The sequence below is a fragment of the Coffea arabica genome, chromosome 9c (assembly GCF_036785885.1).
Source record: "Coffea arabica cultivar ET-39 chromosome 9c, Coffea Arabica ET-39 HiFi, whole genome shotgun sequence".
In the NCBI taxonomy this organism is placed as follows: Eukaryota; Viridiplantae; Streptophyta; class Magnoliopsida; order Gentianales; family Rubiaceae; genus Coffea; species Coffea arabica.
This window is the reverse complement of record NC_092326.1, coordinates 4,021,699-4,088,843: the sequence shown is the minus strand read 5'-3', so window position 1 is coordinate 4,088,843 and position 67,145 is coordinate 4,021,699. Positions and strand designations below refer to the sequence as shown.

The following is a 67,145-nucleotide window of genomic DNA, read 5'->3' as shown; positions in this document are numbered from 1 at the left end:
TATAGGATGGCTCCAGCTGAATTGAAGGAGTTGAAGTTACAATTACAGGATTTGTTGGAACGGAATTTTATACGAGAGAGTGATTCCCCGTGGAGAGCCCCAGTTTTGTTTGTAAAGAAAAAAGATGGGAGTTTGAGGTTATGTATAGATTATCGAGGTTTAAATGATGTTACGATTAAGAATAAATACCCACTACCCCACATTGATGAACTGTTTGACCAACTGCAAGGGGCGGTAGTGTTTTCAAAGTTGGATCTAAGGCAAGGTTACTATCAATTGAGGATTTTGGAGAAGGACATACCTAAGACTGCTTTTAACTCGAGGTATGGGCACTTCGAGTTTGCGGTGATGCCTTTTGGGTTAACCAATGCACCTGCCGCTTTTATGAATTTAATGCATAGGGCTTTTAAGCCTTACTTGGATCAATTTGTGGTGATCTTCATTGATGATATTTTGGTGTATTCTAAGAATATGAAGGATCATGAGAAACATTTGAGTGTTGTTTTATAAATCTTGAGAGAACATCAGTTATATGCTAAGTTTAGCAAGTGTGAATTCTGGCTAAAAGAGGTGACTTTCTTAGGGCATAAAATTTCTGAGAATGGGATTAAAGTGGATCCAGCCAAAGTTGAAACTGTTTCGAAATGGAAACGACCGAAAAATTCAACGGAAGTTCGGAGTTTTATAGGATTGGCAGGGTATTACCGGAGATTCATCCAGGATTTTTCGAAAATTGTTGGGCCTATGACTGAGTTGACCAAGAAAAATAGAAAATTTATATGGAGTCCTAAGTGTGAAGGAAGTTTTCAGGAGTTGAAAGGACGATTGACTAGAGCGCCTGTTCTAACTCTACCAAATGGACAGGATAGTTTTGTTGTCTACACAGATGCTTCTAAGGAAGGTTTGGGATGTGTGTTGATGCAAAATGATAAAGTGATAGCGTATGCCTCTAGGAAATTGAAGCCGCATGAGGGGAATTATCCGACCCATGATTTGGAGTTAGCGGCTGTGGTCTTTGCTTTGAAGAAATGGAGACACTATTTGTACGGATTAACATTTGAGATTTTTACAGATCACAAAAGTCTTAAGTACTTATTTTCTCAGAAGGAGCTGAATTTGAGGCAACATAGATGGATGAAATTTTTGGAAGATTATGATTGTACGATTAAGTACCACCCTGGAAAGGCCAATGTAGTGGCCGATGCTTTGAGCCGTCAGGTACAAATGGCTGGATTGATGGTTAAGGAATTTCAATTGTTGGAGGAAGTTAGCTATTGGAATTCTCGATTAAAACCAAGGAAAATAATTTTGGGGAATATTGTAATAACCTCCACTTTATTGGAACGCATCAAGGAATCTCAAGGAAAGGACACTGAAGTACAGAAATGGTTGGAAAAGGTTAAAAAGGGGGACAAATCGGATTTTAATTTGGGACCGAACGGTATATTGAAATTTCGGAATCGAGTGGTTGTGCCAAAGGATGAAGGGCTTAGAAAAGAAATTTTAGAAGAGACACACCGGTCAAAGTTTACAGTACATCCAAGAGGGAATAAAATGTATCAAGACTTGAAAAGTCTATATTGGTGGGAAAATATGAAGAAGGAAATTGCCCAATTTGTTCAGACATGCTTGGTTTGTCAACAGGTTAAAGCCGAACATCAGAAACCATCAGAGCTTTTGCAACCTCTAGAAATACCTGAGTAGAAATGGAAGAATATCACTATGGATTTTGTATCAGGGTTACCAAGGACACAAAAAGGCCATGATGCCATTTGGGTGATAGTGGATAGATTGACTAAATCGGCTCATTTTCTACCGATTAACATGAAATACCCGTTAGAAAAGCTGGCCAGGTTGTACTTGGATGAGATCATTAGACTACATGGTATACCTGTGAGTATTGTGTCAGATAGGGATCCAAGATTTGTTTCGAGGTTTTGGCAAAAGATGCAAGAAGTGTTGGGGACTAAGTTAAACTTTAGTACCACCTACCATCCTCAGACTGATGGACAATCTGAAAGAACAATTCAGACCCTTGAGGACATGTTGAGGACTTGTGTACTGGATTTTGGAGAGAATTGGAATAAGTTTTTGACTTTAGTGGAATTTGCCTATAACAATAGTTTCCACTCTTCTATTCAAATGGCTCCATACGAAGCACTTTATGGTCGAAAATGTAGATCCCCAATTTGTTGGGATGAAGTAGGTGAACGAAAAATTTTAGACCCGACTACTGTATCTTGGATTGAGGAGGCTAATGAAAAGGTAAAATTGGTACGGCAAAGGATTCAAACCGCTCAGAGTAGACAAAAAAGTTATGCCGACAATCGGAGAAAGGATTTGGAGTTCACTGTTGGAGATGTGGTATTTCTCAAGATTACGCCTTTAAAATCATGCTTGATGTCCGGAAAAGGGAAGAAACTACAACCAAGGTTTGTAGGGTCATATAAGATTATTCAACGAGTTGGAAATGTAGCCTATAAGCTGGAATTACCACCGAGCTTATCTCGTATTCATAACGTGTTTCATGTGTCCATGCTTAAGAAATATCATCCAGACCCCTCTCATGTCTTACAACCGGAGAATATTGAGATCGATGAAACCCTGACCTATGAGGAGAGACCGGTAAAACTTCTGGATCGAAAGGTGAAGGAATTGAGGAACAAGCAGATACCACTAGTGAAAGTTCTATGGAAGAACCATGGAGTAGAGGAGGCAACATGGGAAGTTGAAGAGACAATCAGAGAGAAGTATCCAGACTTGTTCATCAACCAAGGTAAATTTCGAGAACGAAATTTTCTTAAGGGGGAGAGGATGTGAGGACTCGTAAAAACTATTATTTTATGCCTAATTTATGGCTTAATAAATTATTTAATTAGATTTTTATCCCAAGGAATATTTTCTAGTCTTATTAGACCTAAATACATGGTAATATAACTTCGTTATATTTTTAAAATGATTCGTTTCAAAAATTAATTTCCTGGAGCGCGTTTAGTAAAAATAGTGAATAGTGCTTGGAGATTTTATCCGCGTAGGAGCACAATAAGTTTGGAATATTGGAGACTTGTACTATGGTCCTAAAATAGGTAATCTTATGAATAAATACTCAAGTGATAGTTAGTAGTGCAATCGTTATAAGAATTTATTGGAAGTTCCGCGTTATAGCGTTAAAATTGACGGTACGCGTTCTCACACGCGCGACTTTATTTGAGGGACTTTAGACCCTTATTTCGGGACAATTAAGAGTGAATAATACTTACATGAATATAAATGCATTGGAGGTTCAGTGCACTAGTGAACCAAACGCGCGAGAAAATCGAGCCTAAAACGTGCCAAACGAGCCCTAATAAGAGTTGACTTTGGAGTGAATGTGCACCACTCATTTAATCTTCTCTTGGAAGCTAACTTTGATCAAACTTCACTCCATCTTCTCTCACCTAGGAGCCGGCCAACACCCCTCTCTCTCTCACTCTCTTGCTTCACAAATTCCTTCATCAAATCAACCCAAAACCTCAACCAATCTTCACCAAACTTGAAGATCATCTAGCAAACTACTTGGAGGTTGGATCTAGCTAGCTAAAAGGCTGCAATTCACGGTTTCTTGGAGCTCTTGAGGGCCGAAAATTTCTGGGTTAAGGCACTAAGGAGGTATAACTTCATCCTACACCTTAAACTTGGATTATGATGGTAGAAATGCATCTTTAAGTTATTGCATGTGTATGGATGGCTTGATATAGTTGGAAATTGTGAAAGTGGGCTCTTGGAATTCCCACACTTGGGTTGTTGTTGCTGATTAGAGGATTAATGTTGGATTTAATGGTAGTTTAGTGATTATAGTGATGGATTTATGGAGTATTATTGTTGGAAACTCAAAGTTGAGGTCATGACAAGAAATTTCCGAAACTGCCCCTGTTTTGTTGGGCCACTATAAGGCCAATTTTTGGTGATTTATTGGCATGAACCTGATGTTTATATGTTATATTATATGTGTAAAAATTTTCGTTGGAAAACATTAACGTTTGGATGGACAAATGAATTTATTCGTGGACTAGGCAAGCTGGAAAGTTATTTTCGGGTAACCCTGTCCAGCGGTAGCATTTTGACCATAACTCTGTCCTCGGGTGTCGAAATTAAGTGCCGTCGGTGACGTTTGAAACTAGACATTCCTGGCTTTAATTTGAGATAAAATGCACGTTCTGATTCTTTGTGAGTGAGCCGAACCAAACATTTTAAGATGGCTGTCCTGTCTCTCGGATTTGCTGGAATGGTTTGTAGAGGCAGCAACTTGAGACTCAATTTCGAGCTGGTTGCTTGCCGAATTTCAGAACATTTCCTTCTGTGAACTTTTAGTCCTATGAATGTATTTTCTAACGCCATAAACCATGCCTCATTCCGAGTTAAATTGACTGAGTTGTGACTAAAACAAGTGGACTGCCCTGTTTTGGAAAAACGTAATATTTGGACTGATTTGGGACAAAAACTTGGGAGTGATCTTATTAATTGAAATTTTGATGCTAAACCATTACAAAAGGTATCATGGATGTATCTTAAACCTTTATTTCACCAATGAACCATGGTCGGATAGCTTTCTTGGTTAAACGATTTGAAATTGGGAAATGAAAGTCAAAAGGCAGATTGCCTTAGAATTTTCCTGAACTTTGGTTGACTAATTAACTATCTCTCCGAAGGTATTTTTCCCTGAAATTTGATAGGGCGGTACCTTTCATATAGGAGTAAAGTACTGCCAAATTTGGTACTAATCCAAGTTCGTTTCGATACCTAATTAAATTTCTAGTGTTGGAGGTTCAAATCTGGAAATTCTTCTCCAGTCTTGAATTTCCCCAATTTCGAGCTACCGTATCTCGGTACTCGAAACTCCGATTCTTGATCCGCTTGTTTTGTTATAAACCTCACTTGCAACACTACTTGAATGACAAATTTCAGAGGCTGGTTTGCAACGTGTGAACCGTGCCGAATTTTCAAAGTTGGCCGAAATCCAACTTAATTCTGCCTTGTACGCCGAGTCTGTATCTTCAAGCTCACTTCTGAGTACTTTCCACATAGATTCATGGAAAGGTGTCTTCTAAGAACTTTTAACACTTTCCAAAAGGTTTCCAACGGTATAAAGTTTACCAATTTTGGGCTTATATCGAGAGAGATTCGAATTTTCAAAGATTTAGGATAAAACTGAAATTTCTCAATTTTCAAGGCAAAGGAGTTTTTCCAAAACTCTTAATTCTCTTAGTATTATTCAAACGTTTTGCCCTCGATTTTCATGATAAAAACTCAAATAATATTGTACATAATAAAAGGCAAGTTGAAACTCGATTTACGAGTAATTGAGGTTCCTTTTGTGAAATAATCTTTAGATTGTACTAGTGTACAATCTTCCTTGATAATTGGATTATTGAGTGATTATCCACTATTAATTGCCAGGCGCATAAGGAGACCTTCAAGAGGATCTCACTGTGGACACTTGAACTCCCAGAAAATAATTTTTATTGAATTGCTCGGTGAGTGTCAAGTGTGTGAATCTTTGATACTTGCTTATTTGTGGTAATTGTTGGAAGTTTAAAAATAAGGGCGGGTGCGTACTTTATCGCACTCGTTCTATGTATTGAATGAATGAAATGTATTGAATGAATGAATGAAATGCAATGTTATGTTATGATTACATATGTCGTTGGAGTGAACCTCCTCGACTTTCAAATGAATGGGGGACGCCCAAACTCATAGGCCGACCTTGCACTCGAGCCGGCAATGGGCTTGGTCGGGAACTCGGGCGAGCCATGAGATTTATAAGCTCGACCTAATGAGAGGTCTTGCTTGGTATACTCGTGGAGTATCGCCTTATAAATGACTTGTGGGCCCTTGAGGTGTACGGTGGACGGAGGGAAGTAAGTGGTGATCTACGGAAATGAAAATACCGACCCGGTTGACAGAAGGGTCAACGCGGGAAGGTATACGAATGACATCGGCAGAGCGAGTGGAACTTAGCTCCTGAGAGCTACTATATCCTTGAATTGTTTCTGATTACTTTTTCTGTTCGAATGATTGATTATTGAAATATCATGGTTTTATGCTATAAAATTTGGAATTGCTATTTGAACAAAGTGCTTGCATGTGTGTTCTTGGCCTCACGAGCGTTTAGCTCACCCTATAGTTTTGTTTTCCTTAACAGGACCGAATCTTGGAGAAGTATGGAAAAACCCTTCGTTGTACTTTTGTTAAGACTCCTGCTATATTTTGACTAGGCCCTGGTTTGAGTTGTACTTTTGGAATTGAAATGTAAAAGTTTGGATCCTGACGTGTATTTTAAATTTAAGTTGTTTTATGATTACCGATGTAATGGTTACATGTTAAGTGACTTGTTAAACTTGAACGCTTCCGCATTATTATATTCATGTTACTCTCTTCGAAGTGTTTAGTCCGGTTTTAAATTGAATGGAATTGCTTGAGTCCTGGCGAGAGTTGGGCAGGCGTCCGCGGATACCCTTTGGTTCGCCTTAGGGAGATGTGGGACGTCACACAGTGTATATAAAATTTACTAGAATCAAAAAAATAAAAAATAAAAAAAGGTTGATAAATAACAAGTACTGATATAGAATTAGAAAAAGGTTTGCTTCCTGCTATACAGACATTCAGCAGCAACTCTGTTCCTAAGTCTGTAAACCAAAAATTGCAACCTTTCAGACCCTCTTGCGATGGCCTTGCAGGAGCGAATTCCTATAGAGATTGAATTCCCAATCTCAACTTACACAAAAATCGAATAATTCCCTACATGTAGGCAAACTTTGCCTTCCATATTCTCTCATGGATCTTAAACAAAAGCCACAGGACCCTATCTGAACCCTATAGTCTCAAAATGCCAACTTATAATATAGAACTGTCAAGTCCAATTCTTGTTGGTTTATCTCCTACATTTGTGCACATATACACTGGTAGGATAGTGTTTACCACCCACAGCCAACCTTTAACATGGCATGTGACCACCCCATGTTACTGCCAGCTCTGCTCTAGTTTATCACATCGACCATGCTCCACTGCATTTCCAGGAGAATCCATAGGTTCTGAACCATCTAATGGACGAGCTTGGATGTTCAAACAATTGGAAGGAAGACGTTCCCAATTGACCTAGATAGATTAGGCATGTCAGCAACCATTTTTATCTCAATCCTGAATTTTAGAGCTGAAAATTAAAACTCCCCTAATCACCAATAAACAACCACACACCACCAACCTGTCCAATTGTCTTCCTCCAATAGTAAATGGGGAAAACCGTAGTGGAAAGATTTGCAAATTTTATCTTAGATGAAAAAAAGCTGCTAATCAATGCAAAGAGACCAAGGAAAATAGCTTGTTATTATTAGTTGCTCTTGTACAATAATTGGCCATGTTACCTTGTCAACAGATTCCGAGCCTTCTGAATGGAAAAGAATTGGCCTACAGCGCTTATCTTCATTCATCAAACTTGAATTCTGGAAATGCGAAACCAGGGCCATCTTCCCCTGAATCCTAGCATATGCTAAAGATGCTACTTTCTCACTGTTGAACTTTTCCCATCTTTTTCCATTGAATGCCTAAACAAGAATGGTAGCCTCAGTACATCTCCATGGTGCTAAAACACATCCAATTTATTATGCACGACGGAAACTGAGCAGGCAGAAGGAGATACGCAGGTCTCCCAGTCCATGATTCTAAAGCTTTAAATTTATCATTGACGAAAAAAATGACTATTCCTAATTCCAATATCTCAAGAAAGAATGATGACAAACCTCATAAAATGGGAGTATGTATTCTGGGGACATCATGTTGATAAATGCATAGCCGACATTGCACTTATTCTTCATGTGCAGACAGGAGTGTATCAGTACAGTCATAGTCAAGAAAAACAGCAAAAGCATAATAAATACATGAATGAGATTACCTTGAAATCAATGGGCAAATACAAGAAGTCGTAGGTACCCCTATGATTTTCATCAATAGCAGCCAGCAACATCTTTGAGGTATACCTAGAGGAAGAAAATTGTTAAATATCCAGATTTAACATCGTACTTTTGTTCATGTGAACTTGAAAATAACACTACTGAGAGGCCGCTCTTACTTGTTTGGAATATTCTTTATCATAAGTGTTGTTCGAGTGTCTTCACCACTTGTAATCTTGTCTAAATCTAGCTGAAAGTGTCTCTTATTGTCCATCTGGTTCCCATTACTCTCAACACGTCTGGCACGTACACGTTCACTACAACCCTCCAAGCTGGTGGCCGCTAATCCAGACAAATAACCATTACCCAAACTCATAGGACCAAATCCAGGAGAAGACATCATGCCAAAACTAGGAGAGCCATTTTCTGACATGTTTCCTGAAACCGAAATAGTGCCACTACCACTCACATTCATCATCAAATTTCTGTCATGATAACCATACACCACACCTCCAAAACTGGGTTTGACAAATGTCTCTGGAGGTTCATGATAAAAACCAAAGTGCCTTTCTAAAGGGACGCCAGATGGAGCAGATCCAGTATGATGATGATGATGCTGGTGGTGGCCATAAGATGAACCAAAGAGTGACACACGGTTGGAGAATGAAAAGCCATGGCTACGGCCATTAGATGTGAAAGGATGTCCAGCCGATTTCCCTCTCCAAGCCAAGGGATCAGTTGGCTCTGGGTATAGCTTTGGACTTCCCCAGAGAAATTGAGGTCCAGTTAATGTTTCAACACCTGAGCCATTTGAACTTGAATCACCAAAAGAAGACACAGTACCAGAATACTGACTTGAGTTTGGCTTATGAAGGGAAAGAGTCTGTTGAGAGGCAGCCCCCACATTTGAATTCCTGTTCGCCCATACATGTTCTGAATAACTGCTCCTCACAGCATTCTTGCCAATTGGTGCAACCCTCATAGAGTTTGAGGATTGAGGATGCAGAATAGAAGCTAACCCAGGCAAATTGCTGCCCATTGTTGGACTGACAGATCTTAAACCAGGGGATTTACCAAGACTCTGCAGAGGACTATGTTCCAAAGGGCTGCCCAACTGTGGCCAATCACCTGCCAGAAATACGGGAATCATAACATGTCCGAAAGGTTTACAAGACATTTTAGAGGACCCTCAATAGATTCACAAATGAGCAAGGCAGACATATTTTACTGGAAAAACTGTCCTGACTAGGCCTCACCTGGGGGCGAAGTACCAATGGAAGAAGCAGCTTGATGACAACAGCTTTGAGATTCATCTTGTTCAGGATCATGACTCAGTTGGAACATAAAACTATAGTCCATATGCATAAAAATGTAAAACTTGAATCAATCAACAATATGGTGGATAAGAATAACATAAACACAGCAGCTTATATAGCCTAAGCCTATCAGTAGTGATAATGAAAATATCTAAATTTGATCAAGAATGACTAAACATAATGTGATACAAAATGCACATCATAAGTTAAAGGAACCTAAGTGGCACAATTTAAAAAAAAAAAAAAGCAGCAAAATTATTTGCTACTCAAACAAACACTTTTTATAAGCCAATTGTTATCACATTTTAGTTCCTTGTTGGACAGGAAAAGGAAGAGATCATTGTTCATCTTTTCCATATTGGCATAAATACCACTGATCCAAACACAAGCAGTGTGGACAAGTCTAGAAGTCAATACATGGAACCACTTAGACAAAATAAAACATTCAGATAAGATGAAGAAGCAAAAGTACCAAGGAGAACCCAAAGTAAAAGACAAAAAGAAGTTGCAAAATTCATACAAGCATCAATATCAGTAATATATGATGAATACAACTCTATTCAACGAAAGGAAAAGAATGATAAACTCAAGACTCCAAGTCACGATGGTTCTTATGGTTTTACAACTATTTTAGATGACGAAGACTTTTACATAGATCAAATTATTTTATCATTTTTCTTTCCCTTCTGGAAGTTTCATTGCATATGGCTAAAGCTGATGAGCAAAAAAGAAGACAAGCTTCTAGAGGGTTTAAAAAGGAAACCAAGCAAAACGTCAAAAATGAGAAACAAAAATTAATCAGGACTACATACTTTCGACGTGATCCTCCAGGACGGCTAGGCTCAAGCTTTATGCGCTTCCCAGCTATGTCACACCTATTTAAGGACCTCAGCGCAGCTTCTGCTGCTCTGACATCATAATATTCTACAAACTTATGGTGTCGCTTGTTTGGTGTTTCCCTAATCTGCTTTCACATAAAGATGGATTTGATGTCAAAATAAGACCATATCCTAAAATGTCAGGGCCAGAAATCGTAAATCACCAATGAAAAAAAAAAAAGCACCTAAGAGAAGTCTCTCACCTCTTTGACCTCACCATAAGCCCCAAATATCTGTCGGAGGTCATCATTTGACACAGATGGATCCAAATTAAACACTACCAAAGTACCTTGATTAAGATCCCTTTCTGATGGGTTATCCTAATGAGAAGGGGACACAAAAAGTAAAGAAACAGATATAAAGAAAAGGGCAAACTTTTACTAGCAACTAGTAAAAATGTCAGATTTAACCTTTGGGATTGAGTAATGGATGTCCAGCTTTCTCCTGCGCAGCGGCCTATTTTGTAACGCCCGCATAGCAGTTCGTGCAGCACGAATATCATAGTAAGATATCATCACAAAGCCTCTATGCTTGCATGCAGTGTAAAGTGTTCTGATATCCCCATATTGCTATTATACAGTAAAAAGAACACTCAGTCACAAAATTGACAATTATTTTACATTAATAATCAGACAACAAAGGTTATAGGTCAAATACTGTTTCACATTCCTAAACCATTTAGCTTGTAGAAAAGGAAAACCTCCAAAAATTGACTTCGATCTCTCCAAAGGAGGTTGCAAATGAAAAGGTTGACTCCATAATGCCAAGGACACTAAGTATGGAGTTTAAGCTGTGTAACTAAAAAGCTGATTTGTTTCCTTCGAGAAAGGACAAAAGTGATCTAGTTTGCTAACCTCACCGGGTATGTGGTGAAGAGTAACCTGTATCATGTTTTGGGTCTGGCATGGGAAAACATATCCTCCAAACTCATGGAGGGAAAACACTAAATTTAGCAGACGTTCACAGTCCTGGGTTTTAAAATCATGGTACTCAATGCCAAACAAGAAACAGAATGAACCCAACAACCCCTTGATATAAAGTACCTCCAAAGTGAATTTAATGTTTATCTTTCAGAAGAAAGTATGTAATAGGCTATAATACATGGAAATGCTTTAATACAATCTAACCCTGATTGACTTAGAAAGTACCAGTTAAGTTCTCCATTTCATAGTCTCCTTCAAATATCAACTACTAAAGGTTACCTCAAAGAGACTTCTGAGCTCTGAGTCCTCAACATTACTGTTGATGTTACGAACAAACAATGTTCTAGAAGGATGCTCTCCAAGTGGATGTTCTCCAGAAACAATTCCCACACCATTTGAAAGTCCAAAATGAGCCACTCCATTGCTGGGAGAACCATCACAAAGACTAGCATTAGAAATTCCCATACTTAAACTCTCCAAAGAATCTGATTCCAATTCTAAGCCACCTCCACTGACAAAAAAATCGAAGTCCTCCGCATCATCCACATGATGAGACAACCCACCCAGATCAAAGCCATCCACTATTCCAGCTAAAAGTTCATCTTCATCATCAGGAAGCAAGCTTCCAATTGCATGATTCTGGTCTATTTCAAGTACATCATTACCACCCACATGTGGGTGGAATTTCTTCAAGCTGGCGGAGACATCATCAATTGATTGGCAAGTTTGGTTGGCATCTTTTGCATTCACTACATTTTAGCAAGCAGAGTAGACTATAAACTGTTTTCTTGGGAAAAAAAATTTATTATTTCTAAATACAGAATTGAAAGTATGGAAAGTGCATACACTTCTGACAGGGAAGAACGGGTAATGAACTTGAAAAAAGTGCAGCATCGGTTGAGGCATGGTAACCACTAGATCCAGAAAAGATCTTCCGTACACTAGTTCCCATATCATCAGACGCACTCATCAAGGGATTGGTTGAAGGACCTAAATGACACCACAACGTTGGAATAAGAAACCAAAGAAATCACAGGATGTTTCATTCCAAGCAACAAAGAAAACGTTATGATTTATGAGGTTCAATACTGTATTTTGCCAACAAATTTAGTTCACTAGATTTTAAATGAGAATAGATCCTCCATATTTCACTGACATAAACATTCACACAGGGTTGCGGTCCCTGTTGTCGTTACACTTAACAGTGAAATTCAAAACAAGCACAAAAGATGCTCAAGCAAAAGAATGTGGCAATCAATACAGCTGACAACAAGGGGTTGCATAGAGCTAGCTGATTAACCTGAATTTTTATGTCATTACGCTTAACAGTGAAATTCAAAACAAGCACAACAGATGCTCAAGCAAAAGAACGTGGCAATCAAAACAGCCAACAACAAGGGGTTGCATGAGCTAGCTCATTAACCGACTTTTTACGTCACTACACTTAACAGTGAAATTCAAAACAAGCATGAAGGATGCTCATACAGCTGACAACCTGCCAAAGTCCCCACATTTCCCAAATGGTTCTCAATGTATGATAATTGATTAAGTATATACTCCACCACATAAAGACGCCCAAGTTCTTAGTCTAACAGGACAAGAAGAATGTAGGTAAGTAGCCTCAACCCTGTGTATTTAAACTTTGACTTATTAAGCAAATAAAGCAGGCATAATAACACAAGATAGTTACATAATCCAAAATTTGAACACAAACGCACAAGTACAGAGAACTAACACTTCTAAGCAGAGACAATAAGCAAGCAAATAAAGGTCAACACTCGATGATCAAAAGAATGTACACAATAGCAATAACTCTAAAAGATTTATTATAGGCCGATTTGACTGTTCAGCAGTTGTTATCATAAACTATACCTAAAAACTTAAATTGTCAATTAATAGATATACAATTCAACAAAATAGATAAAGTAGACAACATCGAATTATCAGAATCATATACCCATCATTAAAAAAAAAAAAAAAAAAAAAAAAAAAGCTGAAGGACCCAAAAAAAAAGAAGGATAAGCACACTTTTGCACCAAAATTACAGTATTACCACCATTTTTTCTCCAAACCCCCAAAACCTTTTACTAACAAATGCTATCTAAAAGCACATAGAAATTCACGAAACGGACAGGATTAAAAAAAAAATTCAAGGCTTAAACCTCGGCATTCTTGAACCAACCAAACAATTCCTAAAACCAACCCCAAAAAGACCAAAAAAAAAAGGCATAAACTGACGAAAAACAAACACAGACACAAACTTCAGCGGGAAAATGGCTGACACTAAACAACTCAGAGACTACAAGCACAAAGAATGCCTGAAGCAGAATTTCAAGAAAGCAAGGCAAACTCACTCCAGATTTTGGGCAAGAAATATACGAAAATAAGGTTTCAGTTACAACCCCTGCTCAGCAGAGAAAGAAAGGAAAACGGACATCTATATGTATATATGCAATGCACCCATAGAAGCAGATAAAGACAACTCTTTGAAACTCGAAAGAGAAAGAAAATAAAAAAGAAAAAATAAATTAGGAAGTGAAGTATTACCAGCAAAGAGACATGCCGTTGTTTTTTTTTTTGAAGGTTTGTCTTGCTTACTTTTTGTTTGTAATATCTGGTTAATTTGTTTATTTGATTTTATTTCTCTCTCTTGCGCTCTCACATAGGAGAATTAGAGTATATATTTTTTCTAATTATGGATTACATGAATTTGATTTAATAAATTGAAGAGAGAGAAAATCAGGTCATTAGATGAAAAGGTAAAGTAAGGGAAAAAATGATTGAGAAGAAGAGTTTATTGTCAAAATAACTCTTCTTTCGAAACATCTACCCAAAGTAACCTGATTTTAAAATTTATTACCTTTATAATTCTTTTTTTGTCACGTAGGTTGCATATGATTCCATCTCTCTTTTCCAACTAACTATTCATCTTTTGTTTTTTAAAAAAAATACTAACACTTGAACAACTGTTTAGGAGTTCCCATTGAGCATTAACTATAAACTGATTAATTAAATATAGTTAAAAACTAATTTAGGGAAAGGTGGAGTGGATAAGAAGGAGGTTTTAATTTAGTTGACTGCATCTACTAGATCCCCAAAACTTATAAAAGTTAGATTTTACCCCTCAAAAAAATTTATGAATAAGTAATTTGTTCCTTGACCTAAAGTCAACTAGCTTTCAAACTTATTCATTGTTGTACTTAAACATTATTATCCAGTTTACTACTAAGGTTTTATTTGATAATTCAATTCAGTATTTAAATTTAATGAATTCAAATCTTAGCATGTTTTCAGACGCGTTTGATAATAAAAAAATAGAATATCTAAACTAATTTTTTTGTACACAAAGCAGCATAAAAATGAAAAACAAAATTCCCTAATTATTGCTGGCAACTAGCTTAAAAAATAAAACCAAGAATTTGAAAAATATGCAACATTTTTTATGCTTCTAATAGCCTCTGCTTAATTATATAGTGATACATGCACTGCTATTATTATCATCCACAAACCACAAGTCTTAGATCTGCTCGATAAAATCTAGCGATGTTCTTTAGAAGAAAGAAACAAAAAGCGAAACGTGAAAAGTGGTGAAAAGCGAGAGATTATCGAGTGTTATTTATATGAGATTTTCTACTTATTTAACATGTTAAATGAGAGCAATAACTACTACTATCGGTTTGATCAATTGCATATTGATGAACAAAAAATTAATTTAATTTAAAAAATACGATTTTTTTTTTTTAGAAAGCAGTCTCAAAGAAAGACAAGAGATTCCATGGATTATTGAAAAATACTTTTCACAAGTCCTTATTCAATTAGTAGTAGGAAGGGACAAAGTGCAACTTGAATAAAAGTTAAAGTGTTACTCTATGCATTTAACCCTGAAATAAATGGTGGCTGTTTTACTTTTATAGGGTATGGTGGGGTTCAACGTTCAAGCTTCAAAAATGTGCATATATGGGAGTAAGTGCAAAATACAAGGCATGCTACAAAGCACCTTAACCGTTGGATTATGTTGATTGATCAGTTTAAAAGTTATTACACGCTAATTCATTAGGTGTATTTTCTTAAAAATCTTGAGATTAGCTTGTGGATTTATTTAGTCTACTAAAGAATAAAAACACTTATGTTCTAAAGATAAACAAAAAAAGAAAGTGTACGTAGAAATCTTTTTTTATTTCATTGAAAAGTACCCTGAAAAAATTCTACTTAAAACGCCATAAATAATTCTTCTCAATATTACACCAATGATTTAACTCTTATTAAATAGTAATTTCATAACTCATAGATAGAATAAAATTAAAAATTTCAAATAGAATAATATATGTGTGTGTATATATGTATGTATGTATATGACCTTCCTGTTTTTCCGTCCTGCGTCCCACATCGATCTGTTGGGATCTGTGAGTATAGGATTTAAGTTTTATAGGAGGTTCTAAAAGTTAGCGCCTTTTGGGATTCTTCCGTGGGATTATGTTAGAGTTAAGTTTGTCGATTTCAGTGGAAATACCTAATGGTTTCACTCGGGATTTTGATGTTGGATAGCTACTATTAATGATAAGATCGAATTGAATGTTGCATTTAAATATGGTGATATGATGTAATGTGGTATTATTATAATAATGATTTTTTGGAATGGTTGAGAGTGAAAGTTGGTGACTGGATAATGTTATTAAATGACTAAATCATATTTACAAGGAAAGTGCTTGCCACAAAAATAAAATAAACTGTGGAGCTGCTCTAGATTCCTTTAATGCCCTTTGTGCTTTTGGTACTAGGGAATATCCTATTTGCTTTCCACGTTTTCTTTCTTTCTTCCATTTTTCGTCACTTGTTTAATTTCAGAGTCATCATCGCAATTTCCTTCTCTTTTCCTTTTTGGGTTTTGCAATTGTAATTAATATCTTTTTTCCTTTTTGGGGTAAAAACATGGGGAAAAAAAGATAACTTTTTTATAAAGTTGGTAAACAATTATTATCTTGTAAAAAGTTGGTTTTATCAATTTTGAAGGTACTATAGATTTGTCTTTTGACATCTTAATCGTAAAATGTCATTTGAATATTCTTTTTTTTTTTGGAGAATATTCCTTTGGATATTCAATAAATATCTATCAATTTAACCTCCAAAATGAGCTTTACCTAAACATTTTAAGTTAAAATAAATGTGGAAAATATATTTTTGTTGAAGGATTAACTAGGAAACTACGATAAGCATTTTTTCCATCTTTTGTCAAGGGAGAAAAAGGGAGCTTCATGGTAACTTTCCAATAATAAGAAAGAAAAAAAAAACAACACAATAAAGTTGGCTACTTTTAACTATAGCACACTATGATTTACAAAGACAAAAGCTAATTTTCATAGCTCATTTTCGTACAAAGTTAGAAGAAACCAAATCCTATCTTTCTTTAGAAAAAGAAAAGATTGACAAGAAAGGGAAAATATAAGAAATCAAGAAGAAAATAGGGTAGTAAAGTTAAGTAAAAAAGAATGAAATACCATTATGAACCTATTAAATTACATATAAAAATGACTCCATCAAGTTAAGATGGTTCCATGTTCATATAAAAAGAAGAAAAATATCCCACATCAACAAATTGGAAATTTCTATGCATATATTAGTTCAATTTCAAGAAATCTCTTGAATATCGTATTACTTAGTTATTTAGATGAGCAAGTATCAAAATATTAGCACTGTATATGATAATATTTTAGAAATTTTGAGTTCAAATCCCTTCATTCATCCTCTTCGCTTCTTAAATCTTACTCCTCCTCTGTTACCAAAACAAAAAAAAAAAACAAAAATATAATAAAAGTACACAACACAACTACACAAAACCACATGTCTCTTCATGAGGATGATATGTCATTAAGAATGGAGTAACATATGAGCGCAGAAATTTTCCACATGGGAAAGCAATCAACATATTACAAGAGAGCAAGCCAAGAGTTGATTTTTGTATAATGAGATTTGATTTAATCTGTTTGAAAAACTATAGCATGCTAAATATTTCGATCTCGACAAAGCTCTAACTCTCTATAAGAAATCTACCACATTTAAATGTTGTCAAATGTGATTATTTTAAAATTACGTATTGCGCGTATTTTAAAAAAAATTTGAAAAAAAATCACTCATAAAATTTACGATTATCTTCATCAAATTGGGATTTGACAAATTCCTTGCTTACTTTCATTGAGTTTTAAGTTTGTTGGTCATGAGATATGATATTAACTATAGATAAACTACATCCGTCAATGAATAGACCCTTGTTCTCCAAGCCTCCTATGACAGTACCGAAGACGTGTTGAACTTTCTTGAACCCAAAATTGGGTTAATTCCACTTTGTCCCCCCAAACTTTGGATGATTACTCACTTTAGTCCCTAAAATTCAAAATGGGACACTTAAGTCACTAAAACTTATAAATTGGGACACTTAAGTCCCTAAACTTATAAAATGGGACACTTAAATCCCTAAACCCTTATAAAATGGGACACTTCGACCACCACGACATTCAAGATTTTGTTAACAATTTTTCTTAATTGGAAGGTATTTATAAGTTTAGGGACTTAACAATTTTCCTTAATTGGGAGCATTCAAGACTTCGAGCCTGATTCTGCAAGAAAGAAATCTGCAACGAGGAAAACATTTAGACTTGAAAACTTGATGAAGAAGTGCTCGATCAAATGTCCTCAAGTGACAAAAACCAATTCCTCCTTTATGATGAGGCAAAATTTACCCCAACTAATTTGGTGTATTGGTTTCTTTGCCTGGACTTTTAAGTGGACTTGATGAGTTTTTTATTCGCAGTTCAAATCGGTTCAATTGGTTTAACTTAGTTCAAATTTTTTTATTCTTTTATTTATTATGTAAATTTAAAGAGTTTAATTTTTTTTAAAAAAAAAAAGTTTAGCATGAATTGGTTTAAAAGTCAATTTTTATTGATTTTAACCAATTCAACCGACGATTGATCAGATTTGATTGATTCAATTGATTTTCTAAGTTGACTAGTGAATTGGATCGATATCATAGCCGATTTGTGATTTGACTAATCTGGTTCAATTCTTGAAACGCTGCATCCCACCAAAAGGCACTCAATTCGTCACTGGCCGAATATTAGTTAGTGATGAAAAGTTCGAACATGTATTCAACACGAGAGACGGAATGACTTGGGATGGCTTGTATACTAATTTTAGCAAGATATCTTTTGCTGACTTTAGAACTTGATCCTTAATTGAAGAGAATACTTCTGTTTTGAATGTCCAACAACTTACAAGGAGCCCAAGATATTTGTAGGTGAGATGCAACTTCCTTAATCCCCAAAAATTGAGAAACCATCCCAAACATCCGCATCTGACCCACTTAAGATTGTGGCGGACTTGTCCACATTAATCCCTTGTTATGAAGCAGCACCATACATGCTTATTATCGTGTTAATGAGGCGCTTCTTCAACCGTTGCTTTCGCAAACGCTGTAAGTTTCATCCGCAAACAAAAGGTGAGAGACATGGGAACCTGCACACCAAATTGAACCTAGAAATTTTACTATAATACTCATGTTTTTCTTGGGTTGCGAACCAAAGAGTCCAGTTAAATTTTGACCTAATTATTCCGAATTTCGACTTAATTCCATTAAGTTCGCTCGAACTCGACGAGTTCTAAATGTAAAGTTTGAACTCGAGTTTAAAAAAATTTTAAAAAATTATTTTATTTTATAAAAAGGGCAAATTATCCAATTGGCCCTTTAACTCTTTGTCTAAGTAAAATTAAGCCCCTCATCTATTTTTTGCTGACTTTAAGCCCTCGAACTTGTAAAATGGGGAACCCGTGGCCCTTTCAGCCAGTTTCTCCGGTTTTGCAACCGGATGACCAATTCACACGAACGCAAGTGTGCTTCTTTCAAGGGTATTTTTGTCCTCACATTCTAAGCAAAAAGGGCGCACATAGTCCACCTTTCTATTTGATTTCCCTCACTCCCCTTACTCTTCCCTGCGCAACTCCCACGCAATCCCATGGCCGTCTCTATCGCCACCGCAGTAGCCGCGGCCGCCGCGGCCTCCCAGAAGCTCTCTCTGCTTACAACCCCTCCTCATGACAAGCCCTTCTGCTCTTCCTTCTCAAAAACCCTCCTAAAACCCTGCCACCCCGTCACCACACCCGCAAAGTCCACTGGGCCGGTGTCTCGGCCGCTTCCAAGAAGTCTTTCTTACCCTTGGAACATGATCCAGCGATCGCATCCCAGTGCAAGCCGGAGTTACAGAAGCACCTCCGGACCCCACTGTTCGAATTTGGGTCGAGTCCACAGGTGGATTCCGAGTCACAATCCGTTTGTTTCCGGCAAATGGGTTCACTAGGCGAAACCCACTGCAACTCCAGGCCAGGCTGCGGCCACCTACTCACGGGCAACGAGTAATCCAAGTTGACAAAAGCCCGGTACGCCCGGCAACCCGCATCCCTCACCCGAATGGAATAAGAAGTCGCCGACCCGCCCGCCCTGAACGTGCAGCATATCTCCGAATTCTCACAAGCGCCGCCATCGCTGACACTCCTGGTCCCGTTGATAAACGTATGACAGAGACTGCTTGAGGTACAATTCAAAGGAGAGATCAACAGAGTCTGGGTACAATTGAGGTACAAGATGGTGTTGCTGTTGGTGATGTTGAAAGGCAAGGAAGGGGGAGGGTTGAATGGTGAGACGCTGGAGTTGAGGGGAAACGGAGGTGACCGGGTAGGTGTTGTTTAAGGTGTCGAATAAAAGTGAGCCGGCGCTGCAGCGGAGCTTGTAGAGTTGGTCGCCGCAGGTGGGCCTGATGCTTAGTGGGTAGGGAACCGGCGTGGCGCCGCAGTCCGGGCAACGCTGAGCGGAGAGTGTAGGCTTGGAGAATGTTACCAGAAGCAAGGTGCAGGTGGCCAGGAGGAGGAAGTGGTGGCGAGGGGCTGAAGAGATCGCCATTGAAAGAGAGGTATTGGTTGTGGATAAAGATGGGGTTGGATCCTTTTGTCTGATGTCTCATCTGAAGCCTAAGTCTTGCATCTTTGAGAATATTTATTTTTCTTTACCCAATTCAGTAGTTTTTGGGAAGTCCGTTTACGAGTCTAGGCGGGCATTTGGGGAAATTTTGGCCACTGTATTCCCCGTTGATTTCTAAGCCAGTGGAGGGAAGGTGGATTATGTGTGCCCTTTTTGCTTAGAATATGAGGACAAAAATGCCCTTGAAAGAACCACACTGGCATTCGTGTGAATTGGTTCTCCAGTTGCAAAACCGGAGAAACTGGCTGAAAGGGCCACGGGTTCCCCATTTTACAAGTTCGAGGGCTTAAAGTCAGCAAAAAATAGATGAGGGGCTTAATTTTACTTAGACAAAGAGTTAAAGGGTCAATTGGATAATTTGCCCTTATAAAAAATGAATAAAATAGTAATTTTTCTTAAAAATAATAAAATATTAGATATATATATATATATATATATAATCGAATCAACTCGCAAGTTAACTATCTAAGTATTTTTAAACTTGAGTTTCAACTTGAACTCGACTTGATCAGTTCAAACTCATCCTTATGTCTAACGGAGATATAGGATTCATGAGATAGACAAAAAACGCCAATGACTTTCAAACTATTACAAAATTCAACTTTTATCCCTCCAATTATTAACTGATAAGTTGTAACCCTTCAACAAATTAAAATATATAATCCTAACCCTTTCATCAACTTGAATTATCATGTCATAGTTATAGATTTATAGTCATTGAGAAAATCTTAATTATCACAAAGAGTATCTGTCAAATTTTTTACTCGAGTTCGGTGTTGATCCAGTTTAAATTGAGATTTGACTTAAACTGCTCGCAATCGGCTTGCAAGCAATTTCACTTGTATGCAACTTTGTGTTATTCAAATAGGTAGTAGAAACCTTGCACTAAAAGAAAAAAAAAAGGATATGGCGAAAGTCTTTTTGTTTAACTCCATTTAAGGATTAAAGAAGCCAAATTAGTCCTATTTCAAAAACTTGCACAATATATATTTGTATGTATCAATGCTTCAAAAAAAAATATATATATATATATATGTATATCAGAAGATTTTTATCACCGACTGCAACCGTTAGATTAAGATGATGCATCATTAGTTGTACCTCGAGCATTGAACGTTGTACAATTAGTTTATCACCTCTGCGCCGGTATCCTTTCAGTTCTACTCTCCATTCTCCAATTCTGCTCTCAGCGTTTCAGCACAAACACCATGCAGAGCTCTTCTTGTCTCCTCTGTTCTTCAAACTTTCCCTTCTCCCCACTTCCTTTCCCTTCTCCTCAGCAATTTGCACTTCTCTCTAGAAACCAACGAACTAAAACAGTTTCCCCTTCTCCTTTTCCAGCTAAATTTCCACTCAGTTCTTTATGTGTTCACCAATATATCTTCCCCTCCCTTCACTGTACAGGTAATGCTGTAACCATAAAGTTTCAATCCTTCCTTTATTTTTGGAGATTTTCCTTTGTGGGTTGTTTATATTCTTTAAGTATTATGCTCTCTGTTCCCTTTTCTTGTTTGTTTGTTTGTTTATGGAAGATGATGATATTAGCGAACCTTGTTTTAGTCATGTTTTATTGTTTTTCGCATGTGGTTTTCGTGTTTTGGCAATTTTTGCCAGTGCACTATTGTTGTTTTTGCACAGTAATTCTTTGACTGGTTTTCCCCAACGCCGAATAGTTGAATTCAAACAATGTTTGAAGGAGAGTCTATTTGTCCCAATTAAGTGAATTACCCTGTGAAATGGGACTGATAAGGCATCAGTTTGGTTAGAATTGGAGAGTATTTTCCTCTTTGTTTTCTGAATATTTTGGTCAATTTGGAGAAATCTTTCTGTTGTTGTTATTGTATAGCTAGCAGCAGAAATTAGAGTGCTCAAAATTAGTAGAGCTATTTTGAAATGTACTAAGTATAGCGTGATCAGCCTGTAGGCCAAGCTCTATTGTTGCTGATTGTGATTCAAGGAAGCATTAGTTCAGAGTAATCATAAAGAAAGAAGAAACTAAAAATACCAGTTTTAGTTTGTGGTCATTTTTGCTTTTTTCGCACTCTGCAGCTAGGAGAAATTCAATCAAAATTTACTTATTATTAATTACCCTTTTCACTTTTATGTTGGGTATCCTTACCGAGCTTGTTATTTCACTTCATAATTTAGTGGCCTGAACAATTGCACGAGCAATTTCCTCTTGACTACATGTTTGGCAGGGAACTAGTGATTCATCCATAAAATATGGTGTCATTTAAGTGATGTTGATTTGAAGTTCTGTCGATTCATTGATAGATGTAGTATGGTTACAATTCATACTTATGAACATATGGTTATTGGATATGAGATTAAACCAAGTTCATCTTTCCGTTCATCATGATATCTCAGATAAATCTTTCTTTCTCTTTTTCGCTGCTATGATCTTTTCTCTATATCTCATGCTCTGGCTTCATGAAAGCTTTGATATTCTAACATGATTCTCAAACTGTTGCCACATGTTATTTTAAGTTCTTGGTGCAATAGTAAATGCTTAAATGCTTGTTCTTTGTTTGTTTATACTTTTCTGGTAGATTTACATAGCTACTGAAGGCTTAGAACTAATGCAATCTTGTGAAATGATTCAACCACAGTTACACAGGAGGTTGTTGAAACAACTCCAACTGAATCAGAATTTGTTGACATCGGGTACATATGTAGTGTGCATGGGCTTCAAGGGGAGGTGCGAGTAAACCCAAGCACTGACTTTCCTGATCTACGATTTTCCAAGGTACTAAAAAAATAGAAATGTGAATCTGCAATTAATTTTTGAATCTTCCATTTTGGAGTGCTTCATGCTTTCTAATTTGGTGGTCTATGTTCCTTATTAGCCTGGGAGGCGATGGCTAAGGCAGCAAGTTTCTGGGAGGGAAATGATGCAAGAAATTCAACTGGTTGAGGGGAGAGGACACCCAGGACAGGCTTGGATACTTAAATTCAATAAAATTGACTCTGTTGATCAGGTATTCTTAGAATTGTTCCATTGCTTGAAATGTTGCAATGCAGATATTTCTAACATGTTTGCTACTATATACTACTAGCACTCTCTTGAGTGCTAGTTAGACCTATTATGGCTCAAGAGTGAAGGCAATATTTCTGGTCAACACATTTTGTAATCTCTAGATATTAACTTTCTCTGGTGTTGGATTAAGCAAATATTAATTTATTGGATGGTCTTGAAGTAATCATGCTATTTAACTTACTATGTACTTCCTTCTTTTTCAGGCTCTGAAACTTGTTGGGTCAACTATACTGATATCTGAAGAAGATAGACCAGAGTTGGAGGAAGGGGAGTTTTATTCTCATGACCTTGTTGGCATGAAAGTTATTCTTAAGGTTGTGCTCCATAGTTTGTAAGCCTGCAACAAGAGATCCAATAATTAAAGATATGTTTTGTTAGTTCCTGGTTCTTCTAAGCTGATTATGAGAAAGTGATTCTGAATATAGATATTTGACAAATTGAAGACATCTTTATGTGTCAATGTTTTGAGAAGCTAAAAGCTGTTTCCAAAAGTACTTAAAGGGCTGCTTATAGCTATTGGCTTTGTAAGCTTAAACTAACTTAGACAGAAAAGTCAAAGGCAAACTGAAACACCTATAAACAACTAAGCCTAGAAAACATCTATTAGCAGCTGATTTTAAGCGAACTCAAACAAAGTATTCTGTGTTTAGCATGCCTCTTTGACACACATATTCCTGAAATCTCAAATGAGTGCTGGTCATTAATATAAAAAATTCTATTGACTTATCATTAAACAGGTACTAACCTCATTTTAAAAATGTTGCTGCTGCACTTGCACTACCATCTCAAAGTAGGAACATGTTTTACTATGTGTTCTGTATCAGAAGTCATAAGCAGTTGCGTATAAAGTTTCTCAATGAGAGTCATAGTTTTATTCTGTTTACTCTAATTCATTGTCATTCTATCTGTCTGTAGCATTTCATTGCATGTTGTCTGTTTCAGGATACTGAGGAACCAATTGGAACTGTTATCAGTGTTTACAATAGCGGAGCGAATGACCTTCTACATGTCCAACTCAGTTCATCTGTAGACATATCTAATCAAACTGGAAAACCTAACCAGGAAAGAGGTGGTTCTGGCCCTCTTGTGTGGATTCCATTTGTTGAAGCAATCGTTCCAGATGTTGATGTAAGTAAGAGAGAGATGCTGATTACACCTCCAAAGGGGCTCCTCGAGTTAAATATGCGCTCTGATGAGAGGTCCAAGAAAGAAAGGCGCCAGCTTGTGAGGCATATTCTTTTTCTATCTGACTCTTTGTTTTATTGATTTTACATCTAAAATGCAAGAGTATTGTTTATGATCGTTGGATCGGTTATTTTATAAATTTGTTCATTCTATTTGAATTTCCATTCTTTCTTTGGAGTTCTGCATTTGTGTGCATGTACTGTCCACTTTTCCAATGTGGAAGAATATTCATTTTGTCTTTGTCTTCCTGGGTCTATTTCTATTCTTAAATGATCATTTTAAAGTCTATCCTCAATGTATGAGCCATTGATTGCATACCGTTTGAGCCTAATATTACTAATGTCTCTACTTTGTCTTAGTAACAATTCCCTTGTCTATGGTTGATTTTGAGCCTCTGACATGTGTCCAGTTCTAAATGTATTTTCTTGCTGCTCTTCTTAGACTTGTGATGTTGTTACTTGTACCCTGCTACTTTGTATTGTACAGCATCCATCTGCTTGTGAAACATAATTCATGTTCTTGCCTTTCTTTCGTGCTACAGTTTGACCATCTCTTTATACCTGTTAGATGTAGGCCTTTTTTGCATACTGATCTGCACAATCTTTTGTTAAGTTCATTTGTTGTCAATATAATTTCTAAGTTTGTGCTCTTAGGGTTGTGTTTCTTTCCACTACAGTTATAGTTGCAAAAGGTAATTCATTATAACCTATACCATAGAAACTACTGAGCACTTCCACTGGTGTCTTTAGTTGAGTCTGAGAAAGTTGATTTGTACTTTACATTGATAAATTCCAGTTCCATATATGAGGACTCTTGCTGCAGGTCTAGATTTTAAGACTTGGCTGTGTTCTTTGTGAATTCCAGGAGTGGAAAGAAAGGAAAAAATTTCAAAAGCGCGTCATAGCAGCCAAGAAGAAACTTTGTGAACTGGAGCAGCAACATGTTTTTGACGGGTTTAGACATGGGGGAAAATTGCAAGGAAGAATACTTGCTGATCAGATAGTCACTGTAAATTCTAAATTGCTTCAACAGGCATTACGGAATATTGAGATGAACACTCTGAGGTAATTCTTCAGCTATGTTAGCTGTACGTAATTTGGTTTTGATTCTTGTGAGGATTAACAGACATGACTTTGGACCAATCCAATTAAACACATTGCTGTGGTTTCTAATGATTGAGGCCAGGGAACATCTTGCACATTGCAGTGCTGTTGAACATACTTGTATATTTCAAAACAGCTTATGTTATGTGACTTTGATATCAGGCTTTGTCACCATAACTCCTAATCGCTTGAAAGTGCGGAAATGTTAAAATCTGTTTTGTCCTTTTTTTTATATGCAAGTCATATGGAATTCTTTGATTTGTGGTGCTTTTTCCTACTAGATCAAATGCTTAACAATTGCACCCATAGATACACGATGTCTGAACTACTAATCTTTCACTCTTCATAGCCAGCTTTCCCACTTTATCAAGCTAGAGGTATGTGCATGCTGGAACATCTTTATCTTTCCTGTCACCCTGTGACAAAGGAGGTGATTTTAAATGTGTATTTTTAAAAAAATTTCAGTAATGAAGGAGGTGATTTTAAATATGGCTTTTTAAATTAAGCTTTGGAGTTGACTTACTTTTCCTTACTGCAGCACTTTAACCATTTAATTATTTTGGTGTTTTAATTCTGGTGCATTCTCTCTGCCAAAGCTGGATGGATTCATCAGAACTTCAGTAATGTGGGAGAGTTGAGGGGGTGAGAAATGAGAAGATGTTTAGGTGAAACCCTCTACAGTCCTTTTTTTAAAAAAAATTTTTTTGAATGTGATTGAATAAAACTTAATTTGCTGATTGGTCTCATTTTCAACTTTTCCAATTGGCTTTAAAAAGTAATTCTTATATATTTCGTATGTGCTATACATTATTTTCTTCCCCTTGCCTCCGTCCACTCGTCAAGGTGCCAGGAGCAATAGTTCTCTTTGGATCTGATTTATGCTTGTGTTGACCTCTGTTACATGAAATTATTTTTCTCAGCGATATGCAAATAAAAAGTCCATTAGAGAATTTGGGAAAATGCTTCTCTGCAAAAATTAAGGAGCAATCAGACGCATATTCAAAATTGCAACAGAAGGGCCTACACCTTATGTCTCAAGGCAAGGTTGCTGTTATTTTGCTCTTGGAAGACAGTCAAGAGGCTAGGAGTTCTAATCAGTGTGCTGTTGATTCTGAGGGAAGTGAAGGAATGAACTGTTTGCTCGTGGAGGCACTAATGAGCGACAGCCAACAATTAGTGAAGGTGATCTGTTGTGATACAGTCAAATTCAACAAACTTTTTGTTAGTTTGGGTGGTTATATAGAAGACTTTCAGTATGCTGAACTGTTTAGCAGATGTGACTATCTGTACACTGTCGACATACAGAATGCTAAATTGTCCATCTGCATATGATGATCAGTATGCTGCACTGATATTCTTTTGAAGTATGTTAAAAGAGATCATCTCTTAGGCATATAATTTTTTCTGGTTCTATTAGTTATATATTTGGGTTCTGTCCTTCCTGTTAAACCGTTTTGGTAAAATAGGTTTTGGTCACTATATGATTGTGTTCAAGTCTGGATGAAATTATAAAAGGTACTAGCCATGTCTGCTTATTTCTTTGAAATAATGCTTGTTTCTGATATATGACCGAAACTCTGAAAATACTAGTGTCACACTTATAATTGGATGCTAAAATTCCTTTGATCCCATATAATTTTGGAGAAGATAGACGTTGGAACTACTGTTATACAGCATGATGGAAGCACTGTGATACAGCATAATCTGACTTGTATAGTTTTTAATTGCAGAAATTGCGCCCTTCTGTTCCTCTGGTAGTGGTTTGTCCAGCCCATTCAATTGGTTCTCTTCAGGAACTCTTTTCACATTACAGCCACTTTGATTTTGACCCTGATAAGGTGCATTATTGCTTTCAATCATATTCTGGCATTATTTTGTAAATTAACTACTCAGGCTGATGAAGCTGGGAGATATCCTGTGGTCAATGACATTCTACCATCTTCTAGACTTTCGCAAAGTAAATGCTAAAGATTTGCAAGTAACATGTAGCATTTGGTCAAACTACTACATTTTTTCAGTCATAGTTGCCTGCATTGGTTTGAACTTTCTTTTTTGTTGATGACTTTTCATTTTATGAACTAGTATGTCATATTTCTCTTAGAAGCTGTGTGAAGAAAGATAATGTATAAGAGAAAGTAAAAACATTTTCTAGTGATCTGCAGATATATTTGGGATAGCTTTTTGTATTCTTGCAGAGAGTTAATGCAGGGATTTAAGAACTTGAGTTGTTCTTTAGGTGACCATATTTTCTTAAATTGGACTGATCTTCATATTAAAAAGCCAGGAGGGCCCTTCTTTTTATCCTTCTGACTGCAACAATTTGATTTTGAGGCCTTTTGATTTGTTGACCTGATGCAGATTGCTGATTCTATTTATGCTCTTTCAGTCAGATGGGGAAAGTAAACAGTGAAGAGTTGATTTTTCAGGAATCTGGGTTGAACTCTAATATGGCGTTCAAAATATAATTTAGAGAACTGGAATCTTAGACGTGGTTGCTAAAAAATATGATTCAGGAACATGCTGTTACTGTTGATCTGTACAATCTTATTTAGCAATACCATTGCTATGTTTTAATTAAATAGTTTCGAGGATGTAAAAATGTCTAGATCCTGTTCACCAAATCTGCTTCAAATTTTTGGCTTATTATGCGCTTGCTCTTATCATTTAAAACTATTTGTAGGTTTGGTTCTTTGAAGAAGAGAAGCTTCCAGTTGTTGGTGTTCCTCTCGAAGAACCCAAAAAGCATAAGATTTTGATGGAATCACCATGGGAGATACTTCAAACACCAGTCGGATCAGCAGGAGTGATTAGCTTCCTTTCATCCAATAACTTGTTGAATAACCTTAGTACACTTGATGTGGATTATATTCAGGTCAGATATACTTCGTAGCAAAAGGTTCTGCATTTTTTGCTCTTATGTTTTGACAATTGAGATACTGCAGTCATATAATTACCCACAAATGCACAAACCCAGAGGATAAAAAAACTAACAGTTGTAAATCGAACTCAGAAACTTGTATGGTCTCGCTAATTGTTCAAAACAGAATTTATGATGGTCTGAAACGTATGCCTGTAATATGAGCATCTGCTTTAGTAATCATATAATTACCCGCAAATGCATGAACCCACATGACGAGAAAGGCTAACAGTTTGTAAATAGAACTCTGAAACTTGTGTAGTCTCACTAGTTGTTCAAAATAGAATTTATGATGGTCTGGAACATATGCTTGTAATATGAGCATCTGCTTTAGGTGTTAGTAGTCTGCATCTTTGTGCATCACTTCCCATTTTCTAGCTTCTGCCTGTGAAGCTAATCAGAAAAAGATTTCCAAATACAAATTGGCGTTTCAAAAAGGTGGCAAGGTAGCTGAAAGCAGCATTCCTCGTCCTAGTCACTCGTAATATCTGACTTTTTTTCAGTGCTTCCGTTCTTTGTCATACAAAGTATCCCAGAAATGGATTTGAACCTGAACCATTTGATGATTTTAGCTGTAACTAAGCCATCCCTTGTATCCAAAGTCAATGCGGGTTCAAATGTTCGAATTTCTGTGTTGAATTTGCATGTCATTGACATTGATTTACTACCGTGGGATGCTGTTTCAGGTTTGTAATTACAGAGTTAGAGATAGTCGGAGACAAACGCTACTCGGGCTTGTTGATTCGCGCAAAGCAAATGCTGGAGTCGAAATCACCGAGGCTATGGACCAAACAGAGAGAAATCTGAACATGGTATTTTCGATGAAATTTATGAAAAAATTAACGAAGCAGACGGATAATTTGCATTTTGAAGCTGTTCCAAAGGCAAGTGCACACACACAGAAGGTTGACAACGAGTGGGTTGATGTTATTCCGACTTCTCCAAACTCCTGGGAGTTTCGTTGTTCAATATACAGTTGCTTGAACTCTTGTCCTCCCGGTCAGGTTTCTGTGTTAGAGGTTACAGAGTGATAGATGAATTGTTCTTCATCAGCAAAAAGCCTCCTAAGCTGCAAATGCCAACTGATAATTCTCGATGTGAAAACACAGAGCCAGGGGGCTGATCTTTGAATAGGAAAAAGAGTGGATCCGCAGGGTCCCAAATGAATTGGTTTTTATTCTCTTTTGGTTTCTTTTAAACATGGATTTGTGTGAAATTAGAGAAATTTGTTACAGTTGACTCAATTTGGTTAAAATTTTGTTACAGCTAATCAAATCTAAGTATCTAAGTATAAAAAAAAGGGAGAATTGTAGTTTTGGTCCCCAATGTGGGACCTGTGTGCCAAATTAATCCACAATATTTTGGTCAAAATGAGTATAGCTCCCAAAATTTTTGATTTTAGGCAAATTGAGGACAACTAATGGAGATGAAACAATGACTAACAGTCAATATCAAATTGCTATTAGTCAACAATATTGACTCTGCACTTTTGGTCCCTAATGTTTGATTGTGAATCATTTATACATCACTAAATAGTGATATTAAGAGTTGTAGCATGAATTGAGATACACATTAGGGTAAAATAGCATTAAATGGATAATAAAAATTCTAATTATGCTTCTTTTTCTTATTATTTTTAATTTTATTTCATTTATTAATGCTAATAATGTGTCATATGTTTCTTTTCTTTTCTTTTCTTTTGCATAGTTAGTCATAAATTTGGTATAACGTATGCATATTATTGTTTCCCACCATTAATTAAAACACTTTATATTAGCATAACATGATCATAGTCTAAAAACCTTATCTTTGTTAAATAAGTTATAATTGGATGATAATATACCAATAACAAATAAAACATAAAGTAGTGGAAGAAAATGAGAATTCTAGTTTTATAATCTAAGTTTATTATAGTTACTATAAAAATTGGTTGCATGGCTTGTGTGCATAGGTTTCAAATTCTTGTAGTAAGCCATTATAAACTTATGAAAACTATTGAAGGTAAGCATCAATATAAAGTAGTTTTAGGAATTCTTAAGAAAGCTATTTTTTATTTTTTGTTGTCTTTCCTGCTAATTAGAAAACTAATGTTCCAATATTGTAGTTTTAAAGTATTTATTTTAATATCTATGTCTATTGATAATCATTGAGTGGTGCATATAATGTGTATGAAATGCCAACTTAATTTCAAACTCAATTGATAACATATTAAAAGGCCAAAAAAAAGATCAACTTAATTTGCAAAACGTATGTATTCCTTATACTTTAAAGTGATATTTAATTAAGTTTTTAATTATCATTATAAATAAAAATAATAAAATTCATTATCAATTAATTATTAATAGTGAGAAATAATATATATATATATATATATAAAATACTAAATTTGAGACTAACTATATAAAAGAAAAAATATGATATATTATTAGCATGAATAAATGAAATAAAAATGGAAAAAAGAAGAAAAAGAGGTTTGACAGACTAGAATTTTTATTATCCATTGAATACTATTTACATTCTAATTTGCATCTCAACACATCCTAAAACCCTTAATACCACTATTTATAAATTAGGGAAGCTTTATGATTGAAAATCAAAATATTGCGGTAATCCGTTTGGATTAACTGTTTTGGGGGTGTTTTTGAAAAATTTTACTGTAGCAGAGTTTTTAGATTATATTTTGGGATATTTTTAGAAAATATTTTAGGATATTTAAGAGTAGAAGAGTTTCTAGAATATATTTTGAGATATTTTTTAAAATTTTAAAAATATTTAAACTAATTTTTAGATTACCTTTTATAGTACTTTTTAAAAATTTTTATTATATTTGAAAAACTAACTTTCGAAAAATGCTGTCATCAATCCAAACAGACATATTGATGATGTTGACGGTTAGTCATTATTCTATTTTTGTTATTTGTCCTAAGTTTGCCTAAAATCACAAATTTTGGGAACTAAATTTATTTTAACTGAAACATTGAGAATCAAATTTGCACATAGACTAAACATTAGAGACTGAAACTACAAAATTTTCCAATAAAAATTTGTTCCTTTCTATTTTAATACTTGTCTTGATTAACTGTACCAAAATATCGCTTTTGCAACAACTTGCTCGACTTCCGGTTACTTTTGGAGTTTTAAAGCTTGGAAGCGTGATTTCTTCGGGAAAAAAAAGTGTAGAAAAAAGTGTACTAAAATCTCCGCCGCTCTTTAACTAGACCTCATTTCCTAACCGTTGATCATCCATACTAAACTTTTTTTAACTAACAATCCCCCAAAACCCTAGCTTCGACCAAGCCTACCTGGCTATTATATAACCCTCAAACAACCCTTTCCATCCCAAACCTGGGCGGCTCTGCAGAACCCTAATCCACAGTAAGCCCACAATCTTCGGCGGCGGCTGCCGCTTTTTTCTTATTCTTCCCCGCGCCGCGCTGTTCTTTACAGACGCTTATAGATAGATTGGTGATTGTGATTTGTGTGTGGAATGTGCAGGTTAAGGAGGGAAAAGGTAAGAAGAATCAGCAGCGATGGCGGTACCTTTGATTTCGAAGAAGATAGTGAAGAAGAGGGTCAAGAAGTTCAAGCGACCCCAGAGCGACCGAAAAATCTCCGTCAAGGTATATCACCGTGATTCACTTGAAAAAATTGTGCTTTTTAATTTTTTTTTTTTTACAATTTAGGGAACACACTATTTAAGGCATTTGCAGATTGATGTTTATTTTAGTGTTTTGTTTGCGAAATGGGAAAATGATTGTGGAAGCTTTAAAGAAAATGATAAGAAATGTAGAGGAACTAAGTTGGAATCTTCGATATTAGGTTCAGATTTTGTTTTGTGTTTTTAGTTTGTTTTTTGTTGTAATTAGTAAGAGGGTATATTATTTTTCTGTTGTGATTGGTAGTAGTTTTAATTATTTGGAGGTATTGAGGAATATGATGATGTATATTGTCGCCCCAGTCTTACTTGCATCTTGAGATGCAAATTGGTGATTGACATATTCTATATCTGATTCCTTTTCTGTATAATTATTTACATTTTTTTTAAATTGTCAAATTTGGTCTTTGGGTTATTTTTAATAGGGTTCTCATATTGCAATGAAATTTGCTTGATGGAGATATGCAACGAGGTGTGATGATGCTTATCCACCTATTCTGCATTCTGAATGATGAATTATCATACATGCACTACCATCTGATCTCTGTTGTATATCTCATTTTGTGATGTCATTTCATGAGTAACCTTTTTTTGGTGCGTTTTGGGGAGGTTTAGTTATTCTAATGATGACTTTTGGATGGTAACCAGCTAGCTAATGTGATACTGGCCAGCAAAAGAATTAGGGCATGCTTTTTCTGTCAAAAAGTCCAAATATCCATTCTATTATCCGTATTTTTTTTATTATGTGATTCTACGCAATCTATGATGAAGGTCATTAGTATTACTGATTTAACAGTGATTATCACAAACATTTTCACCATCTTTCGGCTGAGATTGCGTTTAAGGTTATTTTTTTATTTTCATTTTTTGAATTCTATGTGTACTTGTATCAACTGTTGCATTCCCAAATTGGGATGGTTGCCCGTGGTATCTAATGTCCAGACTTTTATTGGTTGCTGGATGTTTCGTTTTGAGGGCAGAAATTAATCTAGAAAACAGGTCTTGCGACACAGTTAGCTTCAAACATGATAAGCTTTCTGTTACTATATCCCTGCTTACATCTTCACATATCATGATGCGTTTTAGTGATGCTAGTTATTATATTCAAGATGTTTATTTTGTTGAATTAGTAACTGGGAGAAATTATTATGGCTTCTTTTTTAATGTGGTATGAACCTGCATATCGAAAATCCTGTTTTAACCTTTAAGTAGACGCCATTGTGTTGACTGTAACCTTTGGGATTTGGGTGGAAGATAGAAGCAGAATTGTTGTCTCTTAAACTAATGCACGTCATCTCTTGCCCCTCAATTTCCAAAAATAAAACACATACTGCAGTTTTACATGTTTTTGGAATGTTTCACTCTAGAGCACTGCTTGCTGATCATGAACTATTGTTATATGACAGACCAATTGGCGCAGGCCTAAGGGTATTGACTCTCGGGTCAGGAGAAAGTTCAAGGGATGCACTTTGATGCCCAATATTGGGTATGGATCTGATAAGAAGACTCGCCATTATCTTCCCAATGGTTTTAAGAAGTTTGTCGTGCACAATGTCAGTGAGCTTGAGTTATTGATGATGCACAACAGGTAATAATGCATTCAACCTAAGTCAAACTGTCTCTTATTTTTCTATACTTGGAAATTTGGACTTATATTTTGTATGGAGTTTGGTTCATCTTGATGGTTTGTCTTCTGAACATCTATTGTTCCTGTTACCCAGGACTTACTGTGCTGAGATTGCACACAACGTGTCCACAAAGAAGAGGAAAGAGATAGTGGAGCGTGCAGCTCAGCTAGATGTTGTTGTTACTAACAAGCTTGCTAGGCTGCGGAGCCAGGAGGATGAATGAGCTTTTTGGCTTTCATGCGCTGAACTTGGTTCATTTTAATTATCATGCCTTTTTGTTTACGCTATCCCTTGTTAGTAACATTGTAATTTTGACAGATGAGATGGTTTAGAGCGTTCTATAATGTCTCATGCATACAGATATACAATATGGTTAGTGCATTTATTTTTATGTAGTTAAGTGATTTTGTCTTCTTAAGTTGATATCCTTGGGATTTTTCCTGAAGTCCGTTTGGTAAGTTTTAGTCGCAGGATGTGGCTGGGGCCTAGTTACTTTCAGATTTTGTTACTGGTTATATGTTGACGTTTGTGTTTCAGCAACACGAGAATGATGATGGCAAGGACTTGTTCCTGTACGCGCAATGGAAACCTAGCGTTGCTGGAAAAAGTGAAATAAGCAGATTTTTTTTCGATGTTTTTCTTTTTTGATGCGTCACCGGAAATGTTTTCCAAACCATATCAACTAACTGTAACACGGAATTCGGTACTACTCGTAATACTGTGTAGGTAAGAGGAATAAGTGGTAACTATTTGTAATAGATTTGTATATTACAAGGTTTGATCACTACATGTTTGCAAAATTGACATTTTCTGCAAATATAGAAAGTATCTCATCAGGTAGGTGCATGATAACAAAGATTTATGATAACATAATAACAGAGATTTATTTCATACGCAATATGAAATAAGATGGTTTATGACTGGAATTAGTCATGTGACCATTCGGAAACTAACATATGGAACATGCATGTGGAGTTGCTGCAGAACCGTGTAATCATTAGAAAGCTAACATAAAACAAGCACATGAAGCGTATGAATGGTGCTGAACCATATAATCGTTTGAGAACTAGCGTACAAGCACTTGAATTTGGTGCAGAACCACAGAGTCCGAATTTAGTGCAGAGCCACGGAGCCCGTTCAGCCAGAAGGCCAGAATTACACTATTGGAGGCTATCACACACATTCTGGATTGAGCTAAATGTGCAAAGTGAACAAGCACCTTAAATGGGTAGTCGATTGGTTCCGTGGTTTGATAATTACGTAGGCAATTCCGTGTGTTATCCCCCAATGTGTATCTTTGGGGTAAGGTTTTACAAAACCTTATTTCGTTGTGTACCTTTAGAGCAAGACTCTACAAAACTTTAGGGAATTAGTATGATCAAAAGGATACTCCTAAGTGAAAAAAAAAAGCACCTTAAATTAGTGCAGAACCATAGAGTCTGAAAAGCTCGATCAGAAACACACTCCACGGAGACTATCAAGCAACACCGAGGATTGTACTAAATGTGCAAGTTGTAAAGGGTTAGGACTGCACCTTATGTGTTGCTGGTTGGCTAATAAGACGAGTTGGTTTCTTTAAGAACATGTTTCGATCGACTTGCTGGGTTGCTGGTATAGTTGTATTGTGTGCGTGCGATGTGATCTAGTTATTATGAATCTTTAAATTTTTTATGTACAATCATACTACAATGTTGTACTAGATGCATCTGAACTACTTAGATATGGATTACACGATTGTGAATTTTTCAGTATTAGCTGATACTCCTATTATTTGTTAATAACGTGTTACTATTATCATCTGATCAACTATTTTTATTAATCACCTATTTATTAATGTAAACATTTACCTTAATAAAGAACATCAATTCAATATTCTGATATTTCACTTAATAAAGAACATCCATTCAATACTAAAAACCCTCTTCTTTCCTTCAATATTTATCTTGGTCAATCCTCTATATATTTCAGGGAATTTTCTCCCTCAAACGGTTTAGGACACGAATTTCTATTTCATTTTGGCTTTTGTCTTTGCATTTTTTTCTTTTCTTTTTTATTTTTGAGGTGCTGTGATGCAAGAGAGTTTCTGAGCTGAACTAAATGTAGTGAAATTTTCTTCTGCTGATTTTATGCAGCTTGTGCTGATTCTTATCAAAATTCTTAACCTTTCATTTTTTATGGTTCTTATTTCTGTGTTTGCCTTTATGCTGCTGATTTTAACCGGATAGGGGGAAAGACACTAAGAATCATCTCCTGATTACTGGGCTGACTTCAGGACTATTTTTTGGTTTATAGATTTTCATGTGATTTTAGTCTTCTTTACTATTTTTGCTTTGTTTTTGTGTACATTTTTTTAATTACAAGTTAGTAATAATTGCAAAAAAGGGATTGTTTTCCAATGAGAATGGTTGAGAAAATTCATAAGAAACACATAAATTCTTTTCTCTGCAGTGCATTGTTTTCCTTTTTTATTTTCCAATTTAGGGCTATCTACGCTTGTAATTCACAGTAAACCTAAAGAATCGTATGAAATCCCAATCAAACTGCAAATAATCCCTCGATGAACCATTCAAAATCTCACTTAACTGACTGCTGCTCAGACCTACTTAAGACGTATGTTGTCCACGCACAAGAAACCATTTTTGTCTGAGTGCAAAATTTTCTTTCAACCAATATTCTTTTCAAGCCCCAGTCTCATCCTTGTAAATTAACATCACCTGAAAATTAGTCATCAGTTTATATAAGGATGATGAAGATGTTTTCTTCTTCTTGGCATTTTTTTACCAAGTGTCAAACGCACAAATGATCATATGACTCAACCTTTACCAACTGAACAACAATGATTATTCCATTATCTTCATCTAAAATGAACGTCTTAAGCTTCTCACATATCGCTGCGGAAAATGTCTAAAAAACCCATGCAAAGAAATTAGCACCCTCACAAAAATACATCACTACCCTATAATTGTTCATGCCAAGGAATAATGCCAGGAATCTCAAGGCTTTCTTCAATCCATAGTTCTGTCAAAAGGGTCAAGGGATATGACTAAAATGATCAAGGATCTTTTAGTCAATGAGTTCGAAAAATACACTGACAAGCTAAAAGACTTCCCATGTTTCAAGTCATTTTTGTCACTGTTACTGAATATACATTAATGTTTCTTCTAGTAAATCCCACAAATTCTCACCCCAAGCTTGTGCAGAGAGATGAGCTTCTTTGGGTTGTACTCTTGCATCATTAATTGGCTAAGTCCAGTTCAACAGATCGAGCGCGTTGTTTAGGTTTGATGGCAATAAGCAAGACATTTATGATGAAACAAGATGGTGGTTATGCTTAGCTTCGAAAGAAGTAACCTGATCTCTGCCATGCTGGAACAGCTGGATGATTACATGACTGGAGATCCGTTCAAGTTTCCTTGCTTGGTTTCTTCACCAGAAAATCCCTCAATCTTTACTTGTAGCCTTCTTTCCAACAACGCATTTACATTTGTTTGGATTGTGATTTTTCACAGAAAAATTTTTACGTTTTCCATTAACACATTTCCTAATTACCTTTTTATTTCACATACATCAAATCGCTACAGTACTTTTTTCCTGCAAAAACTCCTGAAAATAGCAATCCGAACGGGGACTATCATGTACTTTCCTGATTCGTATTATTTTCGAATACTAAAATTAACAGCTGCAGCATAGCTTCATAGCAAGTATGTGCATCTTTGAATCGAGTCAAAGTCCACTCCCAGATTTCAGTTGGAAAAGATGAGCTAGCCTGTCAGATGCCAATGTAATTGTTCCCCATTTCCTTCGGGGAACTTTCCATAAACCTAAAGAAATTAATAGTTACAAGATATACAAGTAAATAGAAGAGCACTATAGGTATTCTGACAATTCTTCTGGTATCTTATACCTTATGCTTCTTCTCTAAATTCTTCTAGTCTATTTCTCTTTATATCCAGCTTAATTTAATACGATTGCATATAATATCATCATCGAGGCCATAATGTTGTTCTTTTCATTTGAAAATGCATCAAAAGTACAGATGATCAACTTAAAAGCCAAGAGAAGAAGGCAAGAAAATGGAAATCTACGTATCAGATCCTTTAAAGCTATGTTACTCTTTCTAATCTCTTTAAACTATCTCCTTGAGTGTCTTCAAATCATCAGTCAACTAACCATATAGTGAAAATTTTTTGCCAGAGAAGATATTCCCTTTGTAGATGTCAAACCAAAATAAATTACCCAAAAGCTCACTATCCAAGAAATATTGACCAAGATTAGTGATCAATTTAAGAAGGAAATTCCATCTTGGAAGTTCAGTAACAGTAACAAGTCAAAAGCTATTTGAGAGGCAATATAAAGAAGGGAAACGTAATGAATCAGTGGTAATCATACTATGATTCTCCAACAGTTATAGAAGAAAATTGTAACAACTCAAATCTCCAAATGCAATGCCTTATCAAAATAAAGAGACCATCAATCTATGGTAGTCTACTTTCCAGGGAAAAAACAGCTATCAATTTCAGAAAGAGAACTCCTGACAATGGCAGTATATACAGTAAATCGAAGAAGATGAACCTATCTCTCTATCTTCTTTATGGTTTCCCTCCGCTTTGCTTTACACACACACTAGATTAAAACTGAATAATGGATCAATCATTTGATTAACATCTTATACCAACAATGAAATTTAATGCAATTACTAGCTATCAAGTTCAAACATGAGCTCTATGATGCTTTATTTTTTCATTCAAACAAATAATCAATGACTTCTTGGCAAACTAAAACATTGTGGCAGAATTGCTATCCTCAAATTCTTCTATCTTATTTTCTTCTTCATTTGAATTACAAGCCCACAACAAATAAACTTTCTACAAATAAGAGATATACCTGTTATATTGGTGAAATCAATTGAGACATATTTTTCTCCTTCTTTGTCTTCTTCTTCTTATCCTGTGCGACCTTGGCTTTTTAGTCAGACGTGGAAGTTTAGGGCCAAAAGCCAATCTGTCTTCCTCCACATTTTCCAATCAATTATGTATCAAAATAGGATGGAAATGTCAAAGGATGCTATTGATCTTCAGCTAATTGGATTTTGATATGCTTTTCAGAGATATGATAATCGTGGAGAGATGGAGACTTTACTAAGCAACCTTAACCACAGCTACCCAACCAAAGTTAACTATCAGGGCCAACCAAAATCACATAAGCTATTGATATTGGCTAAGTACACATGTCAACAACAATGAAAGCCTATACTTAGGAGAACTGGAGGTGATTTTGTATGGAGAGGAGCTTAATCTTGTCTTGATCATACTACCAGCAGTCCCTGCAGGAACATAACCCATCCCTGAAATGATGAAAGCGAGTAGAATCTCGAAGAATGATTTCACGATTAGCAATTATTGCTATTACCTTGATGGCAGAGTGGCAATCCTCACACACACGTAGATTCTTCATTACTGTTATAGCACTTCTCTCCTCACTGTCAATGAGTGCAAAGCAAATAGCAAGCCTCTCACTATGATATGACAAGATTGATTCTTTTTGTTCATCCTCCACATCATGTAAAGCCAACCTTCGATCAGGGACATACCCATACTCCTTCAACTTTTCCCCTAACCACTCTAACTTTTGATAAATTTTGCTGCTCAGAGGATGTGACTTATCACCAGACACAAATATGTGTCGCACACCTTTTTGAGTCACCCAACTGCATCCAGGCTGTTTAATCGTTCTCCTTTTTTTCATTTGCACCCTAGTTCTTGCAACATCCTCCCATCTACCAGCATAAGCATACATGTTGGACAACAATACATAAGCAGAGCTACAATCTGGATCTAAAGAGAAAACATCTTTTGCGACTCTTTCAGCTAAATCTAAATTACAATCTTTCCTGCAACCATTTAGGAGAGAAAGCCACATTGACAAATTTGGTCTCATGGGCATGTTTCTTATCAAATTCTCTGCTTCTTCCAATTCTCCACATCGGCAGAGTACATCCAACATACAAGCATAGTGCTCAAGCTTCACCTCCATGGTTTTGTGTTGCCGTAGATAATCAAAGAAATATCTTCCTTTCTGAAGCATACCACTATGGCTACAAGCTGAGAGCAAACCTGTGAATGTAATATCATCAGGGCACACTCGTGCACGTACCATTTGGCCAAAAAAGGTGAGTGCCCACTTACCACATCCGTGTTGTGCGCATCCAACAATAATGGTATTCCATGATACTATGTTTTTGTCTGAAATCTCCTTGAATATGACTATCCCGTCCTTTAAATTTCCACACTTAGAATACAATACAGCTAGAGAATTACCCACAAAAGCATCAGTGTTCAATCCAAGCTTGACTGCTGCACCATGCATTTCTTTACCCTGATCAACATCTTCCATTTCAGAACAACAATTTAAAGCACTTGTAAAAGAAGATTGATTTGGAAGAACCCCATTTCTGTACATGGACACCACAACATTCAATGCCTCTTCATACATGCTGTTCATACCATATCCCGTCAAAAGGGATGTCCATACAGCTACATTCATGTGCAGCTTCTCATTAAATACTTTAAGAGAATCATCCATTTTCTTGCAATTAGCATAAAAAGTGACAAGAGAAGCACTGACATATGCATCAAAAAGGCATCCCAACTTCAATATGTACCCATGCACTTGAACACCTAGATATAAGTCTAACATATTTGCACAAGCTGTAATTACGCTGGAAAAAGTACTGGAAGAGGGCACAATCCCAAACCCCACCATCTTTGCAAACATCAACAGAGCCTCATCAGTCCTCCCATGCTGATCAAGCCCACTAATCATCGAGGTCCATGATATGACATTCCTAGAAGGCATCATGTTGAATAACTTCATCGCATCGTCCACTCTTCCATTTGCAAAATACCCATAGATTATTGCATTCCATGCTGCTACATCCCTCACAGGCATCCCCAAAAACAACCTCTCAGCCTCTTCAACTAGTCCAACTTTTAACAATCCGCTCATCGAAGTAGTCCAGGAAATCACATTCCTCTCAGGCATTGCATCAAACAGTGTCAAACCCATCTCAACTTCCCCACAATCGAAACACCCCTTCATCATTAAATTCCATGTTACTATGTCTTTCACAGGGATTTCATCAAACAGTTCCAATGCTTCATCGAATCTACGATTTTCCAAATACCCAGATAACATCCTAGTGCATAAGTACACATCCGGTGTTATAATTTTGTCAAAAATTGCTCTTGCTTCATCGAGTTTTCCGTTTTTTATGTGATAATTCAGGACTGAATTACAACTGGGAGCACTTAATGTAGAGTATTTTACAAAGCGCAACAAAGATTTGAAGGGCTTTATGAGAAGAATTGGGACAAAATTTCTTTGGATGGTTGATGATCTTGACATATAGTTTAACTTTTGAAATAAGGCGCGCAGAAACAGCATAACGATTCATTGGCTTAGCCGTTAGATAGTTAACATTAGATTATTATGGTAAAAAAACAGCAACCAGGCCCGCTATGACTTGTGTCTTCGGGGGACTACAAATTGCATTTTACATATTTAATCCTTTAATTTTTCCTATGCTTCTTTTTTCCCCTGCCTATTTTACATTATTGAATTTCTTGATTTTCACCTCGAGGAAGAAGAGGATTGCAAGATAATCCTAGAGAGAGAGAGGGAAACAATAAAGTGCATCTTCTTTTAAATTTTTTTTTTCAACTTAACCAACATATATTTTCACTATTATCAATTAGTCTCTCAACCTCTTAACTTATTTTGATGGCAAAAACTTAGGTAGATCTGATCTTATAGACCATGTAACCCAAATTTTATCATACCATCAATTCTTGAGTTGGCGAGATAGTGTGGCAAAATTTAGATTACAAAATCAATATAGATCGGGTCTACCCAAAAGTTTGCCTATTTTGATGGAACCCCAAATTTCAAAATCTCACAAATTTAATTGCTAAAGAATGGGGTTAGTGGGATGTAGGTACTACAATGCACATCAAGAATAATGTTCGAAAGAGATGCATCTAAACTTTGGGGTAATAACTAAAAAACCTTTTAGCACCAAACTTTGGGGTAATAATACTTTTTCCCCTTAACCAAAATAAAATGTATACTTTCCCTCTTGAATTTCAATGTTTTTTGGGTTTTCTTTTAAACCGTGTTCAAAACTGTGTATGATAAAATGCAAATTTTGCCCCTTATATTCAAGGACACATCATCCCCAAACTTTAGGGGCATGCAGTAATAGTTTATTCCCCAAAATCAAATTGATATTATACACTTCGACCACAAATGTCAGTAACTTAGAATTTTCTTATTCTTAATTCATGCATGACTTAGCATACCACAACGTGTAATTTGGTTAATATGATTCATGACCATATAACTTAATTTATAATTTGTTTTTGTCAATTGCAAAGAGATGCTTAACACCAACCTATTTGTTTCACAACTATGTAATCCCCAAAATCATTAGACTCTGATTCAAGAATTATGAGATTTGTCCTTAGATTTACATCGACGGGGTATCATTTTTTCTCTTCAATCTGAATATTGTGCTACACATGTATTCAAATCTTTTGGTGGACAATGGAAAAAAATGATTACAAGTGATTGCTTATTACAGGTTCAAAACAGTTAATTTTCTTCAGGCATATATACAAGTTATATATATATATATATATATATATATATATATATATATATATATATATACATATGCATATAGGCACACACACTCAATGATTGCTCATTAAATCTGTTCTTTAAGTGCTTGAGTTCTTGCTTTTGACAGTTTGAAGACACATGGAAAGTATCAATTATCCAATTTCAAAGGTTAAGCAGTAGGAATATTCTTTGTTTACTAGCATTTCTTTTCTCCTTTCGGGGATAGTACAAAATATACCGAATCCCTGGTGTTAATTTTCAATCCTGACAAACTTAAACTTCTGCATTTTAAAATTTTTGAGAGCCACCTAATATATTCATTTTAAAGATTGCAAAAGGGGGATGGAGAGAATAAAGTGTTCCTCGCAGACAGAATTCATAAGGCCAAACTAAAAGTCCCTGATCAAACAAGGGATCGGAACTTAGGTTCCTTTCCTTGAGCATGAAGCATTTCCTTTACAACCCCACGAAAGCCCTTTTTGCAATTCAGCCTTAGAAGAAAGGAACCAAGTTCTTCTAAGACATTAACCACTTACATATAAGACCCCAAGAATTTGCAAGAGACACATGTAGGTGTAAAGAACCTTGTAGAAAAATACTACAATTTTCTGCTCCCAGCAGCACCAGACTAGCTCAGATAGCCAATTTTCCAAAAACCCTCTCATATACATATACATATACAAACATACATACATATATATATATATATATATATATTAACCTTCACTAACAAAAAATGGCTGTTGCGGCAATGAGACCTGTCGCCGGACTCCTACTAGCTCTTAATTTCTGCATGTATGTCATAATCTTGGGCATTGGTGGCTGGTCTTTGAATAGAGCCATTGATCATGGTTTCATCATTGGTTAGTATACATCCAAATTTACCTTAATTATAGTGATACTAAAAACAAAAATTTATGGAAATTTTTTTTTTTTGGTAAAATTCTTTTTGGATATATGGTAATGAATTCTATGGAGGATTGTTTTTGCAGGTGCCGGATTTGACTTACCAGCACACTTTTCACCTATATACTTCCCCATGGGAAATGCAGCCACTGGATTTCTTGTGCTGTTTTCCTTGATTGCTGGCGTTGTAGGAGTAGCATCTGTCATAACTGGAGCAAACCATCTTCGTTTCTGGGACATTGATAGCTTGCCCGCTGCTGCTTCTGCTGCCACAATTGCCTGGAGTCTAACTCTTCTGGCCATGGGGTAATTTCTTTAACCACAATATTCATTTCTTTCAATTTTCTTTTTTTTTTTTTTTACAAATAAAAGCATCTCTTCATTAGGATGTATAGTTGATTGAAAAATAGAAATATCATAGAATTCCACGTTTTTGGACCATTCACTGACAACATGCAAATCAATGCATCGATTTTTCCAGCCTTGCTTGTAAAGAGATTGAACTACGCATCAGGATTGCCCGTCTGGTTAGTATTCCACATTATATTTCTTTTGGTAAAATGGAACGAAATTCATGTCGAAAATAAATTTCTTTCTTTCTCAGAGAACTATGGAAGCATTCTTGATCATTCTCTCAGCCACCCAACTCTTGTACATTGCTGCCATTCATGCTGCGTCAACAAGAAGACGAGTCTAATCAAAGCCCCTGTTCCAGTGTGTGATCTGCGTGTTTTGGTGTTTGAATTTTTATTTTTTTTTGGAAAATTTTTTAATCAATTTGTTTGTACAAATTTAGCCTCAAGACTGGCAGTTTCTTTCATAAGCCCTGCGGATTTGATTCAATTTGTTTGATACATATATTGTGGATGTAAAAAGGTATGATTGCTTAATACTAAATTAGCTTCACTGTCTTATAAGCATCTGAGAAGTTAATTTAAAAAAAAATCACTAAAAATCTGCAGTAACAAATTTTATAGGCCAAAATATGAAAAATCTATGCAGTATATATACATTATTCTTTATTCAAGGGAAAAAATTTGCCTTGCTATATTCAAGATCAAAAACCACCTCAATGATGTAGTATGACAAGCCATCATGACATTTAAACAATGTTGTGAACAGATCAAAGTTAAAATTAAATAGTTCTTGATTTGGATTTTTCTTCATTTACTCGTCTGTTTGTCTACATCCAAATAACTAAACGTTATTTAAACAAGATTATCTAAGTCATTTGAATTGGATTAAAGTAATTTGCCAGGTTTTGCGTAAGCAAAATTTGGATGGCCTAGATGATTAGCATGTTTGAATAAATATGGGAATAAAACCAACATGTATACATCTATTGGATTAATTAGTTGTGGTTAAGTTTATATGGAAAAATTATAATGACTATCTAGCAATATTTATGAATTTCCTTTAGATTACCAAGCTCTAACATCTTTAGAAAGCGTATTAGTGTCTCAAAGATCTACTTCAACTGGGTAAAAACATTCACTAGATTAGTCTGGGATTGGAATCTCAAGGCCACCCTACTCCTCTCCCCTTAGTTGTGATTGAGTTTATGTACAAAATTACAATGACTATCTAGCCAATAATAATCATTCTACTTGAGACTTTTCTAACCACAACACCTTTAGAAGGCATATTGTTGTCCAGAAAACCAAAAATAGATAAGGAATCCAACAAGATCAAAATGTAACATCTATTTGTGGCCTTGAGGTTCAACTCTCAAGCCCGCATCTTTCTTTCCCTCCACTATAGTTTGGAGTCTTCCTTTTTTTTCTTTTTTTTTTTTTGGTGTAGAAGGGGAATGATTGAATTTAAGAAACGTAGAAGGGAAAGAGGGGATTTGAATAAAGTATTATTCTATTAGTGGGGGCATATAACTCCAAATCATTATCATCTTACCTCTTGTTCATCTTGAGATAACTCGTATCACTTTTCGCCCAAGGTAGGTGAAATGTATCATCTCATATATAAAATGCAATCAAACATGGGATATCATAGGATTAATAATTCAATCTCGTGTCATCCCATGAACCAAATTAATCCTAAGGAAAGAAGAAATTTGATGAATGGGGGTGCACATTTTACACCAGATAGTCAGACAATTTGGATTTTGTGCTATTTAATCAATTATAGAAAATTCTCAATTTTAGTCATGTGGATTTTGTTAGTCGAACAATGGAAGCCTTAATGGTTAATGCTACCATATTTGTCGGATTACAAACTTTTTCTTATAAAGTGACATCTATGTTAGTTAGTTTGAAATAGATCTAATAACTTTTTAATGAGTAGCTATTGCATAATTCTTGAATAGATGAGAGAGTTTAATTAATTTGAAGAAGGAATTGTAAATAAGTGTGCATGTACACAAACTACAAGTATAGACATTCGATAATCAATCAATATAGAAAGATTGATTAGTGAAGATCTATTGCTTATCTAAAGCCACCCAGTAAAACTGAAGTACATAATATAATCCATATGCTCTCAAATCCTCCCCCTCCCCCCCTCCCCCCCTCCAAAATTTTATTTAGATGCTATAAATGACAACATTGAGCCCTGATTTGTAAATAAGCGAAATATAGCAATCAATCTAAAAATTTTATCTTGACTAATAAAAATGCTACAAATAAGATTGTGGAACTCACTTCTCATGCGATTCTTATTTAACCGATGTATGGTAATAATCAAATTATAAATGAATGACGATTAGGTACTGGAGATTTACACTTATCCAAAGCCAGTCAGTAATTTTGAAGTACAACAAAATTGGCCAATCATTAGGAAAGATAGCATTGCAAGAATTCTTTCCAAATTCGTCTTCATCAGAAAAAGGAAAGGATAAAAAAACTTTCAATTTATTCACCTCAATTCTAAGCAAATTTGTCAGATTATGGTTCGTGATCATATCTTCCAAAGCACCTATTAATTAAGGAGATCATGACGAGACGAGTGTCAATAAAGAAGTATCGCTCAAGAACCAAAAACGTCATCATCCAGAAAATACCTTCTCAATCACTCGGCCCTGATGATGACGAGATGAACAAAGGGTTGCAGAAGCAGGTTTCCGGTCAAGAATTTAAGCAAGAATTGCTTTGTCACTCGTACGGGTGCAAACGAATCGAGCTGCTCGTGAGCTCGGTCAACATTCGACGAGCTCGGGCGACTCATCTATAACACGAGTCGAGTTTGAGCCATCTGTATGAAAGCTCGAGAGGCTCGCGAGCGGTATAAAATTACATAAATACCCCTACATATATAACTAATTACTAAATTAGAAACTAGATAACAATTTCTCCAAGGACCAAGACAGTGGAGGACGGTGGACACAAAGTCACAAACACATCTCCTTCGTCTTCCCACTCGGCTGTTCCACTATCCGCATTCTTCTTTCCCCAAATCAAAAGCAAACCCTAACCGCCGCTACCGCTGTCTTCAAGCCACTTTTGCCACCACCACTGCCGCCCTTCAATTGAAGAGCCCTTTCTCTCCGACTCCCAGTTTGTTGGCCAACTTTAGAAGCAGCTACGGTAGGCATTTCATTAGCTCCATTGGCGGTGGTGGCAGGAGCCGTGGTGGAGGGGGATACGGCGGCGGTGGAGGCGGGTACGGCGGTGGTGGAGGTTACGGAGGAGGTGGGTGTTTCAAGTGTGGTGAGTCTGGGCATCTTGCTAGGGACTGCTACCAGGGTGGCGGCGGTGGGGGTAGGAATGGCGGTGGGGGAAGCGGTTGCTTCAAATGCGGGGAAGATGGACATTTTGCCCGAGAATGCCCAAACAGTAATCGTTGAGCTGGGTTCAACCTCAACCTGGAGGGTTTTATTTTCAAAAAGTGTTTATCCGCATTTGAAATCCCTCTTCTGCTTTTGGGTTCTTTGATTTCACTGTCTCTGTTTTCTATTTTACTTTTTGTTTTATTTGGGGGTTGGCTTAAGGTTTTTAAAGGCTTTGATCTGGTGAACCACATGCGGTACTAAATGCGAATGTTATTTTGTGGTGGGTTATTTTTGTGATTAAGTGGTCACCCGCATCAAGTAGTAGCAGTAGAAGACACAGTACTAGTTTCTCTCTACCACTTTGTTAGGTTTTCAAGAGAAAAAATGTTAAATCAAATCTATGCTCTAGCACTGCAGCGGCTGCTGCTTACCGGCGGAATATTTTCATTACCTTTGCAAGTGAACTAATAGCTTAAAATGTGCTATTGGAGTCAGGTTAAATAATGCTGGTTATGTTTAGTGACAGAAATTTTCGAGCTGAATTCGAGCCATTTTGAGCTTTTGTCGAGTTGAGTAGATGGAGCCTTATCAAGTCGAACTCGAGCCAGTTTCTTACTTAGTCAAGTCGAGCTCGAGCTCATGTATACAGTAGTCGAACCTGACTCGATAAGTTCAATGTTCGATTTGATTGGGCTTATTTGCACCCCTAATCACTCACCTTTCATTCTGTAAAAGTTGGAGGGCGATGCCAAAATCATGGAAAGTGAAGAATTTCGGAGAGGAGAAGTTATGCCTGTAGCTCTTGGTGTTGTAGTCAGGGGGCAATTTGTCCAAATTACTAGGCGACTGTTGGTTAGTTCTGAATATCCGTATTATTTACTAATGGTAGTGTCGCGCCCCATTTTTCACGGTGGAAAAACATATTTTTACAAAAGATGTGGTTTTATTTAAAATAAGTGAAAAGAATATGTGAAAGGGACCTAAAATGGGACATTTTACAAAATGCGATAGTTTGGGTCCAAAAATTTAGTCAAAAGGGTTTTAAAGAAAATATGTCGCCACTTGGTATTGAATTTGGGTGTACCAAGTTACCCCAAAAAATATTTTTTGACAAAAATAAAATAAAATAAAACCTTTTTCGACAACTACAGGTCTTTGAAAACACAAGAAAAAATGGGTTCGGGAGTCACGGTCGAAAAAAAGGAAGACAAAGATTCGATTAACTCAAACCTAAGACACCCTTTCAACCTAGTCTAAGTTAGTTGCGAGGTTTAGTCAAAATTTTCCTAATCTAGCCTTTAATTCTATCACATTTGGATGTTTCCTACATGGATGCAAATCTAAATTTATAAAATATCGAAAGAGACAAAATATCCATTCAAGGGTTTAATTGATACCAATCGCATTGATTGCGAAGACCAAATAATTCCTTGAAGGGGTCACAAGCATGCATTAAGGAAATTCAAAGAAAAGAAAAGAAACTTAAATTATATATCTAGATATAAGTGCATAAAGAATAGAAAAGCAACATAATAGATACAAGAAACAAAAACTCGTGACATAATTTTCTTATACAGGAATTAATGGGTATTTAAACTAAAAAGTTATAATCACCCATTTCCCATGTTCAAAGAATAATTCTCCTAACATGAGGAAGCAAATAAATTAGCTTAAATGAGATACAATTCTAATTGATATGATTAACACATATAGAGGGTAGTGGATAATATAATAGGAAATATCATGCAAATGAGAACAATCCTAAAAATAAAAATATACATGAAAATGTAATGGATATCATACAAAAGACGAACCTAATGCATGAATGATCTACGGGTCTAGCGTTGGATTGGCCCATTTCTGAAAAAAAAATCTTTACTAGCATTGGACTAGCAAGTAAATGGAGGGAGAAACCACAACTAGCATTGGACTAGTGTGGTGACGTCATGCCTTCTTAACACATAATAAGATAAATAAGGCAAAAATTAAAATAAATAAATACATAAAAGCACGTAGCACGTAACACATGATATCTAAATACAAAGACCCTAAGAAAACGAGTAAACGCGTAAATATACAAGTATGCAAACACACAAAGCAAATAAGAGCAGATAGAGACCTAACTATTACAATTTGCCATTCAATTGCCTTTTAAATAATCATCAAAAAATGAATTGTAAAACTTAAAATATAACAAGTAAATAAATAAATAAACACTTAAGCCATGCAATTACACATAAAACACGTAGGATCACAGAAAAGATTTTAAATTATGAAAGAAAATACCTCCCATTGAAGTAGTAGCTAATTGAGTTTGGATTTGCCCTATTTAACTCCAAAATTAACAAAAATCATCAAGGCACCCATTTAATCAACAAATAAATCATTAAAAATGGAAATAAACATGAAATCAATCAACTGAAATATTCAAATGGAATATAATTCATAATAAAAAAGGAAAATCAACTTCTATTTAAGAAATCAAATCTGTTAGGGACCTAATTGCAAAAATTAACAAAGTTTTAGGGATCAAATTAAATTATCACAAAGATTTGGGGTCAAAATTAAAGAAAAATAAAGTTTAGAGACCTATTTATAATTAAATTAGGAAACTAATTGAAAGAAACCTAAAGTATTTAGGACCACAATATCATTATTCAAAAATCAAGGGACTGAAATATAATTTCGTAACCCGATTCTTAGCCAAATGGGCCATTGGGCCACTCTTATTAATTATTTGGGCCAAAGACCATCAGGTCCAGACAAAAGTCCAAGGAAAAACCGTAGTTTTATCCAAAAAATCAACCCAATCACAAATGCATGGGCTCTAGCCTCCTAATCCAAGCCAAAAATCCCAATAAAATAAACTAAAACCCATTTCTAAAACCCAAACAAAATCCACCTAACAAACCTCAACCAAAACCTCCAACTATTTTACCAAACCCAATCAAAATAATAAATCTATCAAAATTATTAAATCTTAAATTTCATCCTAAAATTCATAAATAATCTGTAAAAAAAAATCATATTAAAAAATGGCAGAGAAAATTCAAATTTAAAGGGGCAGAATTGATTATTTGCAGAAGTTTTTGAGCCACAGTGAAATTAGGTAAAAATTGGGGGGGATCAAAAATGAAATTTTCAGAAAATTCATGCATCCTGCCCAAAGCTTTCTTCTGCAGTTTCTGGGTTTGCTTGTCCGGCTAACTGAAGCTCCGACAGCCACGGCGGTGCCGACGCCTGTCGCCGGCGATTTCTCCGGTCGCCAAAAATTACCAAAATACATACCCCCATTCGATTTTTGAAGTAGATTTCATTTTTGAAGTTAGTTTTTACAAAAAATGACCCAAGAGTGGCCAAAAGAGCTAAAGTCAGTCCAGTTTTTTTTTAAACACTCAAATCTTCATCAAAAACCACAAAAATTTATACTACCATACTCCTTGCAACTTCTAGAATACAACTATGATTTTAAAATAAAGCAAAATAGGCCCTAAAATTCGTTTTTTTTTTTTACAAAAATTAGTTCCTTTTCCCTAGTCTAATTCAAATCATTTTCCAAATTTTGAACAATAGAACAATAACAATGAAAGACCACAAAAGCCAGAAAATTAAACGATAAAATATGGCTTTAACATGGTTAACAAAAAAATGGAAAAAAAAATACCTCAATCCAAGCAAGAGTTTCTCGGTCAAAATTTTGAAGGGACTCCCAGGCTTCAATCCTTTGTTGCTTGCTTTGTTGTGTTTAAATTGTGTGTGGGTGTGTTGTGTGAATTGAGAAAATGGAGGGATAGAGTCGAAAAGATCAGAGAAATTTTTTTCTCCTTCTTTCTCTCTGTTTTTTTCTTTGTTGGCAGCCTAAGCCGAGAGAAGGAGAGAGTGAGGGCCTATCTGCAAAATTTTCTTCTACTTATGTCCATTGAGCCAGCCGAGAGAGGGAGAGAGTGAGAGAGTTTTTCTCTTGCTTTCTTCTGCTTTTTTTTTTCTTTTTCTTTTTCTCCTCTTTTTTTCTTCTCTTGGATCTGTTGCTTATTCTTTTCTTTCTTTGGTCAAAAGAATGGTGATGGCCATCATGAGTCATCATGAAGGCTTATGATGACTTCCTTTTTTTTAATACAAAAACTAATTTTGTTTTGTTTTGTTTTTTCTACTTTTATTTTTCTTTTCCTAAAACAAACCTGCAAATATAAGAAAAATGCACATTAAAATGCAAGAAAATAAATAATTCATTAAATAGAAAATAATCAAGAAAATATTAAAATTTGACAAAAATTTGGTGTCTACAGCTTGCCCCTCTTTGTCTAAAGTTTCAAAGAAACTCAAGACAAAGACGTAGATACCAAATTACTTACCTGTCTCTTCTAACTGCACCTGAGTTAAAATAAACAAGCCAACACTTGGCTGAAATTATTGGGAAAAATGATGCATTAATGTTGCAAAACATGTGACCGAACTCTTGTAAAGTTGCCTACGTATCCTGCCATGAGAATCAGGTCAAACGTAGTTCGAATACAAGTGAACCACAATGAAACAAGTGCATTGACCATCTATGATCTTTGCAAAATCGAAAAAATTTGAACTCTCAGAACTTCTAAACATGAAACACAAAATGAATGATAAAGCACAATTATTCATCAAAATAATCAAGAAAAGTGGGTTGTTATGATTTAGAAAACGATGCGCGGAGGGACGCGGTTACCCTCCAACAGGAAATTAAATTTGTTAAGAAGGGAGGTAGAAAGGTGCGCGGCGGACGCTGAGACTCATCAACAGAAAATTAAATTTGATTTGTCAGGAAATAACAGATTGGTAGGATAAGACCCGAGCCCAATGCAAATAAAAATGATCGGTAGGATAAAATTCAAGCCCGCTGTGGTTGGTGGAATAAAATCCAATCCCAACAAGGTAAAAACGGTCAGTGGGATTAAACCCAATCCTGCCAAAGTTGGTGGACACGTTAGTGGGATGAATCCGATGCTAACAGTGATAAAAAAAATATTTGTTAGTGAGATAAACTCGATGCTAACGATGATAAAAAAAAACACACGTTAGTGAGATAAATTTGATGCTAACGATGATAGAAAAAACACACGTTAGTGAGATAAACTCGATGCTAACGGTGAAAGAAGAAACACACGTTAGTGAGATAAATTCGATGCTAACGGTGATAGAAAAAACACACGTTATTGAGATAAATTTGATACTAATTGCGATAGAAAAAATACGTTAGTGAGATAAACTCGATGCTAACAGTGATAGAAAAACACAACACACGATCGGGACGTGGCATCCGGAAACCGAGACGAGGGTAAGAAAGTTTTTAATGCCACCCCACCTAACTGCGTGCAGTCACATGACCGACAACTTCTCCTCTCTTGGCACTCTCTGGCTTGCTCTAGTCTAGACTGGTGTCCCGATTCGTCTCAAGACAGATTTCACTGATATTATAGAGAGAGGCAAAAAGTACAGTGAAGACAAAAAGACACATATCCCAAAAAAAAAAAGTACAGAGATAGAGTTGCTGGTTGCGGAAGAGAGAGAGGAATAGGGAAAAAAGCCAAGGCCAAAGCCAAGCCCAAAGATGATGTCTATGCGAATGGGACTTCTAATCCTCCTTTGGAGAGCGTGAAGGACGAGCAGACAAGTCCTAGCAGGTTACCATCAAAGAAGAAGGCATCAATGAACAAAAGAAGAAATTGTCAAAGAAAGCATCACCAAGCAGCTTACCTTTAAAGAAGAATTCATCTAAGAAGGCATTATCAAATATGGCTAGAACTGTTAGGAGGTCAGGACGGCTTAGGAATCTACGATCAGCTAAGCCAAACCAAGAGATGATTGTGGAAGAGATTGATCTTACTGGTAGTGAGAGTGAAGAGGAGTCACTTGATCAACAATCAAACTTAGAGCCTTTTCTTCATCAAGAAAACTCAGAGCCTATTGTTCAACAATTGAATGCAGAGCATATTGTTCAAGAAGTGAACACAGAGGCTGTTGTTCAAGAAGCATACTCAGAGCCACTTGCTCAACCTTTTAACTTAGAACCAATCTCTAATCAACACAACTTGGAAGAAAAAATTGACTTTCTTGTTCAGTCTGTTGAAGAATTCAAGTCTCAGGTTGTTCAGGGTCAAAAAATGCCATTTCCAAGTGAAACTTAGCGTATGGAACTTAATTATAAAAGTTTGTATATTGAGTCACAAAAAAAGGTTGAGGCCTTAACTGAGAAAAATCTTCAACTCTCCAAAAAGTTGGAATTCCCTAGTGGAGTCGTCAAGTTGGAGCAAACTTTCCTTTAACCTCCTCTTGAATCGAAAGAATTCGCTTCGAAACCTTATCCCATACTTCAAATAAGCGAGATTTGTCTTTCTTGTCATAACAAATGAACCATCCTTTGTTGGTAGCATTGTTCATGACAAATAACATTCAACCTCTTTTCCATCCATTGGAGACAGCAATTCATTGTGTTTCATGATCCATTTGATTTCTTCTACCTGAGCGTTCGTCAAAATGCGCAAGAACGGAATCTCAATTTTGGCAGGTATTACCACTTCCATTCGAAGCATAAGGTGTTGCCCCAACTTAGAAACATAATCTCCAAGTGAAATGCTCCCCAAAGTTCAATAGCAAAAATTTGCAAAATTAAAGGGAAAATTCTCTCTTTTTTTTTTTCACTCCCCTTTTTCTTTCTTTTTTTTTTTTTCAAGTTGGCTGCTGAAGTATGTACTCCTTCTGAATAAATAGCCAATCCTCCACTTTGCAATGTAGTATTATTACCCCTTTTTTATTCGTGATTACCCTCCAAATTTGCAAGATTTTGACTTGCATCTTTTTCTCGATCTTAACCATAAACTCCTGCACAAGGGGAATTTTTCAAAGCACTTCAACTAAGTGCTTTGCAAACCATAAACTTCTTTTTTTCTTTTTTTTTTGTTTTGTTTTTCCTTTTTCCTTTTTTTTTGAGTAATGATATAACAATTAAGGTTCATGCAAAGTGTTGACTTACCAAAATTTTAAAAATATATACTTGACCTTGGACATACTCTATAAATGTATTATAAAATTGTCTCAATTTGAACTTATTTGTGAAATCTCACAAATATATTACAAAAAATTTGCCTCAGTTTGGGCTTATTTTAGTTGCAAAATAATCACATGCAATGTGAATAGAAACTACAATTTTCAATTGCAGAATTTAAATGTCATATCCAAACTCATATAGAAGATTCCATGATAACTCTCTCAAAATAAGACAAAATTGCAAAAGATCTCTTTCTCATTTTGGGATCTGTGTTTAGAGAAAATGGTCACTTTTCTTATTAGCTCATCCTTTAGGATCGAACAAACAAGTATTATTCCTAATTTTGAGGTGGCTCTGGGAGATGGTATGTCAGGATTTGTCTTTTTTTTTTTTTTGTGCCCAAATTTTGTCTAACCCATTCAATATCACATCTTAGTGAAAGTAAATAGTTTATCACTCTTATTTCTTGAGAAAACTCAGTCAACATATAAGATCTATAGGCTTGTAATATATGGATAGAAATGATAGTTAAACATATGAAAACAGGTTATGGTCTTATGATCATGAGTGGTTGGTAGATTCCTTAGAAACATGATCATTACTTCAAATTGTCATGAAAGATAAGTCAGGAATGGACTTTATGAGCTTGTAATGTGGTTTGACAACGATAGCTAAAAGAAATAAAATTTTCAAGAACAATGCACTTAAGATCATATTTCTTCTCAAAAATTACCCCAGTTTTGGACTTTAAACTTGGGACCCCATTTTGACTCTCACTTACTTTTGAAACGAACCACCAATTTAGGCTCAAATAAAGATGCAAAGGATAAAAAAGTGTTTAGATGGTAGAAACGATGGCCAAAACATCATTTTTATTTCTCATGACAACCAAAGTAAAGAATAACTCGTTGGAAAAATCCATTTCCTTTTGACATTTGAAAATTTTTTCATGTAGGGCCATGATCATTGAGGCTTTTATTTGAAACAAAATTCTATTTTTTAAAGTCTCAAATGGAATAACAAATGATAAAGTCTGTATAGATAGAAAAATGAAAACTTAAAGTATCATTCCAAATTTTCAAAACAAATAAGAACTAAAGTACATTTTTGCTTTCACTTAGATGTGGATTGAATCTAATTAGACAAAGTGAGCATTTTCACTGTAAAGATTGTCTTACTTTAAAGCTCGTCAACCAATGTGACTGACTTTGTAGGTTCGATAGAAGTGGACAAATATATAAATTGCAAAAATGAGAGAGAGAAAAGTATCGGGGTTGATCTTTTATGACAAACTATCAAATTTGAATGACCCTTTTTGGTTTCAACTACTCTCATTGAATAGTTTAGACCACAAATTTAGTGTATACAAAGATTTTTGGGAATTGGACAAACACTTGTGAATTTCCAAACAAAAGGTTGAAAAATCTCAATTTAGTCTTATTTCTTAAAATCCATCATGAAATCTCTCAATGAGCAAATAAAAAATGAATATATGCAAAACAATAATTGTCTAAATAAAAAATTATTATTCAAATATTTGAATTTTTTTTACTCAAATATAATACATACGAAAAAATAAAAATCTCTAAAGAATACACTTTCAAATATATACACTTTCTCTTTCTATATTTTGAGATAAAATGTATTGGAAACAATGAATCAAGAGATTTTTGAGATGCTTCAAGAGATTTTCAAATGGATTTTTGATTCATTTTTTTATAGAACGTGCCCAAAAATCAAGTAACACTTGTAATTTTCAAAAATTTATCAGACCAAAAATATTATCAGATATAGAAAAAATATTTTTTACTCTATTGAAACATTTTTTCTAAATGCAGGAGAGGGGGAAAAATAAAAGAAAAATACCCAAAGTTAGTAAGCAAAATTGTAAAATCAAGATGCATGTCCTATGGGGGAGTCTTTTTATGCCAAGGGTTGACCTAGCATGAAAAAGGCAATCTTCTGGGTTAAACACCATACAATACCTGATAGATCCGATCGACTTATTGAGATTCGAATAAAAAACAATTTTAAAAAATTTGGCTAATTGGAGTGACAAGAGACAATTTGTTCTAACAAAATGAGGACAAATTCCGAATGGATTGATTGCTTTGATTGACACATAAAGTGATATTAAAAATCAATTTAGTGTGAAGAACTTATTTTTGAAACTATTGAAATGTCTCGGCTAGTTTTTTCGGTGAAATATAGATAGAAACTTTAAAAGAGAATAAACGAGTTAAATGGATCGAATGAAATTGATGGTTAGTTCAAAAAATTGATTGAATTATCCAAAAAGTGAATAAAACTGATCAAATGAATTGAATGAAATTGAGAATTTATTCGAAAAAAATTGATTGGATTATCCTAAAAATGAATGATGAATTGGATGGAATTTATTTGAAAATTGACTTGATTGCCCTAGAAGTGAATAAACTAGTAAAATGAATTGGATGGAATTGACGATTTATTCAAAAATTGACTGGATTGACCTGAAGTGAATAAATTGGTCAAAACGGATTGGATGGAATTAACGGTTTATTCAAAAATCAACTGGATTACTCCCCTATTTGTAGTTTCAAAACTCACAAAATTTGTTGCAATGCATTAGTCTATGAGCTTTCTAAAATCAAGATTTGACCTCGATATATTTATCATCTCAACAATGAGAAATTATTCGTGAATTTCTTTAATTTAATGTCCTTTATGCAAGGGATTTTACCAACTTTGACAAAATGGCCAAAAAATGATTCTTAAAGGCTCATATTCTAATGCGCGAAAACTATTCCATCACTATTCCATCACTATTCTCAATGCCGTCATCGTGGAAGGGATCAGATCCTACCTTACCTTGTGCACTACCTCTTTGGATGCTACAAAAATATAAACATGCAAGTCTCATTGATTGTGTATCCGAGACAAAGATAGTTTTTTTCCTAACGTGGGATTCCCTATGCGGCATTCCCTCTATAGTTAATGCATGATAACAATTTATTAAAGTGTATTAAATATACAATGAAATAATTGAAATATGACCTAAAAGTGCCCCATTTAAATGGCGGGGTAAGCTTAAAATGATGTGCATATATATATATATATATATATATATATAATATTAATGCGATAAACTGAAATTTAAACATGCTATTTACAAAAGGTGGTCTGCCCTAAGTGAGTACCATGCTAGGACTCTTGTTTCTAGGGCTTATGTATGCAATATAAGAAAATAAAACAATGGTTAGTTTAATAAACAACACATAACAGATTGGAGCAACAAAATAATACAGAAATATAAGATAAAAAAGAAAAAGAGAGGGGGTAAAATCCCTCCCCTCGTGTCTAATGTTCTTAATAGGGTAGATGAAGGCTCTATCTTAGGTGATTTCTAAATGAATGCATGGGGTTGGGCTCACTAATGCATCTAGCCTCGATAAAGTTTATAAGAAAATAAAACAATGGTTAGTTTAATAAACAACACATAACAGATTGGAGCAACAAAATAATACAGAAATATAAGATAAAAAAGAAAGAGAGAGGGGGTAAAACCCCTCCCCTCGTGTCTAATGTTCTTAATAGGGTAGATGAAGGCTCTATCTTAGGTGATTTCTAAATGGATGCATAGGGTTGGGCTCACTAATGCATCTAGCCTCGATAAAGTTTCAGATTCCCAAGTCTTCAGACAAAAGGACGAAGGGTCCTCAATTCCAAAGCCCTTAGTCGGTGGCTTGAGTGACCCCTTTAACATTGCTACGTGCATGTCGTGTCACGGCCACATGTCCAAGTGGATCGATCCTAATCCTAACAGGGAGGAGTGGTGTGATAACCACTAAAAGAAAATAAGATAAAAGGTTGAAAATAGTAACGTATGCACATATGAAGTGCTCCTTTGAGAAGAAGGAGTAATACCCTTAAACATGCATGAAGGCTCTAGGGTAATGTCGCTCTCCATCCCCATATGCTAAGCGCGATACAAATAAGTAAATAAACAAAAGTAAATAGATAAACCATTTATCACATACACAAAAAACGAGGTACGAATACTAGTGTGAAATGTAAAACATTCTGAAAAAAGAAAAATGCAACCTAAAACATTCAAATATGATAAATGAAAGGGTTAGAAAGATAAAAGACAACTAAACCAAGTGTTTGGACTCTCTAGCGTCCCCAATAGAGTCGCCAAGTTGTCGCGCCCAATTTTTTGCGATGGAAAAAAAATATTTTTACAAAAGATGTGGTTTTATTTAAAATAAGTGAAAAGAATATGTGAAAAGGGACCTAAAATGGGACTTTAAAAAATGTGACAGTTTGGATCCAAAAATTTAGTCAAAAGGATTTTAAAGAAAATAGGAGTCGCTACTTAGTATTCAGTTTGAGTGTACCAAGTTACCCCAGAATATACTTTTTGACAAAAATAAAAGAAAATAAAACTCTTTTCGACAATTCCAGATCTTTGAAAAACAAGAGAAAATAGGTTTGGAAGTCACAGTTGAAGAAGGGAAGGCAAAGGTTCGATTAAATCAAACCTAAGGCACCATTTCAACTTAGTCTAAGTTAGTTGCGAGATTTAGTCAAAATTTTTCTAATCTAACCCTTAATTTTATTACATTTAGATGTTTCCTGCATGGATACAAATCTGAATTTATAAAATATTGAAATTGACAAAATATCCATTCAAGGGTTTAATTGATACCAATCGCATTGATTACGAAAACCAAAATAATTTCTTGAAGGGATCACGAGCATGCATAAATGAAATTCAAAGAAAAGAAAAGAAACTTAAATTATATATCTAGATATAAGTGCGCAAAGAATAGAAATGCAACATAATGGATACGGGAGACAAAAACTCGTGACATAATTTTCTTATACAGAGATTAATGAATATTTAAACTAAAAAGTTATAATCACCCATTTCCCATGTTCAAAGAATAATTCTCCTAACATGAGGAAGCAAATGAACTAGCTTAAATGAGATGCATTTCTAAATGATATGATTAACACATATAGAGGATAGGGGATAATATAATAGGAAATATCATGCAAATGAGAAAAATCCTAAAAATAAAAATATGCATCAAAATGTAATGGATATCATACAAAAGATGAATCTAATACATAAACGATCTACGGGTCTAGCGTTGGACTAATTCATTTCTAAAAAAAATCCTTACTAGTGTTGGACGAGTAAGTAAACGGAGGGAGAAACCACAATTAGCGTTGGACTAGTGTGGTGACGTCATGCATTCTTAACACATAATAAGATAAATAAGGTATAAATTAAAATAAATAAATACAAAAGAGCACGTAGCACGTAACACATGATATCTAAATGAAAAAACCCTAAGAAAGCGAGTAACACGTAAACATACAAGTATGCAAGCACACAAGGCAAATAAGAGCAGATAGAGACCTAACTATTACATTCGGGGGCCCTAACTACAATCTAAAGGGGTAAAAAATGAAATAAATAATAACCTAACTATTACAATTTGACATTCAATTGCCTTTTAAATAATCATCAAAAAATAAATTTATAAAACTTAAAATAAAACAAGTAAATAAATAAATAAATAAATAAATAAAACACTTAAGCCATGCAATTGTACATAAAACACGTAGGAGCACAGAAAAATTTTAAATTATGAAAGAAGATACCTCCCATTGAAGTAGTAGCTGGATTTGCCGTATTTAACTCCAAAATTAACAAAAATCATTAAGGCGCCAATTTAATCAACAAATAAATCATTAAAAATGGAAATAAACATGAAATCAATCAACTGAAACATTCAAATGGAATATAATTCATAATTAAAGAGGAAAAGAAACTTCTATTTAAGAAATCAAATCTATTAGTGATCTAATTGCAAATATTAATAAAGTTTTTGGGATAAAATTATAATTATCACAAATATTTGGGGTCCAAATTAAATAAAAATAAAGTTTAGGGACCTATTTACAATTAAATTAGAGACCTAATTGAAAAATATCTAAAATATTTAGGACCATAATACAATTATTCAAAAATTGAGGGACTAGAATACAATTTTGTAACCAGTTTCTTAGCCAAATGGGCCATTGGGCCACTCTTATTTATTATTTGGGCCAAAGGCCACCAGGTCCAAACAAAAGTCCAAGGAAAAATACATAAGCCAACCCGTAGTTTTATCCAAAAAATCAGCCCAATCACAAATGAATGGGCTTAGCCTCCTATCCCAAGCCGAAAACCCCAATAAAATAAACTAAAACCCATTTCTAAAACCCAAACAAAATATCCCAAATTTTATACAAAACCCATTAACAAACCACAACCAAAACCTCCAACTATTTTAACAAACCCAATCAAAATAATAAATCTATCAAAATTATTAAATCTTAAATTTCATCCTAAAATTCATAAATAATCTGCAAAAAAAATCATATTAAAAAAAGCCAAAGAAAAGTTAAATTTAAAGGGGCAGAATTGATTATTTGCAGAAGTTTTTGAGCTACAGTGAAATTAGGTAAAAATTGGGGGATCAAAAATGAAATTTTCAGAAAATTCATGTATCCTGCCCCGAAGCTTTCTCCTGCAGTTTCTGGGTTTGCTTGTCCAGCCAACGGAAACTCCGGCAGCAATGGCAGTGCCGATGCCTGTCGTCGGTGATTTCTCCGATCGCCAAAAATTACCAAAATACACTCTCCCATTCGATTTTCTGCGTAGATTCCATTTTTGAAGTTAGTTTTTACAAAAAATGACCCGAGAGTGGCCAAAAGAGCAAAAGTCAGTCCAGTTTTTTTTGTTATTTTTTTTAACACTCAAATCCTCATAAAAAACCAAAAAAATTTATACTACCACATTCCTTGTAGCTTCTATAATACAACTATGATTTTAATTTAACAAAAACGCAACATAAAAGGGTTAAAATAAAGCAAAACAGCCCCTAAAATTCTTTTTTTTTTTATTTTGGCATTTTTTCAAACAGTTAGCATGCATATACAAAAATTATTTCCTTTTCCCTAATCTAATTCAAATAATTTTCCAAATTTTGAACAATAAAACAATAACAATAAAAGACCGCAAAAGCTAGAAAATTAAACGATAAAATATTAGGGGGGCAAAAAATCCGGCCCGATTCGAAACTCGACTAAACCGATCCAATCTGATCCAAAAAATAGGATATCCAATCCGATTTTTCTTAGCAGGGCAGATGCAGGTCGGGTACCCACAAAACGGATATGGATATGGATCAGCGAAAAAATCCCACGGGTACCCGACCCGCAAGGTATATTATATAAATATTAAAAAAATAAGGGTTCATTATATAATTTTATAATTTTTAATCCTAAACGTAAGTAAAGTAGTTCACAACCTCATGTTTAATCTCATATGATCCACCTCTCCTCATCTTGTCTAAAAAAAAATGAATATTCTTGGTGAAACCTAAACCAAATGAATAAAACAAAAAAAAATTTGTGAAATTCTATCATAAAAATTGCTCATCCCTTTCATTCTTTTTCATTTTTATTCTACTTCCATCGATATTTCCTGCAAATTTTTCATCAATTCAATCAAAAATTTGTGTTTGGAGCTCTAATTTTCTGTTAGCTAGATAATTAAAACATTTGTGTCTTTCATTTATTTATTTATTTTATTGCAATTGTGTCCCTTAAATTTGTCTCCTTTATTTTAGTGCAAGAAATTTATTTTTCTTTTTCATCACCTTTAATGCAATAAGCTCTATTCCAAAGATGTAAGAAAGTTGTGGAAAATTTTTCAAGATTATTTTGGTTATACTTTCTTCAAAAATTATTAGCTCTGTTTAATTCTTTTCCGGATTTGATTCCACAATCGACTCATTTTGGATGCAATTTTGTACCTTAATATCCTTAAGAAAGTTGAAAAAGTTGTCATATACTTATTATCCTTGTGTTTGTTATGTTGTAAAAAGATGAAATGCGTGAGAATGGTGATGTATTCAAAATTATCATAAAACTTCGTTTTATCCTTGTGTTTGTTATACTTGGAAAAGTTGGAAAAGTTGCCATATACTTATTATCCTTGTGTTTGTTATGTTGTCGAAGGATGAAATGCGTGAGAATGGTGACGTACTTAAAATTATCATAAAATTTCGTTTTATCTATTAGATATTATAATTCTAATATGTACTAAATTTATAAAATCCGTTTGATTATTGGATGAAATGTGTGAGAATGGTGATGTATGTATTTTGATTTTAATATCTCTACTAGTAGTAATTGGAAAGCATACTTTTTTTTATTGGAAAACACTTTGATATTAAGTGAAAAATATTTTTTTTTAGGGGCGGGTACCCTATGACCCGCCCCTTTTTTTTGGGTACCCGAATAGCAGGTACCCGAAAACATTAGAAATGAGTTAGGGTCGCAAAGTGGCTGATTTGATATTTTAGGATCAGGTCAGCCAAATTTTGTTAGGGGCGGGTATTCGACTTGTGCCCACCCCTATAAAATATGGCTTTAACATGGTTAACAAAAAAATGAAAAAAAATACCTCAATCCAAGCAAGAGCTTCTCGATCAAAATTTTGAAGGGACTCCCAGGCTTCAATCCTTTGTTGCTTGCTTTGTTGTGTTTAAATTGTGTGTGGGTGTGTTGTGTGAATTGAGAAAATGGAGGGATAGAGCCGAGAGGATCAGAGAAATTTTTTTCTCCTTCTTCCTCTCTGTTTTTTTTTCGGCAGTCTAAGCTGAGAGAAGGAGAGATTGATGGCCTCTCTGCAAAATTTTCTTCTACTCCATTGAGCCAGCCAAGAGAGGGAGAGAGTGAGAGAGTTTTTCTCTTGCTTTCTTCTGCTTTTTTCCCTTCTTCTTTTTCTCCTCTTTTTTTCTTCTCTTGGATCAGTTGCTTCTTCTTTTCCTTCTCTGGTCAAAAGGCTGGTGATGGCCATCATGAGTCATCATGAAGGCTCACGAGGACTTCTTTTTTTCTTAATAAAAAACTAATTTTTTTTTGTTTTTTCTGTTTTTATTTTTCTTTTCCTAAAACTGCAAATATAAGAAAAATGCACATTAAAATGTAAAAAAATAAATAATTTATTAAATAAAAAATAATCAAAAAAAATTAAAATTTGACAAAAATTTGGTGCCTATGTGTAGAAAATCGTGGCTTTCTCTTGGGTGATTTCTGCAAAGTGGATGACCTTAGTATTTGTCAAATTGAAGGTGACGGCTTAACAAAAAGATGACTTTTGTTGCTACCCTTTAGATTCCAAGAGTTGAATTGTTAGAGACTAATCAAGACTCAATGATGAATTGTTAAAAGACTAATCAAGATTGAATGATGAGTTCAATTACAATTTGTTGAGTTATTGCACTGGTTCTAACAAGTTATTGAATTAGATTTTTTTTTTATCCAGCCTTGTAGCATCTGTTTGACTTTTTAAATCAAGATAGTAGGGATGGTTAGATCATGAATTGGAAAAAACTGTTGATTGGGTGAACATTATTACGTCAAGATGGAAATTTTTAAGCAATCATTCTTTTCTGTCCAGATTGGAATTGTTTTGTGGACAGCATTATTTAAGGACTTCCGTTAAATTAGCATTTTACCCTCTTGTGATTTAGCATTTTTTTACATAACCTTCATATGGTTTCAAAAGTTATATATAACTCTCTCATAATTTGGATAAAAATGTCAAAGTGACGGAAATAGTCATTCGTAACGGAACTTCTGAAAATGTCGAAATGACTCTTATAAATACATGACACACTAATCTCGTATGATTTTGATATTTTACTATATAACCCTCTTAGGGTTTAATACTTTACCATATAACCCCCTTATGATTTTCAAAATATACACATAACCCCCTTGGTTAATAAATAATTTTCAACTTTATATAAGGGTATTTTTGAGATTTTAAGTGACTCCATTACGAATGATCATTCTCGTCACTTTGACACTTTAATCCAAACCATGAGGGGGTTATATATAGTTTTTGAAATTATAAAAGAATTATATAAAAAAATGCTTAATCACCGGGGGTAAAGTGGAATTTGGCCGAAGGAATATTCACTGGATTCCATATCCACCAGTGTTATGCACGTTTTCAATTGATTTTGAAAACCTATTTTAGCTGTTGATTTTTGAAAAGCTATTGTGACATTCAACTATTGTGCTTTCTCATGCACATCAATCTATTGTGACATATTTTCAGTTTAGATTCCCTTTGCACATAACAGACAGCTCATGAATATCCAATCTGCTACCCAGATTTATTAGGCTTTGGGGCTGAGTCTCCATTTAAAGGCTGAAAAGTATATAGTGGATTAAGTGGATTCTGGCTTGGTCGTAGGCATTCATGCGCCAAGAGATTCTTATCTCTTCCATTTTTCCTAATTTTGTGATCCACCCTTGCAAGTCTAGGATGTCCATTCTCTAGATTAGGAAATTATGAAAGCGGACTATATTTACTTTTTTCTTATAAATATGGAAATATGGACAATTGCAAATGCATTACTTTTTGGTCGATTTCAATTTATCCAAATCAATTTAATGCGCAAGAATATTAGGTGGCATTTGGTAAGAGGGTTTTGGAATGAAAAATTGGAATAAACCCCATAATTGCGGTTTGGATTACTAGTATCGGAATAAGATTTTGGAATCATATCTAAAAACTTAGAGTTTCCCAATTCCCTAGTAACATGGAGGGTTTTGGACAAAACCCAAGTCTAATTCCCATTTAGAAATAGGGCTCGTCCTGCCATCTGTTAAAAAAATTGATATATAATTATATACATATAAAATATATTATAATTATAATTATAATTAGATATTTTATTATAATATTAGTATAATTATTAATATATTTATAGTAATAAATATAAATATAAATATATTTATAATTTTTATATACACATATATCATATGTTATATAAATATATATTGGAGTTATTTAATTAAATATAATTATATTTATATAATATATATTATAAATATATTAATATTATATAATAATATATTTATATTATTTATAAATATATATTTATAAATGCATATTATATGTGCATATAATTATAATGTATATGTGCATATAACAATATATTATATATTTATATTTATTATTATAAATATAATAATAATAATTATATTTAATATATAATATACATTATAATTATATAATATACTAGTATAATTAATATATATATTATATAATTATAATTATATTATAATATTTGTATACTTGTATTTAATTATATATAAAATATTTAATTTAATTAGTTACAAGCTTATAATAATGATATTATTTGTTATATGTATTATATAATGCATATTAGTATATGTAATATAATTGATATTATCAATTATACTATTAATTATACATGTTTACTAATAGAAATTATTAATTAGTTATACTAAATTTACTAATACATTTATGCTGATACATTTAATTAGTGAAAATTTCTTATATCCTATTTCGAAAGAACCAACGAACCAAATATTAACTATAGTAATTATATACATTTCTGGTACTGAACCAAACAGATGTATTGGAATGACTGAATCTATTTCAAACCCAGAATGAATGATCCCAAATCCGAGTTCGATTCCAAGTTGTGAACCAAGTGTCATCATCACAAGTGCTTCCAACTCTTTCTTGAGTAGTACTGTTGTTTTCCTTTTGTAACCACCGACTTCTTAATCATTACTGCCTCCGGAAAATAAAAAAGGTGTGTTTATGTATTATATTGCTTTGTAATGTTTTAAAATTTGGACGGGGAGTAAATCGGAAGAGTTTCTAGTTTGCAATTTGACTTGTTCAACCTGGATTCAATGATTTAATCTTTTTCTATTTATTTCAGTATTAAAAATTCTGAATAAACTAAATATTTTTGTTAAAGGTACAACATAAAAGTGAATCTGGTTGCTCTCGGTTTCTACTGGTATAATCAGTTCTTGACCTAGTTTTATGGGTTAAATTGAATTTCTGGATTAACTATTGAACCAAACCGATAACGTGGCCGATTCGTGATTCGACTGGTCAAACAAATTCGGTCTAGCTTTCAAAACCCTGTTTCTTTGTGTTCACAATATTTGGCTCAAGAAAATAAAACATTGCTAGAAAAGTGTTTCACAAAACCAATGGGAGTCCCCCTTCTATATTCTGTGATGGCACAAAATCGAACAAATGTCCCATGCAGAATTTACCTTATCCTTTCTTTAACAAAACATCAGGTTCATCATTATATGTTCTTGTGGGAATGGGCAAATAGACATCTTATAAATGCAAATAGACATCTTATAAATTCTAAAACCCCTCAATCTACAAACTTTATTCTAATTAATTTCCCCTCACTTTCTATTGCTCACTACCCTAGAGACCTAATGAGATTTAGGTTCCTCATGTTTTTATAGGAAGTCTCTACAAGTGTGTAATCTGTCTCAAACCGATTGAGACATGCTTTACTATCAACAAATGATGAGAGATATACATGACAAATCCTTATAGGATACAGACTTATATTAGCATGATTCGCACGAGTATCCACTACAAGAAAATTGGTTAGCATTGACAATATTTGTCAGTGCCGAAACGAATGTTATCACAGAAGGAGGTGCTTTACTCGTGATTTTATATTCGTCACATGCATCTCATAGGAGCCAATTATATAGGTGACGACTTGATTATGTCGTCTCAAGTGTAACCCTGCCAACAGATCTCGAATGTGCGGAGTGTTTGAAGTATACAATAATGACGACTCAGTGAATGCTATCATTATTGTTGGTTCTTGTTTACTGAAGACTTTCACTTGTTGTCACTGATCTTTGTTTAGTGACAATATATGGTTGTCATTATAACTGTGAATAGCCTTAGTGATAATCGGTTGTCATCACTCAATTGTCTTCAATTTTTTTACAACTACTTGCAATATATTATTATTAGTACTAGATTGTTTTTAATGACACTATTTGATTACCATATAATTTAAGAACATTATTTTCAGTTATAAGATGTACTTTGGTTTTGCAATTATGAGAAATTGGTATAAAATTTTAGCACCTGTAAGAACTATTAGAAATTTAATATAAGTAGATTTTCACTTATATGAATTTAACAAATTTTGCCACCTATGATGGAAATTTTTGTTTTTGTGTTTAAAAAATAAGGAAGAATACTGCCAATGATGGAGCCAAGGGGGGCTGAGGGGGGCCATGGCCCCCCCTAAGTTTTGAAATTTTTAATTCATAGTATGTAAATATATGTATAAGAC

The 67,145-nt window shown here is 34.8% G+C and overlaps 6 protein-coding genes, 1 long non-coding RNA gene and 3 other non-coding genes across 13 annotated transcripts; 6 read left to right on the top strand and 4 right to left on the bottom strand.

Annotated features, from left to right (window-relative positions):
- Nucleotides 1–6,579: 6,579 nt before the first annotated feature.
- LOC113717030 (protein MEI2-like 5) lies at nucleotides 6,580–13,713 on the bottom strand. 2 transcript variants are annotated; one of them, XM_072064710.1, is made up of 12 exons: nucleotides 13,590–13,713; nucleotides 11,889–12,032; nucleotides 11,322–11,791; nucleotides 10,530–10,688; nucleotides 10,323–10,439; nucleotides 10,054–10,205; nucleotides 9,182–9,273; nucleotides 8,105–9,053; nucleotides 7,928–8,012; nucleotides 7,776–7,844; nucleotides 7,401–7,580; nucleotides 6,580–7,134 (listed from the first exon to the last, which is right to left on the bottom strand). In XM_072064710.1, the coding sequence occupies exons 2-12, from the start codon at nucleotides 12,010–12,012 to the stop codon at nucleotides 7,000–7,002; spliced, it is 2,532 nt and encodes an 843-aa protein (XP_071920811.1). In that variant the 5' UTR covers nucleotides 12,013–12,032; nucleotides 13,590–13,713; the 3' UTR covers nucleotides 6,580–6,999. The 2 variants fall into 2 exon arrangements, with proteins under 2 accessions (XP_071920811.1, XP_027097469.1); XM_027241668.2 differs by lacking the exon at nucleotides 13,590–13,713 and adding an exon at nucleotides 13,397–13,535.
- Nucleotides 13,714–19,184: 5,471 nt separating this feature from the next.
- On the bottom strand, nucleotides 19,185–19,989 carry LOC113708420 (wall-associated receptor kinase-like 20). Its single transcript, XM_027230876.1, has 2 exons — nucleotides 19,628–19,989; nucleotides 19,185–19,584 (listed from the first exon to the last, which is right to left on the bottom strand). Exons 1-2 carry the CDS (start codon nucleotides 19,987–19,989, stop codon nucleotides 19,185–19,187), a joined length of 762 nt encoding a protein of 253 aa, XP_027086677.1.
- Nucleotides 19,990–21,141: 1,152 nt separating this feature from the next.
- On the top strand, nucleotides 21,142–29,553 carry LOC113707731 (uncharacterized). Its single transcript, XM_027230032.2, has 10 exons — nucleotides 21,142–21,471; nucleotides 22,677–22,813; nucleotides 22,914–23,045; nucleotides 23,308–23,418; nucleotides 24,047–24,328; nucleotides 25,154–25,353; nucleotides 26,313–26,574; nucleotides 27,123–27,230; nucleotides 28,073–28,264; nucleotides 28,996–29,553. The coding sequence occupies exons 1-10, from the start codon at nucleotides 21,276–21,278 to the stop codon at nucleotides 29,338–29,340; spliced, it is 1,965 nt and encodes a 654-aa protein (XP_027085833.1). The 5' UTR covers nucleotides 21,142–21,275; the 3' UTR covers nucleotides 29,341–29,553.
- Nucleotides 29,554–31,486: 1,933 nt separating this feature from the next.
- Nucleotides 31,487–34,037, top strand: LOC113707663 (large ribosomal subunit protein eL32z-like). Its single transcript, XM_027229944.2, has 4 exons — nucleotides 31,487–31,684; nucleotides 31,805–31,929; nucleotides 33,371–33,552; nucleotides 33,686–34,037. Exons 2-4 carry the CDS (start codon nucleotides 31,840–31,842, stop codon nucleotides 33,813–33,815), a joined length of 402 nt encoding a protein of 133 aa, XP_027085745.1. The 5' UTR covers nucleotides 31,487–31,684; nucleotides 31,805–31,839; the 3' UTR covers nucleotides 33,816–34,037.
- On the top strand, nucleotides 32,239–32,322 carry LOC113709190 (small nucleolar RNA U31b). The gene has a single exon (XR_003452611.1). It is a non-coding gene; the product is annotated as a small nucleolar RNA U31b (small nucleolar RNA).
- LOC113709184 (small nucleolar RNA Z195/SNORD33/SNORD32 family) lies at nucleotides 32,432–32,511 on the top strand. The gene has a single exon (XR_003452605.1). It is a non-coding gene; the product is annotated as a small nucleolar RNA Z195/SNORD33/SNORD32 family (small nucleolar RNA).
- Nucleotides 32,719–32,803, top strand: LOC113709185 (small nucleolar RNA Z196/R39/R59 family). The gene has a single exon (XR_003452606.1). It is a non-coding gene; the product is annotated as a small nucleolar RNA Z196/R39/R59 family (small nucleolar RNA).
- Nucleotides 34,038–37,567: 3,530 nt separating the features above from the next.
- On the bottom strand, nucleotides 37,568–41,122 carry LOC113708008 (pentatricopeptide repeat-containing protein At5g46460, mitochondrial-like). Of its 3 annotated transcripts, none has more exons than XM_027230436.2 (2): nucleotides 39,002–41,122; nucleotides 37,568–38,915 (listed from the first exon to the last, which is right to left on the bottom strand). In XM_027230436.2, the coding sequence occupies exons 1-2, from the start codon at nucleotides 41,033–41,035 to the stop codon at nucleotides 38,898–38,900; spliced, it is 2,052 nt and encodes a 683-aa protein (XP_027086237.1). In that variant the 5' UTR covers nucleotides 41,036–41,122; the 3' UTR covers nucleotides 37,568–38,897. The 3 variants fall into 3 exon arrangements, with proteins under 3 accessions (XP_027086237.1, XP_027086236.1, XP_027086235.1); XM_027230435.2 differs by having other exon boundaries at nucleotides 37,568–39,705; nucleotides 39,778–41,122; XM_027230434.2 differs by having other exon boundaries at nucleotides 37,568–41,122.
- A 1,646-nt stretch (nucleotides 41,123–42,768) lies between these two features.
- LOC113709121 (membrane protein PM19L-like) lies at nucleotides 42,769–44,020 on the top strand. Its single transcript, XM_027231879.2, has 4 exons — nucleotides 42,769–43,134; nucleotides 43,264–43,483; nucleotides 43,659–43,704; nucleotides 43,782–44,020. Exons 1-4 carry the CDS (start codon nucleotides 43,008–43,010, stop codon nucleotides 43,872–43,874), a joined length of 486 nt encoding a protein of 161 aa, XP_027087680.1. The 5' UTR covers nucleotides 42,769–43,007; the 3' UTR covers nucleotides 43,875–44,020.
- A 2,274-nt stretch (nucleotides 44,021–46,294) lies between these two features.
- On the bottom strand, nucleotides 46,295–50,958 carry LOC140014355 (uncharacterized). Its single transcript, XR_011821104.1, has 2 exons — nucleotides 50,563–50,958; nucleotides 46,295–49,231 (listed from the first exon to the last, which is right to left on the bottom strand). It is a non-coding gene; the product is annotated as an uncharacterized lncRNA (long non-coding RNA).
- Between the last annotated feature and the right edge of the window lie 16,187 nt (nucleotides 50,959–67,145).

Bases quoted from the DNA above. Each gene is read 5' to 3' on its own strand.
- LOC113717030 (XM_072064710.1), bottom strand. From the start codon at position 12,012: ATGAGTGCGTCTGATGATATGGGAACTAGTGTACGGAAGATCTTTTCT. The intron at 9,054-9,181 runs GTGAGGCCTAGT...TATTTCTGGCAG, and splicing joins CATTGGTACTTCGCCCCCAG to GTGATTGGCCACAGTTGGGC. The intron at 8,013-8,104 runs GTAAGAGCGGCC...TTCTTCCTCTAG, and splicing joins ATAAAGAATATTCCAAACAA to GTATACCTCAAAGATGTTGC.
- LOC113708420 (XM_027230876.1), bottom strand. From the start codon at position 19,989: ATGGCGATCTCTTCAGCCCCTCGCCACCACTTCCTCCTCCTGGCCACC. The intron at 19,585-19,627 runs GTACCTCAAGCA...CAACGGGACCAG, and splicing joins GTTGATCTCTCCTTTGAATT to GAGTGTCAGCGATGGCGGCG.
- LOC113707731 (XM_027230032.2), top strand. From the start codon at position 21,276: ATGCAGAGCTCTTCTTGTCTCCTCTGTTCTTCAAACTTTCCCTTCTCC. The intron at 23,419-24,046 runs GTTGTGCTCCAT...TGTCTGTTTCAG, and splicing joins GCATGAAAGTTATTCTTAAG to GATACTGAGGAACCAATTGG. The intron at 24,329-25,153 runs GTGAGGCATATT...TGTGAATTCCAG, and splicing joins AGAAAGAAAGGCGCCAGCTT to GAGTGGAAAGAAAGGAAAAA.
- LOC113707663 (XM_027229944.2), top strand. From the start codon at position 31,840: ATGGCGGTACCTTTGATTTCGAAGAAGATAGTGAAGAAGAGGGTCAAG. The intron at 31,930-33,370 runs GTATATCACCGT...GTTATATGACAG, and splicing joins ACCGAAAAATCTCCGTCAAG to ACCAATTGGCGCAGGCCTAA. The intron at 33,553-33,685 runs GTAATAATGCAT...CCTGTTACCCAG, and splicing joins TTATTGATGATGCACAACAG to GACTTACTGTGCTGAGATTG.
- LOC113708008 (XM_027230434.2), bottom strand. From the start codon at position 41,035: ATGCTGTTTCTGCGCGCCTTATTTCAAAAGTTAAACTATATGTCAAGA.
- LOC113709121 (XM_027231879.2), top strand. From the start codon at position 43,008: ATGGCTGTTGCGGCAATGAGACCTGTCGCCGGACTCCTACTAGCTCTT. The intron at 43,135-43,263 runs GTTAGTATACAT...TTGTTTTTGCAG, and splicing joins TGATCATGGTTTCATCATTG to GTGCCGGATTTGACTTACCA. The intron at 43,705-43,781 runs GTTAGTATTCCA...TTTCTTTCTCAG, and splicing joins GCATCAGGATTGCCCGTCTG to AGAACTATGGAAGCATTCTT.